At 46.0% G+C, this 72,089-nt stretch overlaps 1 long non-coding RNA gene across 1 annotated transcript; it reads right to left on the reverse strand.

The window, feature by feature from the left end:
• Positions 1-289: 289 nt before the first annotated feature.
• Positions 290-18,587, reverse strand: LOC146357694 (uncharacterized). The gene is made up of 6 exons (XR_014786819.1): positions 18,014-18,587; positions 9,138-9,360; positions 6,782-6,935; positions 6,109-6,186; positions 761-862; positions 290-497 (listed from the first exon to the last, which is right to left on the reverse strand). It is a non-coding gene; the product is annotated as an uncharacterized LOC146357694 (long non-coding RNA).
• Between the last annotated feature and the right edge of the window lie 53,502 nt (positions 18,588-72,089).

The following is a 72,089-nucleotide window of genomic DNA, read 5'->3' on the forward strand; positions in this document are numbered from 1 at the left end:
CAATTTTGCCATCTACCATGCAAAATATTACAGAATTAGATTGCATATTTGAGAGCACATTTAAAGTACTAAAGTTTTTCAGATTGCATCATTGTGCGTGATACTTTTATTAGGGATAAGCCTCTGAATTATAGGCAGAAAAATTAATCAATGACAAATACAAAATGATCAGTGTTGTCATTTCAAAAATAATGTCCTATTTTAAGCTGAAACAACTAGGGTGGTAGGCATGAAAAATGCAATGATAATAACCCAGAGCAACCAGAGTTTAGACAACTGGTCTGATTTTAATCAAAACATTTATTAAACTTCAGAACACAGCACCATCACATATTGTAGTGGGGGGAGATTTCATTACTTTGTCAATGCTATTTACAAGACTCTAGCTTCATAAGGAAACCAAGAATGATTGGTCTCTGTGCTTCAGGCCATCTTGCATTCTGCAAATGATGTGACTGTGAAATTCCACTATAAATTGGAACTGCAAATGCATATGCCTTAAGAGAAAGAAACCCAACAGTTATTCCTGCTATTTTCCCAGCATCAGTAGTCATCACTTGACATTATCATTTCTAGTAGGGTCACTATGATATGACAGCTTTCTATTATTATAGCGTACAATCACTCTGCCATATAATGCATTACATAAGCATTATACTGAATATCTAGGCAGCTTCTGTTTAATCAAAACTGATGTGTGCCATTACAGAAGTCTGCATATAACAACATTCACTATTGAAGAGTTGGGAAAGAGAGGAACCTGATAAATTAAAGCTGCTTTCTTTTCTCAAGGACAAAGTGGTAAATCTTCGATGGTGCTCCAGTGGTTTCACTGTTGGTTCATGGTAGTTGTTCATATGCTCTGAAAAAGATAGTGCTATAATGTTAGTTCATTGCTGGGGAACTTTGACTTGGAATTGTGTTAGGTATTGCTTCCTTTTTACATGAGGCTTTTATTTTATTGTCTGGTATTTTATGGTTTTAATTGTTATGAATTGCCCAGAGAGCTTCAGCTATTGGATGGTAAGTATAATAAATAAATAAATAAATAAATAATATTGTGGGCTCATGATTGCTCATTCACGATAGTCTGCAGGTCCTTTACATGGTATCATCATCTTCCAAAGCCTCTCCCGTGCTTTGTATCCATTTCCACAGCTTTTTTAGATCCAGGAAAGTGTGGTATTATTTAGAAATGATGGAATAAGACTCTCGTGTAATTGTGCAATTCTGCTATACTACAGAGCCATCTAGTGTTTGTGAAATGAAACATATAAAAAGGCAGAGAAAGAAAAACCCCAGGAAAAAAAAAACGTGTAAAGGAGCCAATCTTAATGCCACAAAGAATCTGGAAGCAAAAGCCTCAGTAAAGGTGTGGATTAAAAGCCTCATGTAGAAAAGCCCTAAATGGGCTGATGTAGAGGAGGTCTCAAGGCAGGATCCCCAGTACAGGATCTTCTGAGGCTGTTCTATTCTCAAAATGTCACAAGAGAAAGGCATTCAATGCAGCAAATGACTGCACTTCTCAGACATGCCCTGAATTTCTCAAGGTTCCAATAGGTTTTGGAAAAGTGACAGGTTTTGTTCCATGGAGACATTCTGCAGACTGCAAATTAAACTCCTCAACTCTCTGAGGAAGGAAACCTGTTTTCTGAAAAGTGCCAGGCCTCAATAAGTTCAGGCATGCCTGCTTCTGCTTCTGCTTCTCCTCTGGTCATTTGCTCTTCTGTGTCCTGCCACCACCTGAGGTGAACTTGGCAAGTACTCTGCAGTGTAAAGCACCTTCTCCATAGTAGCATCCAGGCTCTGCAACTGCCTTCCTCAGGGGACTTGTTTAGTCTCTTCCTTCCCAGACTTCAGAAAGACTGTTAAACTCGTTTTGTTGAAATGTGCTTAGTTTTTATGCTCTCCGGTTTTGCTGGCTGGGAGCCATGCTGGCTGGGGCATGCTGGGAGCTGTAGGCCATTTTTATATCTAAACATGCAGAGGATTGTGCCCTTAGTTGTTGTTTTTTAATTATGTTTGTGAGCTGCTTTGGGAGCCCCATATGACCCCGAAAAGTAGCATATTAATGTTTATACAAATAAATAAATGCACAGCTCTTGGCTCTTTGGGGCCTCCCAGAAAAGGATTTTTTCTCCCTTTTTTCACACCGGAATAAAAGTACCATTTATTTTCAAGGCTGATAACCTAGAAAGATGTAGTGGCCAACTTGTAACTCGCGTGAGAAAATTCAGTATCATTCACAGTCAATAGCTTTTATGGATTTGCCATTTCGTGTAGTTATTAATACAACCTCCAATCATTGAACGTGAATCCAGTTGTACTCCTGTTTCTCAAACCATTCATCAGCCTTACAGTAAGTGTGTTCACTGCAGCTTGTTATTCAGCCAATCAGTATTTGATTACATATTAATATTGCCTACACTATCTGGACGCTGGAATGCCAATGTTCTAAACTTGACAAATTTTGTCTGGCCTTGCCGGTCCATTAAGAATGTGTTGTTGCCAAGGTGCCTCCCCCACCAAAGGACAGGGTCTCGCCCCTGACCTCGTACTGCTCCTCTGAAATGCAGCATGAGGTCAGGAGAAAATCTCCTGCTCCTCTCTCCAGCTCTGAACCTGGAGTGGGGAGAGGACAAGCCCCCAACAGCTTAGAGCCCTGCTCTGCCTCTGTGCCTAATGGGCACTCCGAGCTTGGCACAGAGGCCTGTCCATGCACCTTCCATCTCCACCTCGGAAATGCCAATGGCAGCCAAGGATGCATCACATATGCACACATTACAAAAGAGAAGAACGGTGTGGTCAGTGTACCTGCCCATGTATATCCGTACATGAACCAATATACTAGTTCTAATAGACCTAGCATAAAGATAATGAAAGATGGAGATTGAACAAGTTACTTTTTGACAGTTAAGGAATATTAGGAGGCACCATGGGAATGGCAAGGCAAGGGATTGGGGTGCTATGCAGCCGATGGAACCTGAGTGCTGGTCGAAATGGTAGTCTGGGGCAGAAATTGATAGATTAAGGAGGAAGAGAGAAGAAATAGCGAATAAGTGGTTATAATTATTTGGGTTCAGAGTAAGTGGGACCCAGAGGATGTCACTTCCTTGTTGGTTACAAATAGTTGGAAAAATGCTATGGGCACAGGCTAGCCCCAAGGTTTCTCAGGTTTTAGTTACAAATTCAGAAATGAAGCAAAAGCCTCAAGTGATTTTGAGCTTTCCTACACAAGGCATTTATCATGCATTATCATTCCCTGCTCATGGTTGTTTATAGGTTGGTTCTTTAGATGATGATATGACCCTACAGTTTTGCTTCTTTGTCCAACCAGCACTTCGGGCAAAAAAAATTTAGAGCAGGGAAATTGCAGCATTTAATTGTGAATGTGAAACAAACTCTTTTTTCACTGTGTATTCATGCTATTCTGCTATACCACAGTGCCACCTAGAGGTTATGTAGCAGAAAAGCAGGAAAGGAAACACCCTTCGTATAGTGCTTGGATCTCAGTTCTGTGACAAAACCAAAAGTAGATACAGCTGATTAACAGCCTCATGCAGAAAAACTCTTAGGCAGTCTGAGGAGCTAAATTTTCCAGGGACAGCCAGTGGCGGATATATCCAAACAGAGTTGGCCTTGTGGCCTTTTAGTCTTTGTGGTGATGATGGGGAGAGCAAATGGAGGCTTAGCTGGACCCCAGAACTACCACAATTTGGTTTTTAAACATTTAGACTGGAGAACTGAAAAATGGGGCTCCTCCTAAAAAGGTTTTTAAATGGATGGTTAAAATGGTTATGCTGGGCTTGAGAACTTTGACAGCAGCTTCTCAGTGCTCTAGGCTAGGGATGTATGAGAAATTCATTTCACTTCATTTTTTAATCAGGATTTACCCAGGTTGCACCTTCTGTCATTGATTCTGAGTGCAGGGAGATAGTTAGCAGCTCAGATTCAGAAGAGGAGCCACCAGAACTGGGGGAGGCATTTTCACAAGCCAGTTCAGATATGGGCAGGTGTGCTTCTCAGGTCACCAACTCCCAGATGAAGCTTCCCCCTTGCCACCCTCTGTGAGAAGCAGCGAGCAGGAGGAGGGGACTGAGGACTGTGACCTAAGAGACGTGAGGTGGCGGCGCAGAGCTAAGAGGGAAATGTCAGGGGCAGAGCTCAGACAGTCGACCCAATTAGCAATGTGTGAGAGGCTACACAGGGGAGCATCACGTGAGGGACAGGACCTCCCTCCCTAAGTTAGCCTAGCCAGAAAGCCTCCCTTTCAAACTGCGGGCAACTTTCAGTGATCCCATTTGGATCCCCTGTTGTCATTGATCCTCTGGTTGTAGCCAGAGAGTCTTCGAGGATTTGCATCTGTAATGAACCTGTGAATAATGAATTAAAGGCAAGAGACTGAAGCCTCTCTATTTGTGTGTGAGAGAGTGCTTAAGGATAGAGGGGGCCAAGGGATTTGTGACACCTTCTGGACCAAACACGGGCTCAGGTGCAATCTGCAGTCAAGGTCCATACATTTCCAGGCTTGTGATTCACGGACCCAGAACAAATTTGTTGAACAGCATGCATACATTTGAAAAATGCCCATGAAAAAAATGTGTACTTTTGAAAAATGCATACAAACATGCTTTAATCAATGGGAGAAGAATGCATACATTTCAAAAATGTGCACAACTGTTATGCACATTTAGAAAAATATGCATGAAAATACACATGACTTTTCCTGCAAAAAGAAGAAAACAAAGACTGCAATCTGATACTGTCATGAGCTGGAACAAAGTGGAATCTGGAGAACTTGGATGCACTCGAGATTTGCTTGTATGCACATCCCTGGTCTAGGCCCCCTGTTTGACCACTACCATTGGACTCAAAGCTGACAACTCATATGTCCAGGTTGCCTCCCTCTACAAGGCACCAAAAATGGAAGTAGGAAGCTCACAGCTTATGCTTCCTTATGCCTGGAACCCAGCAGGCATTTTACCAGATTTTTTTCCTCTGGGTATAGAAGGCAAACAGATCCCTGTAGGCAAATGAGGAATCAAAATGGTTCAAGAAGAAATCGGGGAACTCTGGCCCTGCAAATGGGGAATAGCCACCAGCTTGGAGTGGAGCATTATGCTAGGAAAGGATCATGAGCAGTCTTAGAGCTGAGCGAAACCTACAAGCATGAGGGCTGTCCAAGCAAAAAGAACAACTGGTGCCCAAACTCCAAGGCAATTACAGGTTTTGGAACAAAGAGTGCAAAAGACATAATGGTTCCAAGCCTGGACTCAGGATGGGTCAGTACAAAGGGAACAAGAGTTTGGCTCTGGGGAGTGAAAAAAAGTTCCGGGAGGTTTCTAGCCACTTGATAGAGCTCCATCTAGCAAGCTATATATGGCAGGAGCAGTGTATTCAAAACAAAAGGTATCATGAGGGTTGCCCAGGTGGCATCTGAACCTGTTGACCTGTCTAGCGGGTGCGAACTTTTCAGGATTGGGCCACATTTCCTGCCAAGGGTCTGGACTGGCCAATTTAAAGGTGCTCTCATAGTTTGCTGGCTAGATGGTGGCTCAGCAATCACATAGGCATGTACATGTTTCCGTAGCTACATGGGAGTAACTCCCTTTTATCTCATAAATAGAGGAGGCATGTGCACAACTGTTCCTTCCCCACAGCAACCATCAAGGGCCTTATGATTGTTTCTGGCAGCTTTCCTTGCTGCTGCTTCTGGAACAAAATGTATTGTTGAGCCAGGGTGTCAGGGTCATGAAAAAGACAGCACTCAATATTCGTATCCAGGGAGCCAATACATCTGAGCTCCTCTTTGATTTGCTGTTTCTGTGCAAAGGAACAGTAACCAATTTAATACCACAGCCTGTCCCAATGCAAGTGACGAAGGCATTGAGTTCACTTTTCCTCAGCTATGATGAGCTGCAGGAGACAAGGGAGTATTATTGCAATTACTATTATTTATTTATTTTCAGCACCAACAAAAATATCAAATGAAAATCAGATGAGATACTAAGCATTTTGTCTCAGATGTTTTTGTCATCCCTATCAGTTAGTGGTCATGCTATCAACTGGTAAGAAGGTAAAAAAAAGAAAAAGTAAAACAATATTTACCCTCCAGGCATGTCAAAATACGCCTTTGTTGTTGCTCAGTCGTTCAGTCGTGTCCGACTCTTCATGACCCCATGGAAACTTAAAAAGCAAGGATGATTTCCTTTGTTTACTGAGGTCTAGCATTACAAGATCGTCTGCGCAAAAACTTCAGAGCAATAAAAACTCTGCCCCTCTAGAACTGGTAATTTGTAAAGAACAATGTTTCTATTGCAAGCCAATTATTTTATCCACAGTTCCTCTTGAGTTTCCAGATACACCTCTCTCTTTCTCTCTCTCTCTCTCTCTCTCTCTCTCTCATTCACTGTCTCTCTCTCATCAGTGTGGGTCTATAGCCTATACTAACTCTCTTCAGTAAAAAAAAAAGAAAAAGAAGTAAATAGATCACAATAAAAGTGTCTTTTCCCCTGAATTAATAACAGCCTGAAGAACACATATTTCTTCTGGCAGAGATGACGTTTCATGGCATCCCTCTGCTTTTTGTGTGTGGTGATTCTGTTTTGAACCCATTACCTCTGTTTACTGCATGGTTCCAATATATTACCTTGCTTTGCTTCAGCTTTGTTTTTCCCTTAGGCAGCTCCACAGTTTTAATAGGCATTCTTTTAATTTATTAGCTTTGCCATCCAGGACTCCTCAAGTTAGTGCTGCTGTTATTTGCCACCATAATACTCACTTCTTACTTAATTACATTCTTTTGTTTCTGGATCAGAAACTTTATTGTCTGTTTACGCTTTTTTTGCCCTTTTGCTAATTTCCAAGCGTTGTAGTATCTCATCCGTAATTTTAGTTTAGTTTGTCGCTCTGGCAGAGTGAAAGAAACAGATGACCTAGAATGAAAGTGAAACATACCAATTAAAAATGAAATGCGGTAGGTTCAACCCCTCACTTTGGGCAGGTTAAAAGTGCTACCTAATCTACACAGGTTTTAAGGATCTAGATAGCAATCCTGATACAATAATGGGCACATAAATCCCACTGAAATCAGTGGCATTTTGGGCTGTTTTACTCCATGTTATAAGAAACATAAATTGCTTCAAAGAACTTTCCTGTGGCCACTGTCACCAACCACAGAGGAGTGTGTCCTATGCGTTGACGCCATTGCAGGGCGTTTCCATACCACCAATGCCCAGAATGACTAGTAGCAGCAGAAAATGTTTTTATGAAATGTTGAGAAACCATGTGGTCAGGGCTGAGCCAAGACATTTTGTTGGCTGAGGCAAAGGACAAGATGCCCCCACACACACACTCACACATTTCGCTTACCGAAGCTGATCATACCCACATTTTAATCTTACTTCAACACTGGTGACAGGACACTATCCCCCACCTCATCTGAGGGCACCAGGCTCACTTAGGGGAGGCTGACTGGAATACAACAGATCCATCGGCCTACAGACTAGAACACACAGATCCATCCACCAACAGAAGGGGACAGCCAGGCAGCTGCCACCACTGCCCCTGCCACACTGCCCATCCAATGCTGCTTGTTGTTCCTGCCTCACTCTGCCAGCCCTTCATGTGATGAATCATAATTAATGGTGTATAAAAGCCAGTCTGTAGTTTATAGTCCCCACATGGAACAGTTGCCAACTTCATGTTTCATGACAGTTACAAAATATAGATGTGTAGTCTTCACAAAGCTATCATAACATGCAGATTGGGCCAAGCACATGCAAAATTACATGCAGGACTTTGTATCCTAATGAAGGAAAAGGATCTAATTTAATAATTCTGAACATAGGCTAAAGATGGGTCAAAGCAAAGGTACATGGGTTGGTTTTGAACATATGCTCCATTTTGCAAACCAGCTATTCTACAGTACCATTGCAGCAGCTTGCAAGAGCTGCGAAGTGAACAATCCTGTGCATGTTTAGTCAGAAAAAAGTCCTATAATTCGCATCATGCTGGGAGTTGTAGGAGTTTTTTTCTGTCTAAACATGCATATGTTGCACTCTGAATTGTCCATCTACAAAGCAGGGAGGGACTTAGACACTACAAGCTTTTCTACACTAGGCATTTGTTGTGCACTTGGGCTGATCTACACTGTGCCCGCCATCGCAATGAATTCGGTGTCCTGTCAGGTTAAGCACTCTTGCATTAAAACGTGATTATCCACACTCACCCATTTTCCCAATTGTGGTGCTTCATCGAATGCATGAGCTCGGTTCACACTCGAGCACTGTGCTGTTTTCCTGCTCTTAAAGACAGAGGCTCTCATTGGAGGATCAGAAACTCTTCCTGTTTCTGCTGATTCCATGCCCACCACGCTCACAGCTCTCAACGGCCCCATGTCGTCTTCCAGCTACTGATCGCATAGCTTCCTCAGCACTCAATGTTTCCTCAGCAACAAGCAAAGGGCTGGATGTGTGCGCACTTCAAATCTTCAAATTTTCGAATTTTTGAATTTTCGAATCTTCGAAGATCATGCCTGAATTAAGGGGGGGAGAAATTGCGGAGAAGCCACAATTCTTTGGAGATAACACCTTAATTAAAAAAAAAATAACCAAAGCAGAGGATAGAAGGGGGTAAAACTTAGTCTCATTTGAAGGGATAGAATAACCCCCTGCTTAATGCAGGAAGCCTGATTCCCAGGCAGTAGCCCATCCAACTACTGACCAGGGCCGACCCTGCTTAGCTTCCGAGATCAGACAAGTGCGTGCACATCCAGCCCTTTGCGTGTTGCTGAGGAAACATTGAGTGCTGAGGAAGCTATGCGATCAGTAGCTGGAAGACAACATGGGGCCGTCGAGAGCTGTGATTGGACGGGAGGGAAATACAAATACCACCATATATGGACAGGCAGGGGAGGAAACTACAACCAGATATGGTAGCGAAGGCGGAAAATCAGAGCACATTAAGGGGAAATACCAGGATATCAGGGTATTGAAAGCAGGAGCACGGAAGCGGGAAATTCCGGTTCCAATTTGAGGTGGGTACTGCGTAGTGAAAGACGGGCAGTGAAACCTCATTGGAAGCAAAAAAAAAACAACCTGTAAGTGTAGATCAGCCCAGTGTCATTCCCTACTCACAGTTTATGGGTTCTTTAGACAACGTCGTGACGCTCTAGTTTCGCTTCTGTTTGTAAACAGTACTTTTGATGAGTTTTTTTAGAGCAAGGAAAATGGGGTGTTATTTCTGATGGTGAAAGAAAGTGCGATTTCCTCTTGTGTATTTGTGCTCTTCCACTATACCACAGTGCACCTAGAAAAGCAGGAAAGGAAATGTTCCTCATGTAGGGTTCGGACCTCAGTTCTGCGAAGAAACCAAAAGTAGATACAGCAGATTAACAGACTTGTGTAGAAAAGCCCTACTGCATTACATGCTGATCATAATTAAATCAGCCCACATACTCTCAAACTATGTTTCAGCCCACTTTCTAGATGGGTCTCCAACTCCAGAGAACAATTGCAGTTCCAAATGCCCTCAGCCACCTGGCCAAAGAAAGAAGCTGTACATATGCTATTGGTCCAAGGACATGGTCTGAAGACACCTGCTGCAGCATCCCTTCTGAAGCTCAGTAGGGATGTCAGAGAATTCTGCCATGGATTCCAGTGAGGCCAGATTCTTTAGAATCCAGCCCCCAGAATCCATGGCGGAACGGCCTCCCACCCCACCGCCACCCCGTGGAATCTCCCCAGGATGGAACTTAACTGGGGTGGATGCGGCGGGGCGACAGCTCCGGTGGCGGCTCCGGTGGCGGCTCCTGCAGTAGCGGTAATGGTGGCTCCAACTGGTCTCCCGGCCGGCCGTGGCCGGGCTGCTGCGGCTGCCATTTGTGTTCTTGCAGCCGTGATAGGCTACATAAGTATTTACGTAGCCTATCATGGCTGTTTGCAAGGACGCAAATGGCGGCTGCTACAATGGAGCCACCACGGAGCAGAGCCGGCCGGGGAGGATTCCAGGGGGAGGCACAGAGTGCCTCCCCCCCCCCCCGCAGATGCCCCAGCACAGAGCCAGGTAAGGGATTTGTACATCCCTAAAGCTAAGCAGGTTTGGGTCTGTTCTGTGCCTCAATGGGAGACTGCCCAGGAACCCTATGGATACTGTTTTGCCTTCCATAGGGAAAAGGCAGAAAAGAAATAAAATGTTAATGCAGAAGTATAAACTCTAGTCTGAGTAAATCAGCAAGCAAAAGATTTCAGCTATGGATATGTTCAATCTCATAATCTTTCTACTAAACCTTCCTTAAAACTAAACTGCACAAACAGGTAAAAACATATTATGCGGATGTCAAGAGCCATGTCCAACCTGCATCAATGCTATGCTCTCTTGTTTAACTGATGTGTTTGTGCTTTGAGTGAGTTAATGCTGCTAGCCCCTCTTTGGAGCAAAAGCACCTTTTCCATTTGTCAGGGCTGCACACAGATTCATTTCTCATCTGAGATGAGCAAGCAGAGTTGCCACCTTGTAGATTGCTCATTAAGAGGTAGATTGGGGCCACAAACTCATTTCAGGCATGCCAGTCAAAGGCCATTCCAGTGATAGTGACTCAGACACAGTCACATCCCAGCCTTGCTTGCAACCAACCTTGACACAAATGTTCTAAAGGTAGATAAGCAGCCTCTTCTTAAGTCATCCAGTCCTGTTCCAGAGGCATTTGGGGTGTACACTAAATCTGGTTTCATTTCATTTTCATTTTTTATATTTCTATACCACCCCATAGCCAAAGCTCTCTGTCAGGAGCACCCTAGCGGCCTCTTTCAGTAGACTCCAATAGCCAACTCAAGACACAGACGAAAGGATTCTTTTCAAGGCTTTAATCCTTTTACAACTTAATGACTCTTTCAGATGCTAATCACCAGCGACTAGGCAAGGAGCAGAGTAGCCTATGCTCCGAGTAGGCAGTTGATCCCCGTTTGAAGGAGACCCTGAGCTTATGGGCTAGGGAGAGATCCTCCCTCTTTCCCTTGGGTCCACGGGAGGCGGCCGTTGCTTGCACGCCAAACGGGCGCTACGCCTCCTTTCCGCACCCTCCATCGCTCGTCGCTCTCTGCGTCTGCATCGAGTGTCTAGCAAGCCCCGTTCCTGCACTTTCTCACTGCTAGGATCACTATCTATCTCAGGAATGCCAGCAGGAGGAATCTCTGCCAGCTGCTGTGCCTGTGAGGGTTGAGCTGGCTCCTCTCCCACAGTTCGCTGATGCTCCTCAGAATCAGAACTGCTCTGGGGTTCTATCGGCTCAGTTTCCACCCTGACACTCTCTGGGTGGTTCACAAGCATTAAAAAAAACATTAAAATGCATTATATAAAGTATAAAACCATTCACATAATGACATAGAACAAATAGCACACACAACAACAACAAGAAGAACACATTAAATCTGTTATGCTTAAATCTGTGTCAATAAATCATTCCACACATTTAGCGCTCCTAAATTGCCCCTTTTTATATTATATGTTATGTTTACGTGCATACACCTGGAAACATTTGAGCAGTTCACAAAATATCAATTTCAGCATGTGACTATCAAATTAAGCTGTATTCATATCTTTGTTCCAGATGTCAATTTAGAGGCTCTCAATACTGGGCAAGATCCAGCCAGGTTCTAAGCGCTTACCAAAAAAAAAAAAAGATGTTAAGAAAAGAACTGGAACAGTGACAGTCTCATGTTCTAACACATTTCATTTGGGGCTGCTATGCTTCAATTTATGCAGACTGCAACAATCCACTGTGCTAGGAGGTTAGTTTGAAAGGAGAACACTATATTAATCAGGACTGAACCAAAATGGGGCAGGGGGGGAAGCTTGGTAAAAAAAGGAAAAAAATAACCTGTACAAAATGCATCCATTTCAATTATTTTTTTCAGGGTGGTGAACTGTGAAACAGGGTGAAAATACTCATTCACATTAAGGGTAGGAAGCATTGTTAGCAATCTGGTTTGTTCAATGACATTGACCTATTTCTCACGATCACCACAGCCCGCTGTGGCTAGGGATGTACGAAAGTGACTTACCTTTCGCAGATTATGTTGATGGTGGGGGGGGAGGCGTTCCATCCCTCCCCCCGGAATCCTCGACGGGGGGGAGGCGATCCATTCCTCCCCCCCCCGGAATCCTCGAATGGCCAGTTGTGCTCCACAGCAGCTCCGCGGAGCAGCCAGCCAGGCCCAGCTAGGCCAGAGCCATCCGCAGCCGGATTTCCAGCCGCGGAGGGCTCTGGGGGGGAAAAAACTCGCATACGCAAATGATGGTGGCTACGGCTGCCGCCATTTGCATTCCTTATTTTTGGCCGTCTTAATCTACGTAAATATTTACGTAGACTATGACAGCGAAAATAAAGGGGAACGCAAATAGCATAGCGGGTGCTATTTGCATCCCTTTTTGATTCACCGTTTTAGCCTACATAAATCTTTATGTAGGCTAAAACGGCAAATCAAAAGGGGACGCAAATAGCGCCCGCTACGCTATTTGCGTTCCCCTTTATTTTTGCCGTCATAGTCTACGTAAATATTTACATAGACTAAGACGGCCAAAAATAAGGAATGCAAATGGCGGCGGCCGTAGCCGCCGCCATTTGCGTACACGGGTTTGTGTTTTATTTTAAACCCACCCAGCCATGATAGGCTACATAAAGATTTACGTAGCCTATCATGTCGTGTGTTGTTTTTTTTAACCCAGCCATGATAGGCTACGTAAATCTTTACGTAGCCTATCACGTCTTTTTTTTTTTTTTTACCAAGACTGGAAATGGCGGCAGCAGCTGGTCAGAAGACCAGCTGCCGAAGCCACCACCACCGCAGCTGCCCGGAAGATCCGCCCCAGGTAAGTCTTGTCCCAGGGGGGATCCGCGGGGGGGTGGCAGGCCATTCCGCCACGGAGTTCGGGGGGCCAAATGCGCTGGCATTTGGCCTCACTGAGATCCGTGGTGGAATTCTCTAACATCCCTAGCTGTGGCTTATTTAAGCCATGGTGAGTTGTGGCACCTAGGGGCGCCAGGCTGCCAATTCACACATACACCCGTGGCTTCTTGTGTCATCTGAACCCAGCGAGGGTGGCTTGTTGGGGTGGTTAACAAACCACCCCACAACCCTACAACAGGCAATGGGTTCTGGGTGGTTTGTTGACCACCCCAACAAGCCACCCTCACTGGCTTCAGATGACATGAGAAGCCACACCCAGCTAGGGAAACTATGTAAATCAGTTCATAATGTGACCAGCACATGCAGGGTGATTAACAAGCCACCTGTGGCTTATTAGCCACCCTCTTGTCATGTCAAGCAGCCCATTATTACTTGGCCAGACCTGATTGGCTAAATGGCCCTCGCTCTGCAATGTTGTCACATAGCCAAAATATGGCTGGCTATCTGAAAGCATGGCATCATCATGTTGTCTGCATTATTTCTGAATGGTTGGGGTTGCCTGAAGAAAAAGGTAATTAAAAAAAACTGTGCCAAAGCTGCAGTTGAGATGCACAGCAGCACATAACTCTGAGTCATTTGAATGGGCCTTGCACATGAGATGTTCTCCACTGTTTGCTCCCACATTCTGTAAAATACATGCTGTGCATCTCATCTTGTATCATTGTCACATGTAATAGCAGGACTAACAACAGCATCTTTACTATGAAAATTCTCAGTAGCATAAGTAGAGGCCTATGCATGTACAGTTGAATATTAGGGATGTGCATGGACACACACAGCCCTTCAATCTTGATTTGTCACTTTGGAAAATGGGCCACACCTGCTTGGACTGGTTCAGAGTTAGTCTGCTTCAACTCACTACCAAACCTGAGCTGAGCTTCAGAAATCTGAGGCTTTGGGCTTCTGTTGACTACCATGGGAAATCCAAAATTAGTGATAACCTTTTTCCCCCTTAGTCAGAATCAGATGATATTTGCAGGCATAGTAGCCCTTTGGGAGGGTCTTATACCTAACCAATGTCAAAGAAATAGGTACAGGGGTCCTTTATATTTTCATATGCCTTTATATTTTCATATATTTTTTTTAAAAGGAACTGCTAGTAACTTTTCTATTTCTTGGCAGAACTGGATGAAATTTGCAGGGAGAGTTATGTAGACTCTGTGCTGACCTTCAAATCGATGCACATAGTTCAAGGGCAGAGGCAGTCTGGGAGGGTTCTGCTCCTCCCGGACACATTCACTGAATATCTGAAATGGGAGACAGAACAGAACCTCCATTCAAATAGTTGTGCATTGAGGTGAAAGGAGAAGAGCGAAGGGCATTGTTAGAATATTTCCTGTGTGATCTGAAACCTCAGCATTAGACCAGCCTCTCCCAACATGGTGCTGAACTACAACTCCCACAGTCCTCAGCCAGTATAGCCACTGGCACTGGTGGCTAAGGATTGTGGGAGATTAGTCCAGCACATCTGGAGGGACAGGTAAGAGAAGACTGCATTTAGGGATGTACAGATTTTGTTATATCTGTTCTGCCTCTGTTTTGCAGATTGTCCGGCATCTTTTGTCCCACTGTCTACTCATTGATGGAATCAGATTTTTTGTACAAGAATTTCATTTGTTTGCAATTGCATATTTGCACACTTGTACTAATGTGCATTAGCGCATGTGCACATTTGCACAAATTGTCCCCCAAATTAAAAAAAACTAGTCTGCACGTCCACAGAATCCATGCCACTCAGAAAAAGTGGTCTGCTGTGGAATCTACAGGGCCGATTTTAAAAAGTCCAAACCCATCCCAATCTCTTGCGGATTTCTCCAACATCCTTAGCTGCATTAGACATTCAAGTTTAAATCTCCATTTGCAAATGTGCTATGCAACACCCATAACAAAATTTTGCACTATTAGGCTGTTCTCGCATGGCTGATTAGACTATAATTGCCAGTTTAAAAGAAAAAGAGAGAGATTTTAAATACAATTATCTGTACAATTGATTTAGAACCCATCTTTAATAAGGGTGTTTATGGTCCCAAATTCATTACTGTGTGAATTCAGAGAAGGCAAAGCTGGGAAAAGTGTCCAGGTTTGGGGGTTCTGCTCTTGATATCCTGAGACCGACTGTGATGTCTGAGGTGATTGGCTGGGCTGATTATTCAGCTACAGAGCGAGCTTCAGTTTCCTGTTTTGTGTTCAACTTTCTGGGTAGCCTGAGCCTCTGTCTCTGAGCCTCAAATTCCTCATCAATTAAATAAAGAAAAATAACATGTCCCTGTCACACAGCGATCAAGGATAAAATAGACACAAGTTCATAAGGAGGTCCATTACCAAGACAACAGAAAACTTAAAAGCAACACAGATTGTACGTTCCCCCTTGTTTGTCTGTGTTTTATCTTATATTATAACTGCTTCTACCTTTCTATTCCAGAAACTAATAGCTTTTCCTTGAAAAGAATCTTCCATGATAGCACTCCACATTTTGCCTCTGACCATCATCTGAGTCCACTGTCCTTTTCATTCGTAACCCGGCCTTTGAGGAAATTGTGATCTACTCTCCATGGGACAAATACATTTATGTCACCTGCTTATATCAAAGCCCAATTGGAGTTTATTCATGGGAAATCCAACATCAGATCACAGCAGTTAGGAATTGCATGATACCTGGGCCCTGCCTTGGGCCTTCTAGATGTATCAGACTACGACTCCCAGCATGCCCCAGCCAGCCATGGAGTCAGTTAGATCCTTACAAGCACAAACTCAACTGCAGGTTACCTTTACCTGGATTAACTAGTACAGCGTATTACTAACTCCACGTGACAAGGCAGCTTCTCAAGCACTTCTGTCAAGGATAACAGCCTGCTTTCCTCCATAAGATTGGGTCAGGCTATCACGTCAGATGTGACCACCTGGAATTGTTTGCAATCTAGAGGCTGCTCATCCCTTTGCCCAAGGCCAGACGCAGCCCCTGCTACCTAGAAAGTGCCAACAGCTGGAGGTGGTGGGGAGTTCCAGCCTCTCAGAGGCCAGGGCAGTCCACCCAGGGACTGAGCCAATGACTGGCTGAGGCAAAATCTGCCCTGGGTTGCTAGGGCTGGGCTTTAAAAGTGGGCTAAGGTCGAGGCATGGGGCCTCCCTTCATCTTGGTGGTCCTGGACCTGCAGATGGCTGGTTGCTATCCAGGGAGATCCATACTTAGGTATGCAAGGATAGGCAAGGTAGATTTATTATTTTGCTTGGGTGTGCATTCATGAAGCTCTCTGTATATAGTTAACTGATTTAGCTTTGTACCCTCTGTGTAACTTACTATTTCCATTTTTCCCTTTCCCTCTACCCCTTTATTTTGATCTTAATAAACCTTTATCCAACCTTTAGTTGGTGTGATCTCTCTGCATAACCTCAGTGCTAATTCAGTGCCTCTTGGCTTAAGAGGGTGGCTACTGGGTATTTTGGGGGACTGAAAGGCTGGGGTTGGCCAGTCCTGTTTTTGGTAAGGGGACCCCAGGATCAGGTCCTGGGCTGTCCTCCCTCGCAGGGAGGTTGGGGCCGGTCCCAGCGGCAGGATCCTTTTTCCTTGACAACTTCCAACGTGCATGATTTATATCATGGTCCTGGGTATTATAACACCATAGCCAGGCACTATACTGTGAAATATGGATTTCAATTTACCCAGGACCATTCAGTTGATCAGGCTGAGAGGTTTGGGATCTTATGAGGTGGAGAAGAACACGCACACAACCAATGTAGATGAAAGAAAAGGAGATTTATTGAGATAAAAGAAATAAGCAAAAGTAGAACCCTCCCAGAGAGCTGTACACTCTCTGAGGCTTAAGAGGTTGCACGCCTCTTCGGTAGGAACTTAGTTACCCAAATGTGGTGCATTATGACTGAATATACAGTTAGCCCCTGTTTGTTGCTCAGCTCCAGATCAGATCAGTCCAAGCCACAAATGGCCCACTGAGGCAACGGTGACCCAGAGTCAGCCAGGCCCAAGCCTAACCCTACTGTCTTATATCCTAAACCCAAACGGTTAAGTATGACAGAACAAAGATAACTGCGCCTTATCTAAGCCGCAGACAGTAAAATCCTTTCCCTGAATTTTACCCAACACATACTCACCACATGCTATCAAGTACTTGGCCAGAGCACTTAATACGTGTCCCGTGGATCGAGGGCACTGTTGGTATGTGCACATACAAACAATCCAGATGCAACCACGCCCCTCCTGAACAATGGCAGATTCAGGGCTTTTATGCCCTTTTCCCTCGTTGGGGCTCATGAGATCAAAGAGGGGTTCATTATGTTCTTTGTTGATAATACATCATGTTCCCAATTTCCAGGATTGACATTTGTTGAAGACAGACTGACATCTCCTTCCGATTCCCCAACATTTCTCAAGGTTGCTTCTGTGGTCATCACATGCCATCCTCCTCTTTTATTGGCCCATTTCCATCTTTTGTAACTGATACTTTGGCAATCTTCAGCACATACCAGAGCACCCCCGTTTGGCCTTCCTGCAATAAAGCCATGCATTCTCCATTCACACCTCCCCTTCCTGACCTGGGCTAGAATACTTCATATGCACATGGCATGGAATGGTTAAAAGTTAACCTTTTCACATTTCGTGATGTTCTCAATGGACATGTAAATGTTTTGGGTTACAAAATACATTTCAGGATGTTTACAATTCAGGCTTGTGTTCAGGGTCAAACTTTGCATTCTATTTCTTTTCACACCACATTTGTTACATTGCAAAGAAAACAAGAGTACTTTGTGGCGCCTGAAGTCTACAAGGTTATCTACTGGGAGCAGAAAGAGAAGTTATAGAAAGAAGCAATCTTTATCGACAAAAATGAAGTAAAGGTGGATTTAAGAAATGAGAGAAATTAATAAAAGTGATAAGATACTAGAAGTAAGATATAAACTTAACTATTTAAGGGAAATATATGTAGAAGTGAGGAGATATAGGGAAGACAACAGTAAAAAACAGGAAAAATGAAATCACATTGTATTAATACCACAGTCCCTTCCCACAGTGGTATAAGAGCACTCACCCAGGTCTGTGCACTTGCACAAAGCTGCATACGGTATTCCTCTGCTTCAGCCAAGAAAACGTCATCTAAGGATGAAGGGGTCCATATATCCCACACCTTGCCAGCATGTCAATGGAGCAGAAGAGGGAGCAGGGGATCCAGCTTCCAATTCCCTCCCACTGTTTCTGTAGCCCAAAGGGCTGCTTGAGGAATCCAAACTGTGCCAATTCCGATACAAACTGTCCTGATCCGCACCTCCCAAACGGATGTGTGGGTTGGAATGTGTCCTACTTTGGGATTTTGCATTTCTCTGAATTGCATTTAAAATGGCCTGTTTAGGATAAAGTACACTCTGTGCTGCATACTTTAAGAGAGAGAATGCTTTTAGAAATGTGTTGCGATTGTTGCTGAGTCATTAAGTCGTGTCCAACTCTTTATGACCCCATGGACCATAGCACGCCAGGCCTTCCTGTCCTCCACTCTCTCCCACAATGTGCTCAAGTTCATATTCATTGCATCGGTGATGCTATCCAGCCATCTCATCCTCTGCCGTCCCCTTCTCCTTTTGCCTTCGATCTTTCCCAGCATCAGGGTCTTTTCCAGGGAGTTTTCTCTTCGCATTAGGTGGCCTGTGGCAAAAGATGTTTTAAATATGTATTTAGATACAGATTTTTGGTGCAGGTTTTAAAAAAAATAACTTGCAGATTAATACAGAAACGGGACTGAAGGGATTTAGAAATGAACACATGAGAAAGTGACATGGTACACTATGGACTGTTCATCCTTAGTAGCCCACTACACTCAATTCCCTGTCTGGTTCATTTGAAGTCTTCTAGTGACAATAAGGACTATCTGCCTCACATTTTAGTATTTTATAGGTAATGGTTTCTGCTGTTTTAAATTTTGTATGTTTTAATATTTGTTGTATGTCACCTTGAGTCTTTTTTTTTAAGTTGTCAAAGACATTTTAATTAATTAATGATGACAACGACGACAGCAGCAACAACAATTATGGAACACATGCCTCAATGGGCTTCTCTAAGATAATAATAGCCTGCAAATTTAATGGGACAGTTGCTGAAATTCCAGTCAGAAGTATAAAAACAAGTGCACTTAAAATGATATTGAAAGAACTGAATAAACAGACAAAAGCAATGGGAAAGGAATAAATGCATCTTCTATCTTTCATGTATGCCAAATCATTAAAATGGTACTTGGAGCAATATTGGGTGGGGGAGTAGAAATCAGGTAGGGTTTCAACTAAATCGACATTGTCTCAGCGTGCATGTGTGTGCATTAGACACACAGATATGCTAACTTTTTCAAGATAGATGCAAGGCAACAATCCTTCTTGTGCTCTAGCCGCATTAAAATGAATGGAGTATGTCTGAGCACCTACTGTTTCACTGTGCTTTTTTTCCCTGCCTTGCTATCTGTTCAGGGGTGGGGGTTACCTTGTGGGAGGGAGGGATATAAGTTGGAGTTGCATTTAAAAAAACAAGAAAGAATCTGCTGTTTGCCATACTGCCTGAGCAGGAATCCAATAGCAATAAGTCAGTATGCAGCCACATCTACAGTCTGCAAGCCAGGTTCAAAATTAGGCCCCACAAGCTTTCTCCTCCCTAGCTGGAATGCTAATCAATAGCTTTATTCAGTGCAGGCAGAGAGAGGCAGGAGGGGAGACATTACAAAACGCATCCAACTGCATCAGCTCTTACAAAGGCTAACATGAAACTCGAATCCTTTCTAGCGGGGATGCAAATGAGGCCATCACAAGAGCCAAACAATAGCACTTCACTTCTCAATGGAAAGTGCCAGCCAGCCTTGTGCTTCCCAATATGACAACCGAGCCCTATTGAGCACCCAACCTATTGATCTGTGGATTTCAAAGCTTAACTATGTGGAGACTTCTCTTCTCTCCTCTAGAGGGGGGGAGGAGAAAGGGGCTCCAAGATTCTGACATGTAGCTGCATCTGCATCATAGGGTCGCAGTGCTAGAGTGTCCCCAGCAGATGGCTGCCCAGCCTTTACCAGAAGGCCTCCAATTATTACACTGTCAGAAATTCAGTGGAGGCTGGTGGCTCCGATTTCGGTGGGGCCATACATCCATTCTGGGCTTTACTTAGAACCAGTGAGAACTCTAAAGGAGCTATCCAAGGTGCTAAACCCCCATTCCCAAAATTGCTTCAGCACCTTGGATAATTCCTTTAGGAGCTATCCAAGGTGCTGAACCCCAATCCCAAAATTGCTTAAGCACCTTGGATAATTCCTTTAGGAGCTATCCAATGTGCTGAACCCCAATCCCAAAATTGCTTCAGCACCTTGGATAATTCCTTTAGGAGCTATCCAAGGTGCTGACCCCAATCCCAAAATTGCTTCAGCACCTTGGATAATTCCTTTAGCATTCCAGCTGGTTCTGACTAAAACCCAGAATGGATTCACAGCCCCGCTGAAATTGGAGCCACCAACCTCCACCGTAGAAATTCCAAGATAACCATTTATTCTAGGCAGCTTTCCCCAACCTGGAGCCCTCCAGATGGTTTGGACTTCAACTCCCATCAGACCCAGCCAGCATGGCTAATGGTTGGGAGTTCTGGGAGTTGTGATCCAACCCATCTGGAGGGCACCAGGTTGGGGAAGGCTGTCATAGGGTATCATTCTTGAAGGGAGCAGGAAGCATGCACATTTGATATCATCCCCAATTTCATAGCAGACAGAGGGAATAAGGGCCCAGCACAAGAATCGCAGATCACACTGGAAAGAAATGTATAAAATCTTATGAAAAACTCACACTGGATGTTCCTGGATCTGGTCTGGCTTTAACATATGTATTGTTATTAGACACTGAAGTCCACTGATTTGCTATTGATGTGGGTTATAAGTTGTAATGGGCTCAAACAACATTCTTACCTACCTATGTTGCAATCTGGAACCTTGCTTTTCCTGCACTCTGTGGAGGCTGCATTTAGTCCCCAGAGGCCTTTGGCCTATGCTTGGCAAAAGTGGCTGGGAAGTGATTTGGGCACTGACTTAGGTAAAGGTAAAGGTGTCCCCAACCAGTCGTGTCCAACTCTAGGGTGCGGTGCTCATCCCCGTTTCTAAGCCGAGGAGCCAGCACTGTCCGAAGATGCTTCCGTGGTCATGTGGCCGGCATGACTGAACACCGAGGTGCACGGAACGCTGTTACCTTTCCCGCCGAGGCGGCACCTATTTATCTACTTGCAATTTCTTGCTTTCGAACTGCTGGGTTGGCAGAAGCTGGGACTGAAGACGGGAGCTCACTCCCTCACGCGGCACTCGGGTCTCGAACTGCTGACCTGCCGACCTTCCGGTCTGCAGTTCAGCGTCTTAACCACTAAGCCACCACGGTCCCTGACTTAGAGGGGCTCCTAAATGCATCCCTTACCTATTCAGATGTGTGGTGCTAGCCCATAGGTACACTTATAGAAATGCTCCAATATGAGATATGCTTTTCAGTATAATTCAGAGTTACTGGCGTCCTCAAAAATGGGAGTGGGCAACTTGTGGCTCTATAGATATTTTGGCCTACAACTTCCATGATCACTCACCACTGGCTATACTGGCTAGGGCTGATGGAAGTTGTAGGCCAAAATTTTTGGCCACAAGTTGCCCCGCCCCACTCAAAAGGTTGAGAGGAGACAGAATCAAGAGTGTGCAGATACAAAGCCTGGCCAGTCAGCAGCTGGAAAAGAAGAGGAATCATAGCTCTAGCTCAGAAACTGTTTGGACTTCCGCACAGATGCCAGGAAACTGCAGTACCTCTGCCTTGCTTTCATTTAAGGCAGCAATTATCTTTGGGCCACACAAGTCACAACCTTTTTTTTTTTTTACCCCAAATGGAGCCCCAGAAATACACAGACCTCACCCGCCACAAAACAAAACAAAACAAAACAAAAGAGCTGCAGTGGCCTCAGAATTATGCAGCCATGCAGACATTTCTATGAAGCAAAACCTTCAAGGTGATATTGTTTCAGTTCATGCACTGTGGAAACTGTATTTATTTACATCGGAAAGAATGTGTTTTTCCAGCAAATGGCAACATCGAAGAAAGAATTCCCTTCCCTCCTCCTTCCTCAGACAAATGTCACCTACTGCTTACCATTCTTCTTTTCTTTATTTACACACTCTGAGAGACTTTTATGTTCTGGGTAGCTAATAGCTTCTGGGTAGCTAGCTGGGTGGTTCATTGCTTGCACCACTATCTATACTTTAAAAGAGGCTTTTCAAAGACATGGGGGCAGGGGGAGTGATAAAACTGGCCATAGTGTTTCTGAACTAGCATCGTTGGAAATATAGGTATTTTCTTCTGAAAAGGACTTCGTTGCGGTATCACAAAGGCCTTTCTCATGTTTTTAAAACCATGTTATCACCTGGTTTTACAAGCCAAAGCCATACTAAGGGTTGGTCCTGGTGGGCACTTCCAGTTCAAGTCGTCATTTTGGCAGTGAAACAACTTATTGTTTAGTTTTGTTGCATCGCATGCTGCAGTAATGGAACCACCACCCTTCTCAATAGAATTGCTTGTGCAGGAGACGTTCTTACAACCATCAAACATCTAGCTATCAGCTACACACAGAAGATAAAAGTCACACAGTGTATGAGTAAAGGAAAGATGAATGGTAAGCAGTCACTGGCACAGTGACATTTGTCTGAGATAGGATAGAAGGTAAAATCCCATTAAGAAAGTGAATAGAGGGAAATAATGTAACCAGGCATCAAACTGTGAGCCTCTTTTGGCTAACTTGAATAGCATCACAGAAGCTCAATGCACAGCTTGCAAGATCTGATTTTTTTTTTTTAAATCCCAGCACCTTTCCAAAGGAAATACATTTTCAGCGGGCTGGCTCAAGACATTTTGCTGCCTGAGGCAAAGACCAAGATGGTGCCCCCTCCTGTTCCATGTTCAAAAGCTGACTGGGCTGGCAGTGGAATCTTTCTTCCACACTGGTGATGGGACAGCATCCTCCACCACCCCTGAAGGCACCAGACTAACAGAGGGGACACAAGACAGGGTGCTTAGCACACAGCTCTCTTCTCCAACACCTTGCTCCCACCTCTGCTGCCTGAGGCAACTGCCTCACTTGCCTAACGGTAGGGCCAGCCCTGAATTTTCAGTTTAATAAGCCCCCACCTCCTTGCCACTGCTAGCATGAGGTGCTTACCTGCAAAAGTGGTTAGATCTCAGATGTGTACATTCACTACAATGTTAGTCGGGCTGCCCCAGAGTGCACGTCACAGCTTGAAAAACTTAATGGACTCTGACGGGCACTTTGGAATGAATGGACAGCGAGGAGCTCACAGGAAAAGCTGGCTGGTTTTCTAGGACAAAATCTGCACAAACATAACCAGATTGAGTGTACAACCATGCACCAGAGCCCTGATCCAGCAAAAGAGATCTATGCAAACCTGCTCAAGATTTGTGCCCAGCTTCTGAGGCAATCCTTGTTGTCCCTTTGCCAACAGCAGTGTGGTTGCTGGTGACAAGAGAAGTCTTTTCAGTTGTGGCACACAGGACCGGCCTCACCATTAAGTAGAGCGAGGCAGCTGCTTCAAGTGGCAGATGCTGAGGTGTGTGGAGTGGTGGCAAGGTCTTTCTCTTCCAACAGCCTGCCCTGCACCCCCTACGTTAGCCTGCTGCCCTCAGATGTGGTGAAGAACACTGTGTTATCTCCAGTGTTGAAGTAAGATACAGTGTGGCGAGCCAGTGTGGTGTAGTGGTTAGTGTTGGACTGGGACTCAGGAGATCGGGTTCTAGTTCCCACTCAGCCATGAAGCTCACTGGGTGACTTTGGGCCAGTCACTGACTCTCAGCCCAACCCACCTCACAGGGTTGTTGTTGTGAGGATAAAATGGAGAGAGGAGGAGGACTATGCGAGCTGCCCTGGGTTCCTTGCAAGAGGAAAAAAGGTGGGATATAAATGTAATAATAAATAAATAATAAACAAATTAAACTTCCAGTCCATTCAGCTTCTGTAAGTGAATAGGGAGTCATTTTTCTCCCTCTCTCATAATAGAACCTGGGGTCATCCCATGTAGCTGATTGGTGAGAAATTCGGGACAGATAAAAGGAAGTACTTCTTCACACAGTGCATAGTTATAGTTATACTATGGAATTTGCTACCACAGGATGTAGTGATGGCCACCAATTTGGATGGCTTTAAAAGGGGGTTGGACAAATTCATGGACGTTAAGGCTCTCAGTGGCTACTAGTCCTGATGGCTATATGCTACCTCCAGTATCGGAGGCAGTGTGCCTATGTTGCTGGGGAGCAGGAGCAGGAGGGTGCTGTTGCACTCGTGTCATGCTTGTGGGTTTCCCACAGGCAGCTGTTTGGCCACTGTGTGAACAGAATGCTGGACTAGATGGACCCTTGGTCTGATCCAGCAGGGCTCTTCTTATGTCCTTATGTACATGAAATGAAGAGAGATACTATCTTGTCCTTTGCCTCAGGCAGCAAAATGTCATGGACCAGCCCTAAACTATGGAATAGTCTCCCGAGATAAGTTTTTTCTGGCTCCCTCTTTGCCTGCTTTTAACAGGACTCTCTGGGCTCTGAAGACTATTTTAGTCTATTAGGCATTTTTAATGAGAGCCATTACTGATGATAAGTTATTTTAGTGTGCAGTTGCTTGTATGGTGTGTGTTTTTTCTTCTTTTACTGATGCTGTTCTATGATTATGTTTTCCTGCTGTTTGTTTTCTTGTAAGAATTACTTTAAATGTTTCTTGCAATTTATATTTTTAGTGCTGTTCTGAACCTTTAATTGCGAGGGGGATCAGTGATATTGAGGAGCTGGGGGCAAAAGTGTAAGGAGAAAATTTCTCTGGGGGGTGGGGGGATGTGAAAGTGTAAAAACCTTTGGAGGTGAGAGTACTTACCTGCAAAATTGGGGTGGCAGCACCTGTTTTACACCTTTTTTTCCAGACATTTTCCCCAATTGTTTGAAGCAGTTGGCACCAGCAGCACTTGGTAACCAGCCAGGCTGCCATGACTTCCCATAAAGTCATGTTTCAACAATCCTATGTAATCACCTTCACATTGTTCCAGATGCATTGTGGGGTGGGGAAGATGTCAGCTTCCACTGACCAACCAGTTCAGCCAGAAAAACATCTGCAAAAACAAAAAAAAGGTGTTGTAGAAACTGATGCCGCCTCCTCCCACTCCCTTGACTGGTGAGCTCCCTCACCCACCCACCAAAAATGTGTACACTTTTACATGCCCCACCCCAAAATTTTGCCAAAGAATGCCCTCACTTTTGTGGGCTACAGATGGGGCTGTGAAATTGGGAGGGCACTCTTCGACCAGCACTAGTAGGTTTATTTATAAGCCATCTTCATCAAAGGGAGACAGGATATAAATATTCAAATAAGTAAATACATATAAATAAAATCTGTGCATTGTCTTTGTTACCTGATCGCCACTGAACTTGGTGGATGTATTTGGTATGGATGGGAATGCACATTCCCGTCTAAGGCCACTACTTAGATGCAACAAAGCACCGCTAGAGCTGAATCAGGGCCAACATGGTTGTTAATTCCCATACACTTCATTTTAAGTTAAGCAACCCTAGTGTCTCTACATTGTCTAGAACTGGATTGTCTAGAAAAAAAACCCTCCAAGGCCTTAGTCAGAGGGGGTTTTCCGATGTCAGAGCCCTTCTCCTGGCTCCTCTCAGCTACCACGGAGGTTTCAGTGGTAGCTTTCTCTACTAGGTCAGTCAGAATTCCAACCTTGCAGAATTGAAGTGAGGGGGAGAAATGGCAGTGTCAGGGTATGCTGGGGGGGGGGGCAAGGTGGAATGGCCAAAGATCTGAGGGGTCCTAAGCCCCCCAGGCCCCAACCATGCCCCTGGCACAGAAGGGAAATCAGGCAGGTGCTAAGGCCCACCTAACAGCATTTTCCTTTCCAGAGGATGGAGATGCAAAAACGTGCCTCTGCCATTCCTCCCGGCCTGCCAGCAAGAATCCAGCAGGGCTTAGGACAGGACACAGTCTGCAAGGTCAGAGCACTCTGTCGATATGGCTCCTTGCCCTTAGTATTGGTCAGCTATTTGGTTGGCCAGATTCTTAGGGCAGAATCCTGTGCAAGACAGAAAAAAGTCCTACATGCTGACTGGGGAATGCTGGGAGTTGTAGGACTGTTTTTCTGCCTTAACTTGCTTAGGGTTGCACCCCTCATCCCTTCAGCAACATGCTTTCTCACACAGGAGTATGACACATCAAGAGGTTTAACTCACAGTGTTGTACAAACGAATGCTTACAGGCAAAGAGTATTTCTGCAGCCTAGTTCTGTCTCAAAAGACACTCTTGGAAAATGCTGCTGAGCCATTCAGAAGACAGTGGAGTGCTCTGAAGCTGTGGCATCAGCGGCGGGCTTCTTCACGCCTAGCAGCCACCTCTGACAGGGGGGTGTTGCTGTCCACTGGGGTCACAGCATGCAGGCAGGGAAAGGTTAAGCCTTTGCTCCCCAGCAGCAAGCCCTCCTCAAAATCCCCAGCAGCAAGCCCCACCCTACCCCTACACATGCTGCAACTGCTGTTTTAACTTGGGCAGAGCAACCCTAGAGATCTACTGGAGGGCTGCATCCATAGCCCCATTGGCTCACCGTGGTTAGCGCGGGACATGTGGGCTTTATGTGTTTTTTTTTAAAGGGGGGGAAATGCTGCTTATTGAGACACAGTGTGTGTGCTTTAACTTTTCCTTCCCATTGAAAGCAGTGGGAGGGAATTCACTACACCAGCTCCAAGACTAGCATAATTATGGGGCCTGTTGGGGGGGGGGGGTGCTGTTGGGGGAACAAGGGATCCCAGGACCCTGTGGATCCTTGACCTTTCCCAACACCCCCCCCCCAAATACACCCTGGGAATGCCCTGTTCTGGATTCTGCTGCCTCTGGAACACCACAGCCACATCAGCTATGGCGACAGAACTTGCTACAGTGTGGAGACCTCCACCCATGGACCTCCATCTCCATCTGTGGAGAAGAATGTCCACACCATCATATGGGCCCTCAGGAACCCTCCCTGGGAGCTTATGATTGTTCCCTTGTTGTAATTTTGTATTAACGTTCTTATGAAAACTGCACTGAAACCAGTGGAGGCTGGTGGCTGCGATGTCAGTGGGGTGGTGAATCCACTCTGGGTTTCAGTCAGAACCAGTCAGAACTCTAAAGGAGCTAGAGATATACCTTGGATAGCTCCTTTAGAGTTCTGACTGGTTCTGACTCAAATCCGGAGCAAATTCACTGCCCCACTGACATCAGAGCCACCAGCCTCTACTGCTTCAGAGGGCTTTGCCCTAAAAGATGGGCTAGAAATCTTAAAAATAAGTCAAATGAATACACACCACTTTATCAAGTAACATAAGCAAAAATCACATCCCACCTCAAAGGCTCGCAACTGCCTCTCTTGTCACCTGTCTAAGGAAGATTACTAACTTTTTTCTTTAACTTTAACCTATGCATGTGGACAAGAGAATTTGAAGCCCAAAAAGTGCAGCCAAATGTTTATTACAAAAGGATTGAACCTTAAACCCATTGCTTGAAAAGAAGGCATCTAATCCTAAACCATATCCTTTCTACCTTAAGATAAAATGCCTCTCGTACTCTAGTATTAAATGCATCAAAGAAATGTGAGCCCCAAGTATACAGTCATTTTTTTTCTTTTAATATCAGATATTAAACACAAATCTTGTAGCTAAGCTGACAGATTCCCTGGACGGCAGCCAAGGGGGCTAGAGTCTAGTCACTGTATGGGTCATCTATCTTAGCTCTGCAAGTTAAAAAAAAAAACTAGACACTTCTGCCACAAGATGGGCTAATGTCACATCCAAAATGTTCCAGTGTCAAGTATGTCAATTTTTTAAAGGCAAATATAAAAAGCGCGGAAGATATTTCACTTGTAATCTGATTAACAAAGAAATAATTATCGGATTTTATCACGAGCCTCCTTATCACACCCACACAACCCAATGCTGCCGTTTCCCCTTTATCCCATTTCCTTGTATAAAATATTGTGAAATCTAGCTGTCCTTTCTGATTTCTGACATGAGTAATGTTGCTGCAGATTATGCATCTCAATAAGGTTGCTCTGCTGATAGAGTAAGACAAGTTCTTTTCTTTGCTTTTTTATACTCATCTAATTAAAATTCCAGGGTCTGAATAACTTATCATGCCTACAGACAGAGATAAATGGATGAATAGATGGAAAGATCCATATACTACAGGCGTAGAATAATGTTCTGTGCTAGCAGACAAGAGAAGGTGGAATTAATAACTGTTCTTTGAATGATAACAATGTGAAAATGCCAGTAATGTTATGCCTCTATACCCAAGCACTCTCTTTTGTTTGTGCATCTGTGATTCAGAAGAGAAAAGTTAATTTTAAAATCAACCCAAGGAGACATTTTAAAAGTTTGCTCAAAAGACCCTATGTAATGTTAAGTAGTTTCTTCTTTCTATAACCAGCCGAAGTCATTGCAGCATCACAGCGGAGATGAAGATGCACCAGCCAAGCTCATGTTTCTGTTGCTGCTTTTTAAACTCAAGGGTTACCAAATCTGAGCAAAACGTGGTAAGAGAGTAGTTAAGCACATCAGAAGTAGACAAATAGTCTGATATGAACGTTTTGCAGTCTAGTGTTAATTATTATTATTACTCGCAGATTTAACCTTATAGAGTTGGCTAAATATGGAATGTATACATTCATAATCTAACTCTGACTTGGTCAAAAATTGCAACACTTTCATTTCAAACTTCCATTCTACTTCATACCTGGCAGCAGTTCTTTAAGAGCAAGGTTACTTTTTCCACAAGGACCAGGGAACTCCCCAATCGACTTACATTACTTTTTCTACAAGGACCAGGGAACTCCTCAATCGACTTACATATGCACTTTCAGTGTCCAGATCACTTCACATACATTGTATCAGTCACCTTTACAGTAACTCTGTGAATTAGGCCAGTATCATTAGTCCTCAGCTCTATTAGTTCTCAGCTTCTGCCACTATCTAGCCCACCCTGGATTTCTCCCAGTTCCCTCCAGAGCTGTCTGTGGTCCCACTTCACTGCCTGAATTCTTGCTTCTATTTCCTGGTTTGCACTGACTAGGGATGTACGACAGTCACTTACCTGTTCGCGGATTATGTTGATGGGGGGGGAGGCGTTCTGTCCCTCCCCCCGGAATCCTCGCTGGGGGGGAGGTGCTCCGTTCCTCCCCCCCAGAATCCTCCGTGGCCAGCTGTGCTCCGCGGCAGCTCCGCAGAGCAGCCGGCCAAGCTCAGCCAGGCCAGAGCCATCCGCAGCCGGATTTCCAGCCGCGGAGGGCTCTGGGTAAAAAAAAAAAAAAATTGTGTATGCAAATGGCTGCGGCTACAGCCGCCGCCATTTGCGTTCCTTCTTTTTGCCCTCTTAATCTACGTAAATATTTACGTAGACTATGACAACGAAAATAAAGGGGAATGCAAATAGCATAGCAGGTGCTATTTGCGTCCCTTTTTGATTCCCCGTTTTAGCCTACGTAAATATTTATGTAGGCTAAAACGGGGAATCAAAAAGGGACGCAAATAGCACCTGCTACACTATTTGCGTTCCCCTTTATTTTCGCCATCATAGTCTACATAAATATTTACGTAGATTAATAGGGCAAAAATAAGGAATGCAAATGGCAGCAGCCGTAGCCGCCGCCATTTGCATACACGGTTTTTGGTGTGTGTTTTAACCCACCCAGCCATGATAGGCTACGTAAAGATTTATGTAGCCTATCACGTCGTGGTTTTTTTTAAAAAACCTAGTCATGATAGGCTACGTAAATCTTTACGTAGCCTATCACGTCTTTCTTTTTCTTTTCTTTCTTTCTTTTTTTTACAAGAGTGGAAATGGCAGCAGCGGCAGCCAGTCGGAAGACCAGCCACCGCCGCCGCCAAAGCCGCCGCCGCCGCCAAAGCCACCGCCGCCACAGCCGCCGCTGCCCGGAAGATCCGACCCAGGTGAGTCTCGTCCCGGGGGGGATCCGCGGGGGGGGGGCAGGCCATTCCGCCACGGAGTTCGGGGGGCCGAATGCACTGGCATTCAGCCTCACTGTGATCCGTGGTGGAATTCTCTGCCATCCCTAGCACTGACACTGCTTGGAACAGGCAATACATCAGCTCTCTGATCCACTGCTCTACTTCTGAGATCAGGCACTATATTCCCAAAGAGAGATCTTTCCCTTTGAACTGGGATTCTTCCCCAGCTCTTTCACTGGTGACTTTTGACACAAGCTAAAACTCTGCACTAAGGCAGCACCTGGTAGAAGGACACACGTGTTGCAGCATTAACAGCTTTCCAAAGGGTCACAAAAATATTTATAACAACTTGTTCTCAAAGGAGGAGAGACAGAAGCAACTTTAGTCATTCTGAAAATAACCATACTGCCATATAACTTATTTTCCAGTGTATTGTTAATTTGGACTTTGGGAAATAGTTAAGCAGTTATACAAATTAAATGCATCATAAAGTGCTAATAAAGACAAGCCATTTTCCCAAAAGAACAGGATAGTGGATCATGGCTCATTATATTTGTTCTCAGAGGTCCAAATGAGATGCAGTGCAGAAGATCCATGAGTTCAATCTGAATCTTCCCCAAAGCAGGAGCTGTGGGGAGGGTCCAATTTTAACAGGAAAGGAGATGTGTGCAGAAGGAGCATAGAACCCGCTCCCTACCACACACTTCTCTTTGCCCTCTCTACCAGCCATGCTCACTTCTGTTAGCACTGGTATCTGCTGAGAAGCAGTGGGAGAGGACAAACTACAGGAAGGAAAGCTGCTGGCAGGGGGAGAGTTTAAACATCATGCCTGCATAGCCCTTTTGCTATTAAAATTGAAAGCCTACCTCCTCTTTCTACATAATTGGATCAGATCAGAATTTAGACATGGATCTCTGCTGGCACATGGGTTAGGGCTTTTTGGTGGTGGCACCACACTTATGGAACTCCTGGGGTAGTATCCAATGTCTGTCCTATGTAGAGTAGAAACATTGAAATGAATGAGACTTAAGTTAGTCACAACTAATTTAATTCCCATTCACTTCAATGGGTCTACTCTGTGTAGGACTAACATTGGTGTCAGGGTGCACACTGAGTCCATAGAATCCCAGAGTAGTTCTGATTCTGAGGAAGAGCAGTCGCTCCTGGGAGAGGAGCGCGCTCCTCTTTCCCAGGACCAACAGCTGACGGAGATTCCTCCCACCAGCATTCCTAGTTTAGTTAGCAGTCCAGGGAGTGACCGAGCACAGATAGCAGACTTGGTGGATGCGTGACGCAGATGCAGAGAGCGGCGCCAGATGGAGGGCGCGGAAAGGAGGTGAAGTGCCAGGTTGGCGCGCAAACAACGGCTGCGCCCAGAGGCTCCAAGGGAAAAGGGGAGGGACTCTCCCTAGTCCTTAAGTTCAGGGGTCTGCCAGTAATTCCCTTTCAAATGGGGACCAACTGTTCCAACTTAAGGCATAGGTACTGTGCTGCTCAGATCTAGTTGCAAACGGTATAGTTGTTAAGTTGTAAAAGAAGAATAAAGCTTTGAAAGGAATCCCTTTGTCTGCGTCTGGACTTAGCTAGGGATGTATGAAAGTCACTTACCTTTTCGCAGCTTGGCTTCGCGGTGGGGGGGAGGCGCTTCGCTTCCCCCCCCCCGATGTTCAGGCGAAGGGGGGGAGGCTTCCCGCGTCGCCCGGCCGAAATTCAGGCCGGGGATAAGCGCCCCGTCTCCCCAGCCGCGAAACAAAAAGTAAAAAAAAAAAAAGACCCCGTGATAGGCTACGTGACGATTTACGTAGCCTATCACGGCTAGATTTCCAAAGTCAGCCGTGATAGGCTACGTAAATCGTCATGTAGCCTATCACGGGTGACTTTGAAAAAAAAAAGCGCGTACGCAAATGGCGGCGGCCCATGGGCGCCGCCATTTGCGTTCCTTATTTTGGCACATTGTAGACTACAGCGAAAATAAGGGCAACGCAAATAGCATGCCCTTATTTTCGCCGTAGTCTATGTAAATCTTTACGTAGACCAGACGTGCCAAAATAAGGAACGCAAATGGCGGCGCCCATGGGCCACCACCATTTGCGTACGCGCTTTTTTTTTTTTTTTTTCAAAGTCACCTGTGATAGGCTACGTGACGATTTACATAGCCTATCACGGCTGACTTTGGAAATCTAGCCGTGATAGGCTACGTAAATCGTTACGTAGCCTATCACGGGGTTTTGTTTTGTTTTTTACTTTAGGTGTGGTTTTTTTTGCAATGGCGGCGGCGGCATCCGGTCGGGAGACCGGCCGCCGCTCCCGCCCACGCCGAACCGCCACCGAACCGCCGCCGGGACCCGCCGCCGGGAGGGACATTCACCAAAGGTAAGTCCCATCCCAGAGGGGGTGGGGGGGCGTAGAATTTCACCACCGATTTCAGGGGGCCGAATGCGTTGGCGCTCGGCCCCCCGAAGATTCGGGGAGAAATTCTCCGCCATCCCTAGACTTAGCTACTGGATTAGACTGAGAGAGCCCTCCAAGCACCCCTTGACAATTGGATACTACCCATTATCAGCTAGGATACATTAGGCCCCATCTTTGTAGTCCTTCCAAAGAGCCCTAACACATTTATTCTCAGTGGCCTTCTCCTAAGGGTTTTATGGACCTGCTTGATGGGAAATATTTTAGCATGTTATTGCTTTTAATTAGGGCTGTGTACCACTTTGGTCTGAATCCTGAATTCTGAAGCAAATCAAGGTGATTCAGACCGCTTCATTACAGGTCCAAATCGAAAGTGGGTCTGGAGAGGTCCAAAGTGGTCCAAAGCGGGTCGGGGGGATCTCTGAAGCATTTTGGATCACTTCGGACAATTCTGAAGCCCAGACAGCCTGTCTGAGCAAATGTAACAATTTGTTAGAGAAGGGGAGAGGAGAGGAGGAGGGAGGAACTGAGCCTTGGAAAGTGACATCTCTGATCTCTAGGTGCTAATAGGGCTGAATTTTTAACCCAGCAGTTTGTTCCCTGCTTTGTACTACTTGTTCTTTAGCTCTCCCCTCTTCTCAATTACTATCCCTTCCCTTCCCATTTTCAACTCCATATTCTTATAAAAAAAGAAAGAATACCAAAAAAAGAAAAAAAACTTTTCTCTCTAGGGCTGTGCATGGACCCTCCCCCCAGCTGACTCAGGGGCCGCTTCGGGGCTTCTGAGGCAGGCCTGATTTGGCTCGGGCTGATTCAGCAGGCCCCCAATTCTCTTTGGCCCATGAAGCCGAAGAGGGATTCAGACATCCAAATTCTGCTTCCCCCCCCAACACACTGCTCAGCCCCCAGCTCCTTACCTGACCCCTTGTTACACTGCTGGGGGAGCCACCATCGGTGCTGCCGAGGGGAGCTGCCACTGCTGCCAGTGCCCCTGGGGGAGCTGCTGCCGGTGCTGCTGGAGAGCAGGCGCCAGTGCCAGGGGACTCATGCCAGCAGCTGTCTTGTTGTTCCAGGGGATGGGGGGAGCCGTTTTTCAAATGGTGACTGCCTGTATTTCTGGAAATACAGGGAGTCACCATTTGAAAAACGGCTCCCCCGCTCCAGAACAATGAGACGACTGCTAGTGCACATCCATAGGACCCAGATAAGGAGCTTCTTTTGGTCCTGTGCGTGTGTGTGCTCAGTGAGTGCACCATACACATTATTGTGCACAAGCAAACAGTGTGTGGCCAAAGCAATACACTAATACACAGTCCAATATATAGGTTGTTGTTGTTGTTGTTCAGTCGTTAAATCGTGTCCGACTCTTCATGACCCCATGGACCATAGCACGCCAGGCCTTCCTGTCCTCCACTTTCTCCCAGTATGTACACTGTGGGGCAAAGCACTACACAATACACATCATATGAAGCATCATCACTTTTGCTGATTTTCCAAGATACTTTGCTTGCCATTTGTTTTCCCTTTGTCAGGAGCACCTTTGCTGCCTTCTGGAATCCTCAAGTAGCCCAGAATCAACACGCAGACAAAAGGGCCCTTTTCCAAGACTTTATTTCCATTCAACCTAATGACGCTTACAGATGCTAATTGCCTTCGCCTGAGAGGGAAACATAAGAGGGAGCAGCCTACCAGGGGGTTCTAGCCTTAGGGAATCAGTTGGTCTCCATTTGGAGGGAAAGGGCAGGAAGCCTCTGAACTTAAGGGCTAGGAGGAGAAAGTCCACCCCTTTCCCATGGGGCATCGGCGTGCAGCTGTCGTTGTCGCGCCAAGCAAGCTGAGTGCCTCCTCTCAGCGCCCACAACCTCTCACTTGTCCCTGCACCAGCACCTCATGTCCAGAAGCTCCAGTTCTACCTCCCTCTCCCTGCCAGGGTCACTGTCACTCTCAGGAATGTGAGCAGGGAGGGATTCTCCCTCCAGCTGTGCCTCTGAAGAGCGCACAGGTTCCTCTGCCACAGTTTCTATCTCTTCTTCAGAATAAGAACTGCTTTGGGCCTCTATGGGCTCTGATCCAACCCTGACACCCTTATGTACATCAAATGACCATAAGAAGAATATGATCCAGCAAGGCTATATGTTTTTTTTAAATGTTTGCTTCATCTTACCCTTCCTAGGGGAAAAGGCTGCTAAAATGATCAGGGGACTGGAACAACTTGTCTATAAAAGGCTTCAGTGTTCGGCCAATTTAATTTAGAAGAAAGGCAAATAAGGGGGAGGTTTATAAAATTATATGGAGTAAAGAAAGTGCAGCAGTGCAATGAATAAATAAGCCCCACTGGGTTTAGTCAGTGTGACTTTTCCAGGTAATGTGCATTGCAATTTGCAACCAAAGAGATGTTTAACTTTTCTTTCTTCCCTTAATGAGAGCCTTGAGTCAGCGGTAGATTCAGGACAGACAAAAGGAAAATACTACTTTTGCACTTCAAAAAAAAAACCTACACCAGAGATTAGGGATAGTGACCCCCTAATTGTCACCTGAAACACCATCTGATTAGGATCTCTAATCCCCTGTGTGGCTGACAGATTTTTTCCTTTTGTTTTTGTTTCTGAGAAAAAGAGGTTTTGTGCATGGCTGGCACAAAACTACTGGGCCAAACTGTCTGAAGTTTGGCAGGTTCAGTCACCTCCATAGGGGCTACCAGGTGCTCAAATTTCATGCACTTCTGTGGAAGCACTGAAGAATTATAGCTCTTTGCTTTGAGAAATTTTCTTTAAAAAAGCAAATCTTACCTGCACCTAGCACAAAAACTATTAGGCCTGACTGTCTGAAATTTAGCAGGTTGAGTCATCTCCATTGGGGATGCCAAGTCCCCAAATGTCATGGATGTATCATAAAAACTGAGGAAGTCAATGGGAAAATGCAAAATCCAAATAATTTGGATTTTATGTTTGGATCTGAATTCGAAGCGAATCGGACCAGGTCCAAGTCAGTCCAGAGAGAATCAGGGCTGATTCAGAAGATCCGAATCAGCCTTTGAAGTGAACTAGGAGGTCCATGCACAACCCTACTTTTAATGTTTGCATTTGGCTGTTTTTAATTCTACTGTTTGGCCTTTATTAGTTATTATGTTGTTAGTTCGGTTTTAATTGTGCATAAGTTATGTTTTATTAATTTTATATGCCACTTTGAGAGGGCTTTTTTGTCCTATAGATGGCCTATAAGCATCCATAAACAAACAAACAAACAAACCCAGAGCCAATATATTATTTATATTAAGAATAGATCTCATCCTGAAGTACATGGTACTTGCTGCAAGAAACACCAAAACAAACATTTTAAGCATTTATCTGAAAGAAAACAGACATTAGGAGAGCACTATTTACAAAGACAAGTTAAACTCTCCTATGATACCACAATATAATGTCTTTTGTTACTCACTTATTCAATTTCCCAAAGTGGTGACCCAATCATATGGTAGGTACTCATGTGGGCATAGAAATCAATGCACAAAAGGATTTGTTTTAGTTTTATTGTTTTGCTCTCTACAGCTGTTATTTAGTTGTATTGATCTGAAACATTTCTATGCCTCCTTTCCAGGTTTAAGGTGGAATACAAGAAATGTTTAAAAAATGGGGGAAACTACTGTTTATTGACTATCATTAACTTTGTACAGGCTTGTTGTATGCTTGTATCGTTTTGTGGATGTAAGCCACCTTGTATCAGAACTAGGCCATGGGCAGCAGCACATGGTGGGAGCCATGTGTCAGGAAGTAGAAACTGTGTGCCAATATTCAGGACAGGAAAATAAGTCAAGACCAAAGGATAAACCAGGGTAAGGTCAAAGGGCAAGGCAGAAGACAGTACTGATAATAATCAAGGCTGCAGGAACACATCAGAGCCCAGAAAGAACCTCTTGTGGCTTGAGCATGGCTCAGCTGGAACAGGAAGTCCTTTGTACTCCTTCCTGCCCAGAAGGATCCAATGGTTGGTCTGGGTGGGCAGACAGTTTGGAAGGTTTGGACTACTGTAATGTGCTCTACATGCAGTTGGAAAAGTGTTTGGAGACTTCTGCTGGTCCAGAATGCTGCAGCCAGACTATTGACTGGGATTGCTCATAGGAAACATGTGACTCCTTGGTTACAACAGCTTCACTGGCAACCAGTCTGTTTCCAAGCACAATTCAAAGTGCTGGTTATGACCTATAAGACTGTACATGACTTGGGACCAGAGTATATGAAAGAGAGCATTCTCCCAAATGAGCATGCTGTCAAGGGCTCCTTGGTGGCCTCTTTCAGTCTAATCCAGTAGCCAAGTCCAGACACAGACAAAGGGATTCTTTTCAAAGCTTTATTCCTCTTTTACAACTTAACCACTCTACTGTTAGCAACTAGCTATGAGCAGCAGAGTACCTATGCCCTAAGTGGGAACAGTTGGTCCCCGTTTGAAGGAGAATCACTGGCAGACCCTGAACTTATGGGCTAGGGAGAGTCCCTCCCCTTTTCCCTTGGATCCTCTGGGCGCAACCGTTGTCTGCGTGCCAACTGGGCACTACACCTCCTTTCCGCACCCTCCGTTTGGCGCCGCTCCCTGCGTCGGCGTCGCACATCTAGCAAGCCTTCTTCCCGCGCTCTCTCACTCCCGGGAGCACTATCTACGTCAGGAATGCTGGTGGGAGGAATCTCTGCCAGCTGTTGGCCCTGGGAAGGATGAGCGCGCTCCTCTCCCAGAAGTGGCTGCTCTACCTCAGAATCAGAACTACTCTGGGATTCTATGGGCTCAGTGTCCACCCTGACTCATGCATCCGTTTTAAGATCCTTGGGGGAGGCCCTTCTCTCTGTTCTGCCATTATCAGAGGCACATTTGGAGGGAACACAAGGAGGGCCTGTTTGGTGGTTGATCCCAGGCTGTGGAACTCCTTATCAAAGGAGGCCAAGCTAGCTCTGTCTTGGTTGTCTTTCTGCCCACACACAATGGGTTTCTCTACATGAGGCTTTTTGTTGTGTGTTCATGATTGGTCACTCATGGAAGTTTGCAGGTCCTTTACATGATGTTGTCAACCTCCAGGGCCTCTCCCATGCTTTATAACCTTTATCCCAGCTTCTTTAAGATCGAGGAAAATGCAGTAATAAATTTAAATCATGCTCCAACAGCTGGTGAATTTTTGGAATCCCACTATATCACAGTGCCATCCAGTGGCCATATAATAAAACTTATGGAACTTTCAGAAAAAGGAAACCCCCGGGGGAAAGGGGGAAGTGGAACCAATCTTAATCCCACAAAGAATCCAGAAACAGAAGCCCTGTAAAGGTGCAGGATAAAAGCCTGGTGTAGACAAGCCCAAAGACATTTTTTCTCCTCACAAGCTTTTGGTGTCTAAGCTGATGTGCTTTGCTGCTAAAGTTGTTTTTAATCTGGTGAGTGTTGTTGTTGTTTTTACTTCTTATTGATGTATTTTTATTTGTGTTTTTATTTGATGTTTTTATTGGGTGTGGGGGTTTTTTATGAGTTTTATTGTTTCAGTTCTAACTTGGTTATTTTATTTGCATTTTATTGTTTGCTACCTTGAGCATGAATTTTAGTGGAAAGGAAGGATATAAATTTAATTAATTAATTAATTCACTGAGATGCTGACATTTGCAGTTCAATGGTTCATCACACAGGGGAGCTGCACATGGGAGCAACAGTTCCTGACACCCTGAGAATATTATATTAAAGGGCAGCATACAAATAAGTTAAATAACATAACATAATATATGAGAACAAGACAAAAAGAGAGAACAGATTGTTTTCTTTGAAATGACTAAAAAGACTAGACAGTATGACTAAATCTGTGACAGCCACATTAATAACTGGGACCAGAAGGTCTGAGCATATAACACCAATTCTGGCCACCTTGCATTGGCTCCCTGTATGTTTCGGAGCCTAATTCAAGGTGCTGGTTTTAACTAGGGATGGTGTGGGAGTCCAAGGAGGAGGTGCAGTCTGATGGACTCCCCTCATCCAGCCTCCCAGGCCCCGCTTGCCGAGCTATGGGTGCTGATGGACCCAGCCACTGAGCACCTCAGAGCTTGGTGAGTGGCTGGGAGCACCGCCAAGGACTCGTCTTGCCTCCAGCAGCTGACAAAGAAGCCTTTGTCAACCGGTGTGGCCCAGAGGGCCTCAACAGCATCCCAGCACTCTAGCCCTGGCCTCCTCGGGAGGAGGCCAGGGCTAGAGTGCCGGGGGGCGGCCACACCAGAACCCATCCTCCCTCTGCCAGCTGTCAAGGAAGCCCTTGACAACTAGTGAGGGCAGGAGGGCCTCGGCAGCGCCCCAGCTCTCTACTCCTGTCCTCCTTGGGAGAAGGATGAACTACACACCAGTGAGGTCATTCTACTGTATCGGGGCAACTGATGTAAAGGCTCTGCTTCTAGTCTGAACTCATGCAGCATAGGAACAGGAAGGGAGAAGTGGTTTCTGAGGTATGTGGGTCCCAGGGCTATTCTGGTGTATAATTTAACAGATATATACATACTTGAGTCACCATCTAACCGCAGGGGTGCAGAACCTCAGGCCCAGGGTCCCAATATGGCCCTCCAGGTTCTCCAGATGGCTACACCCCTTTCCCCTGGTCCCACCCCTCTCCCTAGCCCCACCCCCCTTTTCCCCAGCCAGCAATTATATTATGGTTTCCTGGATTTTTTATTACTTCCTGTTGATCATGGCTGGGGCATCAGTGATGAATTTCCTCTTAATTGCCCCTGGAATAGCCATTTTTCTATAAAACAAGGAAACAAAAAATAATAATGAGAGGAAACCAGTAATTAAACCTCCCTCTTCCCTGAGGGAACAGAAACTAATATTAGGGCATTTATGAGAGGCTGTTTAAGGGGCAGTTAGGAGTCTGTTCGCCATCAATTCCTCAGCAGCAATCAACAGGAAGCAATAAAACAGGCAGGACCGATAATTAGGAAACTTTTAATGAAAGGCACAGATGCCCTGAAAAGCCTCAAGTGCACTTTGCCTGTCAACACAGGACAGGCTGGTGCTTCAATTGCATTTTACTGAGGGAAATTGCCATAAATCCACCATCTTTCCTCCTCTCAGACATTGTCCTACAGCCAGCAGGAGATAACTGTTGAAGAAAGGACAAGTAAATGAATGGGGAAGGATGTTGCTAAATTAAAGCCACATGTATATTAATTAAAAAATTAAAGCTACATTTCAAGTCCTATTAATTTTCAGACACAGTAAAAGTCATCCCACTGGTTTTATAATGAAGTGGAAGTTGCACAAAAATAACTGGAGACTATATATTTGCAAAAAATATTGCCCATTCTTTACATCTTCTTTTCTTGTATGCTTTATAGAAAAACAATGTTCAGCATGCGTAACCATTCTACAAATGGTCCCATTGATTTCATTTTGATTTCCATGAATCCCTGCTGAAATGTTCTCTGAATAATTTTATCTCAGCTTCATGTCAGACTTTTAAATTATGCTGCCAACATCCTACAGACTGCACAACATTAACCAGCTGACATTGCCCTGGTGATTGAAGGATGGTTTCATTGTGTATATCTTTTCATTAACTCTGGATAAGATAAAATGTTCTAAATACCAAGCATACTCTTCTACAGGATTATCTTTATCCCTAGCTCATTTTCTTCCTCCTCCTCCAATCCTTTCACCCCATCAGTTCCCAAACTTTTGCATTTAGTACCCACATGGAAATGAAGCTTTGTGGGGCGCATCTAAAATGGTAGCTTCCCAGATGGTCAGTTGGACATTGCCTTCCTCAGAGATGCAGTGTCCAATCAGAAGCGTGGAAAACGTCCTGAGGAAATGCAAGTATCTTCCCACAAGACACCTCTGGCCACCATACAAAAGCAGCCATGCAAATTGCGCGGCTCATGCTGGTCCCTGAGAGTAGCATGGACTAGTGGGAGACTACATTAGACTATAATAGTCAACACATCTGTAATATAGAGACTGGAAATATTGAAGCAATAAAGCTGATCCTGAGAATTAGCATCATGAAGTTGTACTCTTAGGTGTGATGAAGCTACAAGCACACCAGTAACATTTCTAGGCCTGAAGTTCAGGGACCCATCTATTCTGGCTCTCCTGCACCCTCAAGATGATCATGGCACGTGACATGATGTATGCCCCTATCCATAGCTAGCACGGTTTTTCGTGCCGTAAAATCCGTTTTTTGGCAAACTGGTTTTCTGACGGATTTTCCTGTCGTGGTGGCTTCAGCATGGTTTGGTGAAACCTATGAGACCTGAACTGCCTTCAGTGCAGGCTGGGAGAGGCAGCACTGATTGGCAGAAGGGAAGGTGGCATCATGAAGGGGTGGACATGAGGAGAGGAGTGCCCAAAACATGGCTACTCAGAAGTACCTCATTGCCTTCCGTTGCACTTTGCTGAGCACAGGAGCAGTCGGGAGAATCTGAATTTCTGGACCAGCAAACATGCACACAGGTCTCCCGCCTTCTCTTCCGCTCCTCCACTGCCCACTTCTCTGTGGCAGCGGTGGCAGCTTTGGAGGAACACAGCCAAGATGCCCCTAGGAGCATTTCCCCCACAGACCAGAGGGCAGGGATTAGAAGACCGGTCTTCCACCCCCTGCCCACCCCTGTTCCTGACAGATGGCTAATAATTCCCCAGAGTTGGCTGGGTGGTGAAGGGAGGGAAGCACGCCACACTCTCTCCTCTTTCCCCCTCCTCATTTTTGTTGTCGTCCCTTGGCCCCAGTGTAGCCACACAGGATCTCTCTCACCTCCCTGCCTCTTGGCAGTCTCCTTTAGTGATGGGAAATCCTAGCCAGAAGAGAGGGGGAGGCTGCTTGAGTGCTGGAAGAGGTTGGTGGAAAGGGTGGACACAAAGAGAGGTTTGGCTAAACATTCCATGATTGACTGATTGACTGACTGATTAATTGATTGATTGATTTAAAACATTTATATCCCGCCCTATATCATTAAGATCTCAGATAAAATCACTTTAAACAATATAAAACAATAAATAATTTAAGCAGCTAACACATATTAAACATTTAACAAGCTAATACCAATTAAAATATAAAACAGTTAAAACAGTGTGCTATTTTAGGGAATGCATTTAGTCCTCAGAGGCTTTGATCAAAAGCCATGTTTTTGCTAGGTGTTGAAATGAGACCAATGTCTGCGCCAATCACGCCTCCAAGGGGAGGGCATTCCACAGCCAGGGTGCCACAGCAAAGAAGGCCCTCTCCCATGTCCCACCATAGTATATGCCTCGCACTGGTGGGATGCAGGGTACAGGAGTAAACATGTCCACTCGGAAGTAACTCATTGCCTTCAGTTGCACCTCAATGAGCACCGGAGCAGGGAGTGGGATGGGAGAATTCCTTTGCCTGTACTTTCAAAGCTCCACTCATCTGTAGCAGTGGGGGAGCAGAGAAGTTTAATGAATTTAAAAGCTAATCACCCTCAAATAGAAAGAGCACAAGGAGAGGAGTGGGCTAAACATGTCCACTAGGAAGTAACTCATTGCCTTCAATGGCACTTCACTGAGCACAGGAGCAGGGGGTGGGGCAGGGAGCAAGCCCCCACTCATTTGCTGCCCAGCACCTATGTAGCTGCTGACCTTCCGTTCAGCTGGGGATGGGTGGAACTCTGCCTACCCATCCCCAACTAATGCGGTTGCAGGTGCCGTTTGCCCCATGAAAACTGGTTTGTTTTTTAAATGCATACACTGCTTTACTGGCTGTTTGCCCCATAGCAAAACTGATTTCATGAAAATCCAGATTTAAACAGAATTGCATCAGAAACCATTTCCATGTAGGTGGGCCCCAGGTCTTTCTTCATATAATATCATGATCTCCTATTTTGTATATTTTGGCAGCAATGGAATGTAGTGTTACGAAGTTGCTCTCTTGTGAGTGAATGGTACTGACTCCATTTTGAGAGACAGCCAAAAAGCCAGGCATCTTCATCCCCTACAAGGTGGGAGAAAGGCACAGGAATGGGCTTGAGAGCATCATGCAAGACGAGATCAAGCAATTCAGTTTCTATTGGACTGCTTAAAATGCATTCCCCAAGGGCAAAGGTGGGTGCCAAAATTAAGCAAACATGAATGTGCTGGATAGCAAGGGTGGTATCTGGTAAGTTACCTAGTCAGCTCCCTGCAGTATGCTCCCATTGCTGAACTCCAGCCTTGGCACCTGTCTTTTAAACAGTCATCAACACGCAAGGCCATCTTTTGTTAGAAGACTAAGAGATAGTAACTAGGACTTTTGTTTCTGGCAAGTTCAGCCATCGTGCCCAAGCATCCTCTTTTGTCATATGGGATGGAAGGCCAACGCAGTCTTTATCCCATAGCAAGTAGCACCATTTCCAGCGCCTGTGAGCAGTGTCTGGCTCATCAGAGTTGTGATGTCACTGCCTTTCTTTGAACTGTATAAGAAGCCTCAGGTTGGGGCAGTCCCAAGTCCCCCCCCCTCTTCCCAGAGGTGGGGGGCCATGCTGCTGAAATCACTGGGTGCCTCACCCCTCCAGTGGTAAGGTGCCACACTGCAGCTGAAATCACTCAGAGTCTCTCCTCCCAGAGGAAAGGCTCCATGCTGAAATTGCCGAAATCACTCGGCTCCTTCTTGCTTGCCAGAGCAAGGTGCCAATGGCAGGTGCTTTGCCTCCCCTAGTCAAGGCTTTCTGCTTTCCTTCCTCTTCACCCGAGACCAGGAACTGCAACGCGCACCAGTTCCTGTCTGTGGAAAGGGCTTCAGCCCAAGGAAAGATGTTGCTTTTGGAGGTTCTTAGTACAAATTGTCGCCTCCACCCCGCGCGTGTGCGTGTGTGTGCGCGCGCGTGTGCGCTTCAAGCCTCAGGAAGACTCCTTCCCACAGTCTTGAAAACTATTTTTAGGCCTGGAGCTCAGCTTCCTCAGGAATGCAGCTAATTTCCCCACCAAAGCAGAACTTAGTGAAGGCTGCAGCATCCCCAATTGGTCCTAAGTGTTAAATCCATTTGTTCAGCTAATTTCCCCAAGAACAGCTTGTGTATTTGAATCTTTGTGAACCTCAATAAATGTGCCATTGTGGTGCTATCCTCTCCAGCAGCGTCTGAGCATGAATCTCTTTGGGTGGGAATCGCCTTCTTAGCCATAGTTGCTCCTTTGCCAATACCTGAAGATCCCTTATAAGCGGGTGTGTGAGTCTCGTTAGAATGTGTGCAAGTTTGTACATGGGTCTAACTAGAGCACATCACGAAATAGTATCCAACCCTGCTGGCGCACCAGCAGAACAGAAACCACTGGTGGAACAGTTTCCCCCTACCTCAGCAGCCCCACCCCACACACACCTCCCAAATCTGTTCCAGATGGTCCCCTCCAAAGCAGATTTGGAAGGCCTGTGGGTGGAGGAGAGCAAGGGGAAGGCCAACCACGCAGGGTTGGATTCAAGCCATGATTTTCTGTATCACAAGGGGGAGGGCTTTAGAACTGTGCCAAATTTTCTCTCTCTATTTTCAGCCATTTGTTGGGAGGAGGGGCGAAAAGAAATTGCACTCGAACACACTGGGAAGGGGTGAGGATATCAGGATGCAGGGCTTCCGTGCTTGCCTTACTGGAAGGAGGTGGCTGAGGGGTTTGTGTGTGCTCCTTATTTTACTGTTTCGATCCCATTCTGTCCTTGCAGCCTCTCCCAATGCCTGAGCTTCCCGAAAAGCCCCCTAGGCGAATTAACCAGGACTTCCTCCCTTGGGACTCTTCAGTGCTGTTGCCTGCTGAGGGCCTGAAAGCTGAGGGAGGCATTTGGGGTTTGGTTTTGTTGTTAAAAGTCAGGAGGAGGAGGAGGAGGAGGAGGAGGAGGAGGAGGAGAAGAAGAAGAAGAAGGAGAAGAAAAGGAGGAGGAGGAGGGGAGGAGCAGCAGCAGGAAGAGTGGGAGCAGGAGCAGGAGAAGGAGAAGAGGAGGAGCAGCAGCAGGAAGAGTGGGAGCAGGAGCAGGAGCAGGAGAAGAGGAGGAGCAGCAGCAGCAGGAAGAGTGGGAGCAGGAGCAGGAGAAGAGCAGCAGCAGCAGGAAGAGTGGGAGCAGGAGCAGGAGGAGAAGGAGAATGAGAAGAGGAGCAGCAGCAGCAGGAAGAGTGGGAGCAGGAGCAGGAGAAGGAGAAGAGGAGCAGCAGCAGCAGGAAGAGTGGGAGCAGGAGCAGGAGGAGAAGGAGCAGCAACAGCAGCAGCAGGAAGAGTGGGAGCAGGAGCAGGAGAAGAGCAGCAGCAGCAGCAGGAAGAGTGGGAGCAGGAGAAGGAGAAGAGGAGCAGCAGCAGCAGGAAGAGTGGGAGCAGGAGCAGGAGAAGGAGAAGAGGAGCAGCAGCAGCAGCAGGAAGAGTGGGAGCAGGAGCAGGAGAAGAAGGAGAAGGAGAAGAGAAGCAGCAGCAGAAGGAAGAGTGGGAGCAGGAGCAGGAGCAGGAGAAGAGGAGGAGCAGCAGCAGCAGGAAGAGTGGGAGCAGGAGCAGGAGAAGGAGAAGAGGAGCAGCAGCAGCAGGAAGAGTGGGAGCAGGAGCAGGAGCAGGAGAAGCAGCAGGAAGAGTGGGAGCAGGAGCAGGAGCAGGAGAAGAGCAGCAGCAGCAGCAGCAGGAAGAGTGGGAGCAGGAGCAGGAGCAGGAGAAGAGGAGCAGCACCAGTAGCAGGAAGAGTGGGAGCAGGAGCAGGAGCAGGAGAAGAGGAGCAGCAGCAGCAGGAAGAGTGGGAGCAGGAGCAGGAGCAGGAGCAGGAGAAGAGGAGCAGCAGCAGCAGCAGGAAGAGTGGGAGCAGGAGCAGGAGCAGGAGAAGAGGAGGAGCAGCAGCAGGAGGAAGAGTGGGAGCAGGAGCAGGAGCAGGAGCAGAAGCAGGAGCAGGAGCAGGAGAAGGAGCAGGAGCAGGAGCAGGAGCAGGAGCAGGAGCAGGAGAAGGAGAAGAGCTTCTCACTCAGCTTTCAGGTACTCAGCAGGCAGCAGTGCTGGAAAGTGCCAAGGAAGGAAGTCCTACTTACGACCTCTAGGGAGCTTCTCAGAAAGCTCAAGGCAGCCAGAGAGGTTGCAAGGGCAGAATGGGGAAACATGGTAAAATAAAGCAGATTCACACACACTGCCACCCCTCAGCTAGGGTTGGCGGAGAATTTCTCCCCGAAACTTTGGGGGGCCGAGCGCCAACGTGTTCGGCCCCCCGAACAAGTTTTGGGGAGAAATCCTCCGAACCCCCCCCCCGCACCCCGCACCCCCCCCCCAGGACGGGACTTACTTTCACCGAATGTCCCTCCCAGTGGCTGGTCCGGCCGGCGGTTCGGTGGGTGTTCGAGCGAGGCGGGAACGGCAGCCGGTCTTTTGACCGGCTGCCGCCGCCGCCATTGCAATGAAAGAAAAAAAAAATGCCCCTTGATAGGCTACGTGACGATTCACGTAGCCTATCACAGCTAGATTTGCAAAGTCAGCCGTGATAGGCTACGTGAATCGTCACGTAGCCTGTCACAGGTGACTTTAAAAAAAAAAAGTGTGTACGGATAATGGCGGCCCCCATAGGGAGCCGCCATTCCCCTTCCTTATTTGGTCGCTGTAGTCTACGTAAAGATTTACGTAGACTACGGCGAAAATAAGGGCAACGCTATTTGCGTTGCCCTTATTTTCGCCATAGTCTACGTAAACATTTACGTAGACTACAGCGACTAAATAAGGAACGCGAATGGCAGCTCCCTATGGGGGCCGCCATTAGCGTACGTGCTTTTTTTTTTTAAAGTCACCCGTGACAGGCTACGTGACGATTCACGTAGCCTATCACGGCTGACTTTGCAGATCTAGCCGTGATAGACTACGTGAATTGTCACGTAGCCTATCAGGGGGCGTTTTTTGTTTTTTTTTTAACTTTCGCGTTCGCGGCCGGGCGAAGCGGGAAGCCTCCTCCCCGGCCTGAATTTCGGCCGGGGCGAGGCGGGAAGCCTCCCCCCCGGCCTGAATTTCGGCCGGGGCGAGGCGGGAAGCCTCCCCCCCCGGCCTGAACTTCGCGGGGGGACCAGCGAAGTGCCTCCCCCCCACCGCGAACGTCCTTCGAGGACAGGTAAGTGACTTTCGTCCACCCCTACCCTCAGCTACCTCCTTACAAAGGTAAGCACTGATGCCCTGCACACCGAGAAATTTCTCCAGAATTCTCAACATCCTTGCGAAAGAGGCGAAAAAATGACTACCGCTTTTGCAGGAAAGCGAAGAGGTTGCAGAAGGGCAGGTGGGGTTCTGCACAGTGCTAGTTCTGTCGTTGTTGTTTTACTTGGTGGGCCACTCTTTCATGCAACTGCATTAACATGAGCATTTTTCAGTCCCTTTGCCTGCAATCCTATGCACACTTAGTTGGGAGTGAGTTCCTTCTGAGCAAACGTCATAGGATCAGGCTGTTCGAGTAATGCATGCCTAACAATGTCAGAAGCACATTCCAGTGGCTGCCCATGACATTCACACATCCACATTTCACAATGCTCTTGGCAAGAGCAATTAATTCACTTTCTCAGGAAGACCCACATTTGCCCAGGAACAAAATACTGCCATTTCAGTGCTGGGAGAAAAGGATGCTGCACTGTAAGATGATGATGTAGAAAGGTTCCCCCTTTCTCCCCTCAGAGACAATGGGATCATGTTGCTTTTTAAAAATTGACTTTTGTTTCCTATAGATTTTTTAATTTAGGTTTTGGTTATTAGAGAAACATATAATAGAAAAATGGGATTATCCCAAATTCCTTTTTTTAAAAAAAATCAAAGAAAAGTGTGGTAGGAACATGGGAAGCTGAGTCAGACCCTGGGTCCATCTAGCCCAGTACTGTCGACACTGACTGGCAGCGGCTCTCCAGGGTTTCAGGCAGGAGTTTTTCCAGCCCTACCTGGAGATGCCGGGGATCGAACCTGGGGCCTTCTGCATGCAAAGCGGGGGCTCTTACCACTGAGCTGCAGTCCCTTTTCAAGCAGTTGAAGAAGAAGAGTAGAGAACGACAGGTCTACACATGCAACAGAATAAGTTGGGAATGATGTGGAAAGTTATGAGTCTGTACTACTTCAGACTGCTGGTAGGGGATGCCAAGCAAACTCCCTGCAACTAGAAAGCCAACACACAGGGAGTGTGTTGGGCCTGAGCCTCTCCCTGGCATGGTAGATTTTTATGTGCAAGAATTTTCTTTTACATAGGAGAACTGAATCAGCGGGCACAATCCCTTCTAGCACCTCATGCTGCTGCATGAGTAGACCAGGCTGTACTTATTTCATTCAAATCGTGTGTTAGGCTCTGCTGAGAACAAACAAACCTTCATTCAACATGTGTATAATATATACTGCAATGTATATGCAACACAGGTTTGAAGAGAAAAGTCATTTCTGTCATCTGATTTGGTGTGATCATCACTCCTGGCGTTTCCACAGCCCCAATATATGAGACTCATTTTACAGGTTACGTAGATTATGAAAGCTGTGATCATGCAAAGCCCTCCTCTATTAGACTTTCGACCCTGCATTTTACTGGGTGTAATGACGTCTTGTTGTGCTACTGCTCGAGAATGTATATTTAAAAAACACTCTGGAACAATCAGTTTGAAGGGTCTTCTGTTTCTTGGTTATGGAATACACTACCGCTCTGTCCATTAGTGAAGCAATCTTGCATTTGTATATCAATTAGAGGAAACAGGCAGAAATGAAAACATGATTGAGTCTTTGACTAGGGTAAGAAATGGAGATGGGGTGGAGGAAGAAGGCATTGATCAGATCCCGTGTTGTAGAGGTTGATGCTCTGGAGTAGGTTAAAACACAACTGTTCTTTGTTACTTGGAATCTTTTAAGAGGAAGCTCTAAAGCAAAAGGCATAAATCTCTCCATCCAGATGACTATTTGGGGAATGGTGGTGGAAAGCTTTTCACTTTGTGATGCCTGGATACATCTGAGATATATAGCTATTGTGCTCTTTCTACCATGAGGGCACTTTGGATTGTCTGACAATCTGACTGAGTCTCTCTTGCTTTCTTTGTTCATCCTCTCTTTTAGGTTTTATATTTTAGGTTTTATAGTGTAACAATTAAAGCATTAAAATGGGTGGGGAACCTCAGGCCCAAAGGCCAAATCCAGCTCTCTGGGCCTCCCATTCCAGCCCTCCAGGGTTTCTAAGGTGCCCTGGCCCCCTCTCGTTTCCCCCAACTAATGATTGTCTGGTGGTGTCCCAGCTTTTATGCCATTTTTCCCCCATTCACAAAGGTTGAAATTAGGGCTGTGCACGGACCCCCCACTTCGCTTTGGATGCCACTTTGGACCTTCCAAAGCAGCCCTATTTCACTTCAGACTGATTTGGAACCCATCTGCTTCACTTCGGATTCAGATCTGAAGTGAGATTCAGATATTCGAATCATTCTGATATGACATTTTCCCATTGACTTTCATTGGAAAAGAGAAACAGCCATGCCTTTTACAGTTTTCATGATAAATACATGGAATTTGGAGATCTGTTAGTCCCCATTGAGTGGATACCACCTGCCAAATGTCAGACAGTTTGGCCCAGACGTTTTTGTGCTTCGTGGAGTTAAAATTTGATTTTTTTCAACAAAAACTCTCAAAGCAAAGAGCTATAACTTGTCACTGTTTCCACAGATCTGCATGAAATTTGGGAACCTCTCAGCCCCCATCAAGGGGCTCCCACCTGCCAAATTTCAGACAGTTTGGCCTAGTTGTTGTGTTCTAGGCACATGTAAAATGTGCTCTTCTCAGAATCTCAAACCAAAGGTCATAAAGGGATAATCAGAGAAGTTAGGTGTTTAAGCGGTGATTACAAGGAGGTCACTATCCTTAATCTCTGCTGTAAGTTTCTTTGAAGTGCAATACCCCTCTCCCCTTTCCCATTCAGCTTCACAGTGGATGACTTCAGGCTCTGTTTGGCTGAATTTGGAATACACATTACCTGAGAAAACAAGCTGGAGTGGGTTTTGTGCTGATGTGCCTTTTTTTAGCGTACACAAAATGAATATTTTATATTTATTTTATATTTTAATTTTTTTAAAAATAGCCACACCACACCTGCCAAATTTCAGACAGTCTTTAATTTTAAAAAATGATGCAAGTAAACTGAAGGAATTGAGAGTGTAGTGAAGTGCACATCATTATCCAGTTTATCTTTATATATGCAGTTGGCCAGGCATTGGAAACCTCCATCTTGTGGACCCATACTTCCCCCACCCCATCTCTTCCATGGTGGCCTGCCTAAGCCTCTTGGAGGTGAGAGACAGAGGGCTTGCAGGAGTTCCGGCACTACCAGCCTTCTGCTTGCCCCTGCTGCCGGCCTGCTGGGATATGGGGGCCTCTTCCCCAAGCAAGACCGATTGGTGCTGCCTCCTTCAGTGCAGGAGCAGGCTGCTGGAGCTGTAGCGCCCTGGCTGTTTCCCCCTGCTCAGAGACGCCTTGCAGTGGTGGCAGACAGCAGTGCTAGGATCCACTCCCACCTCAAAGTCATCCCACACAATGCTGCCCTGACGTTTCAATGGAGACAGACTGGTGGCCTTGAGTCTTGAGGGTCACCACACGAGCAGGGGGAACAAATTGAAGAGGGGTCAGGTGCTGGAGCCTCTGTCTGCTGCTCCTCCTTCAACACACCCTGGAGGATCTCCTCCTCTTGACCCTCCACCACACTGAGGACATCAGACACCTCTGACCTAACGTCCCTCAGTGGGCTCCCCACTTCCACTACAGAAGGAGATGCTGCTCCTTTGGCAGCAGTGCTACTGCTGCTGCCTGCACCAGCGTCCTCCAACTGTGACCTCCGGCCACTGCAACTTGCCTCCTCACTGTGCTGCCCTGCTATACTAGGATACACTATCCGGACTGGAGGAGAGCCAGCTGGCCTACTAGTGCTGCTAGTCCCAGTGGCACCTCGCCCACCTCTGCCCCTGCCAACAACACCCCGAAGATGCCTCATATTGGGCTTGCTTGGTTTGCAACACACAGTGTAGCATTATATTATTTAAATAATAGCTATTCATGTGCATGTAGTGCTCTGCCCACTGTTTATTGAAATGTGGACTGTGTAGTGCTTTGCCACACACTGTTTGCTTGTCCACACAGCACAAGCACATGCACACACGTGCGCACACACACACACACGAGCAAAAGAAAAGCAAACAAAGAACTACCTACAAGCAAGGGGGGACTAACTATAATCCTAACAAAAGAGAAAAGGGGTTTTAATGTTTGAAAAAATTAGGGAAAAGAGATCAAAAATGGGAAGGGAAGGAATACAGGAATTGAGAAGGGGGTGAAGGGGATCCAAGAACAAGGCCAAGAAAGTACTGTGTGTGTGTGTGTGTGTGTGTGTGTGTGTGTGTAAACAAACACACAGAGAATGAAAGTAAGGGCAAACTAATGGTTGAGAGAGAATTGAGAAAGTGGGGGGGGAGCTAAAGAATGAGGCAAAGCAACTAAAGTGAAATGTTCTGGGTTTTTAAATGAACAAACAGGATGATAGGTAAAACCTAGTACAGAAGGGTGGGTGGGGGGAGACTAAGAACCAGGGAGGAAACTCAAACTAAGCACTAAATGTTTGTTTTTTAAAATGAAGAATCTACAAAAGAAAGAGAATAGTTGAATTAATAAAGAGGAAACACAAAGCTGCACACACAGGATCTCTCTCTTAACAACAAAACCACCACCTAACCAGAACGTGCACACTCTCCCAATGAACAAACGCAGCCTGATCTCTCCACTGCAGTATCCCCACCCCACCCCACCCCACCCACGTGTGTGCGTGCGTGCATCCTCCACCACTGTCACTGATTGGAGACTGCTGGGTTCCATTCAGCCCTCATTTGTCAATTAGAGTTGCCATTCACCAAAGCTCCCTCCCTCCTCCTCCTCTCCCCCTCCTGGATCTCTCTCAAGTTGATACATTTGAAGCCAGGCTGTCTGGGCTGCTCAAAAGGCATCAGAAAAGCTACAAATCTCTGAGCTGGACCAAGGCTCCTCATTGATGAGCTGCTTCGCTTCGGGGTGCCTCAGTGCTGTCTTGATCCACTTCTGATCATGCTGAGGCACCTCCAAAGCAGCCTGCTTCACCTTGTTATTCAGAATTTGGACCAAAGTGGTGCAAAGCCCTAGTTGAAATGCCTCCTAAGGCTTAGTGACTGGTGGTAAGATATTTAAGCTATAATATGCAGGTATTGTGTGTGTGTGGGGGGGTATCTTTGGCCCTACGACTGCTCCCTTTGGTCCTGCCCCCTTTGCCTTCAGCCCCACCCACCTCTAGAACATGGCCCCCAAGAGCTTCTCTGAATTAAATTCGGTCCTCAGCCTGAAAGAGGTTCCCCTTCCCTGCATTACAATTATAATTACCCATCAAGTTATGACATTGTGTGCAATAACTACAGCAAAGAGTATGACAGTTATGTATTGTGAAAAAATTAGCTATAAATATGTGGATTGCTTATACAGATGTGCAGGGCCTCTATCAAAGTGGGAAATAATCTGGAAGGCTTTTTCAACATGCTTGTGTAATGTTGAAATTATTTAATAATCAGTTGCCACCAAGAGACAGAATATTTTATTTAACATTTGCATGATTTATGTGATAGTCATGTTTATAATGTTTTCAAAATGTTTCTGATTGTTCAGTTCAAATAACAGAAATTAAATAATAAAAATAGCTATTAGCCAAAAAAAATTAGAGCCCTTCCTTGGTAGAGGATTTGGGCTCTAAAAGATGAACAATAGAATGAGGCTGTGCTTGTGAGAGTAATGATCTGGATAGCTGGTCTTAGTTCTTCCCTTTATCATGAATTTTCTGCGTGTACCAGCTCATAAGAAATGTGTGCCTCAGTTCCCTAGATGTGATGTGCTAAGATATTTTTCTTCTCACAAGCAGAGCTTTCTATTTATAGAAATCTTCAAGCTCAGATCTCCTGCAACACCCAAAAGAAAATAATTATGCGCAGATCTCACCATGATAATAACATATTAGTTTGTAAATACCAAATATTAGTTCACTGGTTTGTACATCTAATCTCCTAATGTAATCGAAGCACTTTGTATCAAAAGTGGGCACTGGGGAATGCTCCAAAATAGCTGATCCTTGCACACTAAGTCCTTCAGAAATACTCTGCATTCAAAAGTGTATTTTCTATAACTTCACAAATTTAGAATTATCCCCATGTGTAATCAAGACAGTTCCCAAGAATCAAAATAGATGTGAGGCAGTGTGATAATTTCAGACTATATTCTGCCTTTAAAGAACGACCCCAGTTTGAAAACTGATTGCAATGAAGTGGAAAGTGTGCCACATTCTATGACTTGATCAGCTAACACAGCAGTGTTGATTTCAAGCCGAAAGCACTGCTGAGATAAACAGCAGACATCAGAATGAGGAAAAAATGCCATGCTCCTCAAATGACAGCCCTGCATCCAACACAGTCCCCATGGCCTTTTGCATTTGCTGGATAGTCAAACCGAACAAACTCACTGAAAGAGAAAAAGTGGGAGAGTGTCTGAAAGATGACAAAACGCCAAGGGGGAAAACAAGTACCTAGATGCTTTGCAGTGGAGGATGGTGGCTCCGATGTCAGTGGGGCAGAGAATCCACTCCAGGTTTCAGTCAGAATCAGTGGGAACTCTACAGAAGCTATCCAAGGTGCCCTGCAGCAGTGCCCTGGACCTTGGATAGCACCTTTACAGTTCTGACTGGTTCTGACTGAAAACCCCCCACTGACACCGGAGCCACCAGGCTCCGCTGATGCTTTGTCACCTCACAGTTGCAAAATGCCTGATCCACTCCCTTTATGCTCACCACATGCAGCCAGAATAGGGGTGCGACGAAACCCCACCTCTCTTCACCCAGCCTACTGTCCCTCAAGATCAGGGGATGTTTGACTTTGCTTCCACCTGGGCAGATTATTCCCACCCACCTCAGGTTTCCACCTTTTACCACCTTTCTTATACTCCTTTTTTTCTCCTAGAGGATAATTGTGTGAGAGAGAGAGTTGTGCCCTTTTTTTAACTTCCCCCTAGGTTACGTATAAGTAGTATGATGAAGACTTCAGTACAGATTCAAAATGTACTGAATTATGTAATTATGTACTTAATTATGTAAAAGAATCAAAATAATTTATGTATATTATTATACAGATTGAACTTTAAAATACTTATTTTAACCTAACCTACGCTAAACTAAGGCCTAGAACTACTAACTACCTCTCCCTATGCCCAGATGTTTTATCTAAGAGATCAAATCCCTCTCTCCCTCCTCATCTCTCCTCTCACTCACTCTGACTCCCCCTCCTATCAGCATTCAGCCACTCAGCCACTCACACCCTTCCATACATTCTCACACACACACCAGGCAACCTCCAATGTACGGAGAAGCTGAAAACCTTTAATACAGTGTTTAAACAAATAAAACCATGGGGCAGTTTCGACACAGGGGGATTCACACATGCTTCATGGCATGCATGTAAAGCAGGAGTGGGGAACCTCAGGCCCAGGGGCCAAATCCAGTTTACCTGGGGTCCCAGTGTAGCCCCCTGGGGTTCCCCAGAAGGCCCTGCCCTCTTCCCTTTTCCCCAACCACCTATCAGCTTGTGTGCCCTTTCTTCCCCATTCTAAAAAGTTGAACTGCCTCTCCTGAGGCTTAGCTTCTGGCAGGAAGGGCTTTAAGCTAAAGTATGCTGGTATTCTGGCCCTGCCCTTTTTGCCTTTGGTCCCACCCCTTTTGCCTTCAGCCTCGCCCACCACTGGAATGCGGCCAACAAGAGTTTCTCCAAAATGGCACTTGACCCTCAGGCTGAAAGAGGTTCGATGCCGCTGATGTAGAGGCCACAGAGCTGACACCCCCTTGTTGAGGTGAGGCTGCACATGGGAATCATGGGAGAATGGAGACAAAGCAAAGGCCATGAGACAACAGAAGAAAGGAATGAAACAAGAGGGTGAGCAGCTGCCTCTGATGTGGCCCCACCTGGATGACCTTAGCTGTGCCTGGCCTTGTGCATGACCAGGCAGTACCAGAGCACACTGCTGTACTCATGCCCAGCCTGACACACAGAACCAGAGCAGTGCTTCTCAGTTGGTGGCAGGGCTTCTCGACTGATATACCAACAGCTGAAAACACTGCTATAGAGGCACACCAGCTTACGCAATGGAGCATTGGTGCCTGGGCAAAGCGTGGCTCTGTGATCTCCTCCTGGACTTCCTGCGGTACCCCACACATTTTTTCCACCATGGAACTCAAGGTAGCATACATAGGATGCCCAGGCAGTGTCCCAGCTAGGCACTGGCTGGGCCCATCAGGATCACCAGCAGGAGGAGAGGCTCTAACAGACACACACATAGTGATCCTGAAGTAGGCAGGGTTGCTTGATCATGATCCAGTGGAAGCTGGTGGCTCCAATTCCAGTGAGGCTGTAAATCCATTCTGAACCAGCCAGAACTCTAAAGGAACTGTCCACAGTGCTGAACCCTATCCCTCCAATAGGTTCAGCACCTTGGGTAGCTCCTTCAGAGTTGTGGCTGGTTCTGACTGAAACTCAGAATGGATTTACAGCCCCACCAAAATCAAAGCCACCAGCCTCTCCCCTGTCACGCTCACTAGGCGGGTGAAATGCCTTGAGCCCCATTCCTCTAGCGGTGATCTTGATCACAATCACTGTTTCCCTGCTGCTATCAGCAATCTGTCCCTGCAACCCAGCCAAGGGCTGATCAGCTGGGCTGTGGGGAATAGTGGGCAGGGCTTCCAGGGCCTTCATGGGCCACACAGAGAGCAGCTGAGGATCACATGCAGCCCACATGTGAACAGGACCAACCTGGCCCAATTTCACCACACCACTGCATGGGTCTAGGGGAAATAGCTTCAACGGGGAATTAGGAAAACTGAGCAAACTGGCTGTTTCTCCCACAGACAGCCTCCATTCCCTTCCCCCTTTATGCTGATATAATTAGCCCTACTCGGGGCCTTGTTCCAGCATCAATATTTTGATAAGGGAAAGGTCTGTTTCTCTACATCACCTTTCCCCAAGCTGATGCTTGCTGGATGTTTCATACCCCAACTCCCGAGATTCCTGGCCATTGGCCATTCTAGTGGGGGCTGATGGGAGTTGAAGACCAAAGCATCTGAAAGGCATAGAATTGGGGAAGACTGCTCTATGGAAAAAGTAATCTGAACAGGGCATCTAATTCCAGGAACGCTCTGAAAGTTAAGATGCAAACATTTTCCATTTGTTTTGTTTAATACTGTATGCTATGACTTTAGAGGCCATTGTTGTAACATTGGAAAAAGCAGCTTGCTTACTCTGTCCTACCATTAGCTCAGAACTGACCCCATCATTGACGCTGAATAGCAGCGTCCCACTAGAGTAATTCTGTCTTCTTTCCACTCTACTGAACCATTATGAGACCCAGTAGGTAGTTGATTGAAACTGTACCCTGAGAGTAGGGGGGCAGGGGGAATAGAATTCTTTGTACTCAAAACCCATCAAAAAATGTGAAGCCATTGGATATCTTGGTCACAACTATAGTAGTGAAATATAATAAAGGAGCCTAGAACCCACCCCCCACCCACCCCCAGTAAGTTAAATACATTCACTTGCAAATATTTTTCTAATATATGGCACTTTTAAATTTTGAGGTATTGTAAAATGTTCTTTTCCATAGAGCAGTCTTCCCCAACTCAAAACCCCAAATTTTGAGGTGTTGTAAAAAATGAAATTTTGGGCTAGGAGCTGAGATCAGGCTTTTGAGTGGGGGGAGTTTATGTGTAGTGGTATAATGGGAAGACATCAGACACTGGAAAAGAAATGGCATATGCAAAATGCAGAAATCTTCCATTTAGCTGATGGAAACTATACTATGGCCTCCTCAGGTTCCTGTGCCTGAGAGAAGTCTACATTTTTTGCCTTCTCTTCATAACCATGAGAACTAGAATCATGCCTTTTTCAGTTATCAACATTCTCATCAGAGACTGTACACAGATCAAGAATGTCCCTATGGAGTAACATCACTGCAGATTTCTCAAGGTCTTCCAAACAGAAGTTTTGGCAAGATGTAAGAAGCTGCGTTACACTGAATCAGATCAGTAGACCTTCTGGCCAAATACAGCCTACGCTGGTTGAGAGCGGCCTTTCAAAATTACAGGTAGAGGTCTTGCCCAGCCATTTTGAGAACCTTTTATCTGGAATGAGCCTGAAGCACTTTAAACACAAAACATTTGCTCTGTGGCACCCTTGAAACCGACAAGTGGATGCTTGCAAAGTACAGGACAAATGTGCTGACCACCTCACCCCACCCCAATTAATTAATTAATTAATTAATTAATATCAGCACTATTTTGCCCACTAAGAAAGTTCTCTGGGCAGTTTACAATGATAACATATTAAAATATAAATCAAACCATAAAACCAAAATACAGAATACAACAGCAAAGAAAAAAAAAATCAACACGGCATAATTAAGAAAAGCACAGAAAAAGTTTTCTAACTTTCCCAAATTTTGCGCAGATTTCATGGTGGAAAAATATGCAACATTAAAAAAAAAAAAAATTGGGCAAAAATGTACATTTCCCCCATAGGCTAAAATGTGAACATGCGCATTTGGGAGGAATTTGCACATTTGGGGGGATTTGTACAAATTTGGAAACTTAAGAAAGAATCTGATTCTGAGGATGAGCGAACGGCGGAATAAAAGGCGCCTGACAATCCGTGAAACACAGATGGAATGGATTTTACACAGTCCGTACATCCCTACTCTCCATCCTCCTTTAAGGGCACCATCCTATGCATGTTTAGATGGATAAAGGTCCTACAGCTCCCAGCATTCCCCAGCCAACATTGTGCCCTACAGGAATTTGGCCTCTGAGTCCTTCTCAGGTGCTCTCACTGCTGGGACAGGGACTGGGGTGAGAGGCTGTTGGATCCCGCAGATCCATGGTCTTTCCTCTCCCCACCCACTAATCTGCCCCCAACGCACCCATTTTGGGAGGAGAGCTTTCCAGAGGGGCTTTCCATGGAGGCTGGGAGAGGCTGGGGGTGGAACGCAGATCCACAGACAGATCTCCTCCTCTGAGGTCCAAGCTCTGCCTCCAGCCTTGGAAGGGGAGAGTCTCTCAATCTTATCCTCCCCACCCCAGATGCCGTCTAGGGACATAAGATTACTCACTTAGAGGGCAATTCTATGGTCCCTGTGCAGGCCTCCCAGGGACCATAGGATGGCTCAGAAAACCTCTTCCAAGGTCAGAGACAGCACTCCAACCTCGGAAGGGGGAGTTGGAGATCCCACACCTGATCCCTTGCAGCTGGTGTGGGAAGAACTGGGCAGGCTGCATCTCTGAGGTCAGAAAATCAACCTGGGAGAGGGAGGAAAGGAGGTGTTCCAGCGGGAGGAGAGGGGAGGTGATCAGAGAGGCCAAGATATGATTTATCCTGAGACTTCTCCAGCCTCCTTCCCTGCCCCTCCAAAGCCCTTTCGCTAGATGGCCTGAAAAGCCCATCTAGTGAAAATATAGGAGATCGGAAGACAGGGAGGTAAAAATCACCTCCGCCACTTCTCCTCCCCTGCTGCCTTCAGCCTGGCAGGGCATAGAATCTTGGAACCCTTTGAGTTCTGGGGCTTCCAAGCAGGGAGGGTGCAGTCCATAGAATTGCACCTTTCGATGATTAAGCCCCATGAAATGATCAAATTGTTGAGTCCCAGTTAACAACTTTGCAGCTGTATTCTAAACTAAGTGAAGTTTCTGGACCATTTTCAAAGGCAGCCCCACTTCATAATCTAGTTGGCTAAATAGGCAACCCTTCATTTTGTGAGAATCCTTTAATTTTATGAAAACATCACTTGTTTCATTTGCTCGTTTTTATTTTTAAGCCTGAGATAACATAGCAGGTTGACAGTAACATAGCTCACCTGCTCAGAATTCTGCTCAGAATTCTGCTCAGAATACAAAACATGTTTCATCAGTCTTTAGGGCTACAATGGCTAACATTAGGAGTGAGAACAAGAAGATGCATTTTAAAAAAGGAGAGAGAATCATGCTGATTTCCCCATAAAATGCTCAGCAGTTTCACCAGTACAGCCTGATGTAGCAGCGACCATGAAGTCCCAGTGGAACTGATTAAATTGGATGTTTGCACAGTGCCTCAATGCTCAATAGCTTGCTATGGCAGTTTTATTTCACCTCTCCAGGAAGCTGTACAAATATAGGAAGCCATTTTCAGACACCAGCATGACCAAAGAATGAATGAATGAATGAATGAATGAATATATATATATATATATATATATATAAACCTTCCCATAACAGACTCCCTACCACTTGGTAACAGGTGTGTTAAAGCATAGTTTATCAGATATATCAGCTGCCTGGCAGATTAATGGGTTTTTAGTATCAGAGAAGGCAGGTCTTGCCAGTGTCAATGAACCCAGGTCTCCATTAGCAACAACAGCAGTGAGTGTTGAGTCAAATGAGAGGGTGAAGCTGCCAAAGGCTTTGTGATATTCCCCCCGCCCTGCTCCTTCTCCAGTGCTTCAGCAATGAGAAAGACAGAAGGTCTCAAGATCCTATTACAGAAAATGATGCAAAAAAACCTAGGAAAACACTGGATGCAAATAAGATCATGCTTTAGTTGCCCAGGCTGTGCCTGCATTAAAGCATTCTGACAATAATCAAGGATAGAGAGACAAAGGTAATGTAGCATAGATTTTTTTTTCAAAAGAGGTCTCACTGAAGCCTCCTTTATGGCTGTGGGAACTACCTCCACTCTGAAAGAAGTATTAATTCCCTCCATACCCCATGAGGTCAATCCTTTTAAGCTGTCCAGCACCTCAACCCCTCATTCTCAGAGTATGAGGATCCTGAAATAATGGATCAGGGAGGGGGCTCAGGGAGGTTTCCACCTCCCTAGAATCTAGCTCTCCAGGAAGGCCCCAGGGACTGCTCTCCTGTGTCAGGAGGAGGTTGCATTACTGTCCTCAGATTCTGAGGACTCTAGCCATGAAGATACCACCATCCTGCAGCCTCTTCTGAGTCATCTCAGCCCAAGCCTGCTGAAACAGACCTGGCCCCTTTAAGGGAGAAGGCCTCAGTTAAAAGGGAGGCTGAGCTAATCAGCCTACAGGAAGCCAAAACCATACTTAAGGCTTAGTCACAATCTCCTGCTTGCTGGAGCAACATCCAGGCCAACACACAGCTCCCATACGAGTCCCTGCTCAGGTCTTAATATTTTCAGGAGAGGCCTTTCTTTTGAGACTGCTGCCTTCAGAGATGAGTTTGGTGGGGACACGAAAGAGGGCCTTCTCAGTGACCACTTCCAGGCTATGGAACTCCCTGCTGAGGGAGACTAGGTTTGCTTCCTCTCTGCTATCCTTCCACAGAGGGTGTCCTTATTCAAATGCCTGCTTGAATAAAAAGGGAAAGACTTTTTTATTCAAGCAGGCCTTTGGCATGTAAGCAAGTCTGTTGGGTTGGATACTGTTTTTTATTATTGTTGGGTTTTTAATTGTGTTTTAATGCATTTGTTTATTATTGTTTTAATCAGGTCTTGTTTATGATGATAAGCCACCTTGAGTGCCATTTTTCTTGGCAGAAAGGCTGGGTACAAATCAAATTTAAAAAACAAAAAAACAAAACTTGTCTGGCTTCCAGCCCCAGCACCACTCTGAGCTCTCCATGGTGCTGTTCTATTCCTGTTCCTGCGTCTCTGGGGAACCTGACTCCTGCTTGGTCAAAATTCAGCTGAACCTGACTTGTTCCAAGTTCCGTTGTAACACCCTATAATCCGGACCTCACACTGCCCAATGACACTAGGCCCACGCTACAGTAGGGCTCACTGGCTGAACTGGAACGTAAGTATGCATGTGGTCAACCTAACTCTTCCAAGTATCCAGGACACATGCTGAGGCTGAACTGGAACATAAGTATGCATGTGATCAACCTAACTCTTCCAAGTATCCAGGACACATGCTGGGGCTGAACAAAATGAAAGATATCCATAAATTGAACAAGAGGAATCCATATATACATCCTGCACTGATTCTGTTACAAAGGTGGTGTCCAAGTCATCATGTGTATTTATGACATTATTTCCAATGTGTTTTGGCACACTCATCCAGGATCAAATCCTGATGGCAGATGTCTTTCCATTCAACAGCATCATCACAAGACCCAATGAGTTGCTGATATGCCAGCCAAGATTTCCCAGACCAGAGTGGGGACTGGAAAGAGATAATAAATCATTCTCAGCAGGCCACCAAGGGACCACTAACTCCCCCATGCCAGCTGCAAACAATTGAAACTGGAAGACTGCTGAACAGGACACCTGGAAAGGGAACGGGATCACAAAAGATCCCCTCCCCACCCATCAAGTCTATGCAGAAGCTGCACCAAAAACCTTGGTGGACACAACTAGTGTGATACAACAGTGATACAACATAAACGGAAAGCCTCAGTGATACAACATCAGCCAAAAGCATCTGAGAGTACCGAGGTATCTCTCAGGATTCAGCTGAGGAGCAGTGAACTCACTACCCATAGAAGTGCTTAAGCTGTCTGTCCCCACCTATGCTCAGCTTATATTTTTGTAAATAAATCCAAATATTGCAAAACTACCACAAGTCCTGACAAGACCGAGGTACTTTTGGTGGGAGACAAGAGGAGGTTGGGGGATGTTGACCTGGTGTTGAATGGGGTACAGCTACCCTTGAAAGACCAGGTCCGCAGCCTGGGGGTCATTTTAGGCTCCCAGCTGTCCATGGAGTCTCAGGTGTCAGCTGTGAGCAGGACAGCGCTGTACCAACTCCATCTGATACAGCAGCTGCACCCCTACCTTCCCAACCATGTGCTCCCATTGGTAGTACATGCCCTGGTCTCCTCTTGTCTAGACTACTGTCATGCGCTGTACGTGGGGGTACCCCTGAAGACAGTTTGGAAGCTGCAGTTGGTGCAGAACGCGGCAGCTCACCTGATTAAAGGCAGCCACCAGCATGATCACATCACTCCAGTGCTGAAGGAGTTGCACTGGCTACCAGTTGTTTTCCGGGCCAAATTCAAGGTGTTGGTTTTGACCTTTAAAACCCTATATGGTTCTGGCCTAGTCTATCTCAAGGAGCACCTCCAGAAACACCAGACAGGCCACTCAACAATATCAGCCTCGGATGGTCTTCTCTCTGCCCCATCAACCAGGACAGCTAGGCTGGTGAGGACAAGGGAGAGGGCCTTCTCTGTGGTGGCCCCCACTCTGTGGAACCACCTCCCAAGGGAACTCTGCCATGCCCCGCTTTAATGAGCTTCCGCCACACATTGAAAACTTAGTTGTTCAGGCAGGTATTTGGGGTGGGTTAGGGTATTTTTAGAATATGATGTTTTAATGTTTAATTTTACTGTTTTAGATTGTTTTTACTGTTGTACATTGCCCAGAATGGCCAAGTGACTGGCCAGATGGGCAATTAAGAAATTTAATTAATTAACTGATAAAATAAAAAAATAAAGTCTCCAGTGAACTCTCCTTCCAAAGGAAGCCAACCTCTGGTAAGTGCTGGTATGGAATTTCTCACCACTCAGGGAAGTTGGGAGCATGTAACAATACTAAAACAAGGACTAATATGAGTACTTGTATTTTTTTTCCCCAGAAGAGCTAATCCTGGCCTCCAGGGCTGATTTTGATTCAGGAAATGGTGTATCAATGTAGACCAAAGCAAATCCGCACCCTCACTTTCCATAGAGGTTACATTTTAAAAAAAGACATTGGGAGATCTGATCATGGAATTCCTGTGTGATGTGTAGTTTGGCCCTTACAAATGTATTGTGACATGAGTTTTCATGGGCTGGATCTTAGTTCTTCCTTTTTGTGACTGATGACATGTACATTTGATGAAGTAAGATCTGGTGCATGAAAGTTCATGCCACAATAAATGCGTTAGTCCTTAAAGTGCCACAAGGTTCTGTGGGCTGGAGCCAGACATGCTCTTCTGCAAACAGGAGGGCTCCTTCTGGCTCTGGAAGGGACTGGACGCTCCCTCCCTGCAGGCAGACGGGAGGAAGGTGATTTTTGCTATTTCCTGCTTCCCCCTGCAGTCCCAAATGCCACCACCCACACTGTTCTGGAGCATCCACTGAGTCCTCTAGAGCAGCTTTTCAGGCACGGGGGCTGCAGGGGGAAGGAGGAATAAGTGAAAATCACCTTCCCCCCTTCCTCCAGCAGGAGCATCCCATGAGTGGAGTTGCGATCATAGCAAGTCTGGGCCCAACCCTTTGTTGTTTTTACCTGTAACACAGAAGATGTCCAATTAGCCTAACCAGTAAGACTAAAGGACTGCTTTTAAATGCTGGACTAAATAAGCAAGAGGAACCAGCTGCTCCCTCTAATTAGTGCAAACAGCTATCAAGACTATTGCTTTCTGAACAGCAGCCAATAACTGGTCATTTTAGCAACAACAACAAGTCTGTCCAATCATGCATCAGCTTCCATCACTGGCCCACTAACTCGGACTCAGTGCCAGAGGAGGAGGTAGAACTGTCTCCTCCAAGGGAGATTAGGATTAACTGCATTTGCAACAAGCTCATGTACATGAGTGAAAAGGCCATTGACCAAAGAAGTTACATTAAAAGAAAATACCATGCTCATAATATAGTCATAAAAACAGCAAAGGACTTAGAAAGCTCCAGTAATTCTAGGGTATCACATATGGCAGAGCAGATTTTTCATTAGACTTATAAAATGTGTTGAAATAAAGCATTTTTTTCTGTTTAATATGTCACCATATACAGTGGAGACTATATACATACACACACGCACGTACAGCATTATCCAGCCAAATCTATATGGACACACACATGCTTAATAGTTTCTCTTTGATCAACAAGATATAAAAGTGCTTAGCTTTGGCTGGGAAAATGTTAATGTAATATATACCTATAAATGTAAACAAAATAATATATAAATAAGGGTATCCTTTCTTTTTGTTTTGTTCTGGGTTTTTCAACATGCCAACCTCATGTTGAAAGGGGGGATATTTCTAACATGGCATGCTTTAATTACAACAAAGACTTTTATAGTACCTCAAAGCCTAACTGATGTATTGTGGCATAAGCTTTCATAGACTAGAGCCAACTCAATCAGGTACATGAATTGCTATGGTCAGTTAATCCATCTATATAATGATACGTCAGGTGTAGGAGAAAAAAAAAACAGTGTGGCTATTTGGCCACACTACCGCAGAGGTACAGTTTGTGATCACTCTATGGTAAATTCTAGACTATGCAAGATACATTGAGTGACCATTAGGGTCCCTTCATACACGTATGTGACTTTGGCAGTGTGGGAGCTGTTGCAGCATGGTTCCTCCCAGTGCTGCTTGGTAATACCGGAAGTCTGAAGTCACATGGCGGGGTAGGGGGAGGTGTTCACATCTGGCTGATATCTTCTGGTGTTACTGACTGGCTCAGGAAGAAACCAAGATGCCTCTAAAGCAGGGGTGGGCAACTTATGGCCTCCAGACACGTTGGCTTACAACTCCCTTCAGCCTTAGCCACCATAGTCAATGGCGAATGGTGATGGGAGTTGTAAGCCAAAATATTTTGAGGGCCACAAGTTGTCCACGCCTGGTTAGGAGAGGTCCAACATCAGATCAGCGTTTAAAAGTGGCATTCTATAATCATTTCACAATCATCCACATGAATTAAAATCACGATTCAGTTTCCCCCCATGCCAACTTTTCAGTTAGCGTATGTGGGAGATCTCTGGATCCTAAATTAAATCAGTGCTTGAAATTTTAGATTCATTAAACAGAAATCATCATACCATCTTGAAGTCATATTCAAACACTGCTCTTCCCTTTAAAAATATTATTTGTGGAAGAGTAGAAAAAGTAAATGCTCATTATGCTGAGAAGTGTGACCCAAAAAAAGTGTTGGCTTATCCTAAGGGTTAATTAGTACACATCAGTTAATATTGTGAATGCCCCTTTAGAAAGGTTATGCTCCCAAAAAATCTAATTATCTTGGAGGTACACTACACTTTACATGAATATGTAACAGATGGTCTAAGTATATAAATAGGCAATATCGTTTTATAGCTGTTTAATGTTTGTCCAGCCGTGTTAGCTAATGTGGATCTGCAGGGGACCTGCACATTCTCACATTCTCACTCTCAAACTTCCATTCTCGTTTTACCAAAATGAAAGTGAATCATGTACTTTTGTTAACAGTAACGTGATATATATATATGTGGTCCAAGCCAAAAACAATCCTAACTGAAAATACAGACATACATTATCAAATGATTTAGTAAACTTACAGTGCAATCCTATGTACATCTACTCAGAAGTAAGCCCCATTGAGTTAAATGGAACTTCCCCCCCAGATAAATGTGTATAGAACTGCAGCCTTAGCATTTCAACACTTCATGTTAAAAAGCATTTAAGGGTGGACATGTTGAAAGTCAGAAGTGATGTGACAGAGGCACCACCATTTCCTGTAATGAACACACTTTTTCTTTCATCTAAACCTGTGCAAACAGATGGGGGGCGGGGGTTCCACTATGCAAACCTACCAAACCTGTTGGTCAGAAATGATAGTGGGATATGTGTGCTCACCACAGGTAACAAAACCTTTTTCGTGGCACCTCTAACTCTCTGAAATAACCTAGTGTATGGAGCCATGCTGAAAGGAGAATATCTACTGAAGGAAAGGAAGCCTGTCCCTGGGCTCCTTCACACTGAGCTTTTATCCTGTGATTGAGATTGTTCCTTCCCAGAAGTTTGTAAGCTCTTTACATGACACCATGAACCTCCAAGGCATCTCCTGCACTAAATGCCCTTTGTTCCGTTTTTAAATCGAGCGCAGATAATGAGCTATCAAATAACCCCATTGTGTTCTGCTTGAGTTCCCTCTGTGAAAAGAGGAAAAGCGGCAAGAAGAGGAGCGAGATCAATGAAAGATCATGGAAGGCTCAGATATGGGGAGAAGGAAGGGGGAGTGGGGAGGCAGCACGTGAAAAAGGGAGTTGTTTTGAGCCTGCATTTAAAACAGAAGCAGAAAGCCCCGTTTTAAATGCAGGTTTTTAGGCTGATGTAGAGATGCCCCCAGACTCTCCTGCTTGCCCCAATGGTAGATCTCTGTATATTGCTCACCTACATTAATTTATTTTATTTATTTACAATGTTTCTATACCACTCCCTATCTAAAACAGATTCCAGAGCAGCAAACATAAGAGGTACGATAGCAAAAAAGATAAAAGATTAAAACTCCGTATTAAAATTATTAAAAACAGAATGCCAATAAAAACCATGTCTAATCATTTAAGGAATGCTTCCTGGACCAGAACCATTTTCCAGAGGTGCTGGAAGCAACACAGTGTTGGCGCCTGCCTGACCTCCAGGGGCAGGGAGTTCCAAAGAAAGGGGGCCACCACACTGAAGGCTATTCTCCAGGTGGACTCTAATCGGGCCATAGGTCCATGTGGAACCACCAGGAGCATGCCCTCTGATAACCTCAGTGACTGGGCAGGTTGGTAAGGAAGAAGGTGCTCTCTCTGGTATCCTGGTCCCAAGTTGTTTAGGGCTTTGTACACTAGCACCAAAAACCTGGCCCGGTAGCGAATAGATAGCCAGTGCAGTTCCCTCAGCAAAAGAGTTGCATGCTGAAAAGGGGGAGCTCCCAACAACAGCCGAGCTGCTGCGTTCTGTACTAGCTCCAGCTTCTGGACCAGCCTTAAGGGCAGCCCCGCACAGAGCGCATTGCAGTAATCCAGTCTTGCGATTGCTAGCACCTGTACCACTGTGGCCAGGCTACCCCTGTCCAAGAGAGGCCATAGTTGGTGAACCAACCAAAGCTGGATAAAAGCATTCTGGGGCGCCATGGCCACTTGGGCCTCCAGAGACAATGACGGATCTAGGAGTACCCCCAAACTACAGACCTGATCTTTCAGAGGGAGTGCGACCCCATCCAGAGCAGGCAATGAGCCTATCTCCTGGACCTGGGAACCACTCACCCACAGGGCTTCCATCTTGCTAGGATTCAGCTTCAGTTTATTGGCCCTCATCCAGCCCATTACTGTGTCTAGGCACTGGCCCAGGACTTGCACAGACTCACCTGATTCAGATGTCACAGGGAGATAGAGCTGTGTGTCATCAGCATACTCATGGCACTTGGCTCCAAATCCCAAATGACAGCTCCCAGCGACTTCATATAGATGTTAAACAACATTGAGGACAGGATGGTACACTGCAGAATCCCATAGTTCAACTGCCAAGGGGCCAAGGAATGGGCACTTTCTGAAGTTGACCCTGCAAGTAGGACCAGAACCACTGCAACACAGTGCCTCCAATACCCATCCCACAGAGTTGATCCAGGGAGATTCATGGTTGATGGTATCAAAAGCCAATGAGAGATCGAGCAGAATTAACAGGGTTGGACTCCCCTGTCCCTCTCTCAATAAAGCTCATCCATCAGGGCAACCAAGGCTGATTCAGTCCCATAACCAGGTTGAAACCCAGCTTGGAATGGATGTAGATAATCAGTATCCTTCAAGAGTGCCTGCAGTTGCTCCGCCATGACCCTTTCAAGTACCTTCCCTAGGAAAGGGGTATTTGTGACTGGGCGGTAGTTGTCTAGTACTGTTGGGTCCAGAGTGGGCCTCTTCATGCTACTGCCTCCTTAAGGACAGCAGGAACCACCCCTTCCTGCAGGGAAGCATTACCACTCCTTGGACCCACCCAGTCATACCCCCTCAGCTAGCTTTTATTAGCCAGGAGGGGCAGGGATCGAGAAGGCACATGGTTGGTCACATTGCTGCAAGCACCTTGTCCACGTCATCAGGCCGCAGCAACTGAAGCTGATGCCACAAAATTGGGCAGATGGTGGCATCAGACACCTAGGGATGGACGAAAGTCCCTTACCTGGTCCCGCAGCTGTTTTCGGTGGGGGGGAGGCGCTCCGGTTCTCCCCGCAAAATTCTTGGCGGATGGGGAGGCGCCCCGCCCCTCCCGGCCGAAATTCTGGCCGGGGGGGAGCGCCCCGATTCTCCAGCCGCGAAAGAAAAAATTAAAGTAAAAAAAAAAAGTGATTTTTTTTTTTTGATTTACGTATGATTTACGTAGCCTATCACGGCTAGATTTTCAGTCAGCCATGATAGGCTACGTAAATCTTTACGTAGCCTATCACGGCTGACTTGGGGGGGGGAGAGCGCATACGCAAATGGCGGCGGCCCATGGGCTATTTGCGTTGCCCTTATTTATTTATTTATTTATTTCATTTCTATACCGCCCAACAGCCGAAGCTCTCTGGGCGGTTCACAAAAATTAAAACCAAACAACACACAATAAAACAATTTAAAATATATAGAACATTAAAACCACAATATAACAATACAACCACAATAAAACCTAGCAGCAGTACAGGAGTTTAAAATACAGATTTAAAACAGCAAAGATAAAAATTTAGAAAGCTAAAATGCTAAAATGCCTGGGAAAATAAAAAGGTCTTCACCTGGTGCCGAAAGGAGTACAATGTAGGCGCCAGGCGAACCTCACTAGGGAGCTCATTCCAGAGCCGGGGTGCCACAACAGAAAAAGCCCTCCTCCTAGTAGCCACCCGCCTCACTTCCTTTGGCAGGGGCCGCCATTTGAGTACGCGTTGTTTTTTTTTCCAAAGTCACCCGTGATAGGCTACGTGACGATTAACGTAGCCTATCATGGCTGACTTTGGAAATCTAGCCGTGATAGGCTACGTTAATCGTCACGTAGCCTATCACGGGGGTTTTTTTGTTTGTTTGTTTTTTACTTTTTCTTTCGCGGCCAGGGAGACGGGGCGCTTCTCCTCGGCCTGAATTTTGGCCGGGCGAGGCAGGGCGCCTCCCCCCAAGGCCTGAATTTCGGCCGGGCGAGGCAGGACGCCTCCCCCCCCTCACCTGAACTTCGGGGGGAGAAGCGAAGAGCCTCCCCCCCACCGCGAATCACCCCTGCGAAAAGGTAAGTGACTTTCGTACATCCCTAACGTAGACTACGGCGAAAATAAGGGCAACGCAAATAGCGTTGCCCTTATTTTCGCTGTAGTCTACGTAAATCTTTACGTAGACTACCCGTGCCCAAATAAGGAACGCAAATGGCGGCGCCCATGGGTGCCGCCATTTGCATAAGCGCTTTCCCCCCCAAAGTCAGCCGTGATAGGCTACGTAAAGATTTACGTAGCCTATCACAGCTGACTTTGAAAATCTAGCCGTGATAGGCTACGTAAATCGTTACGTAGCCTATCACGTGTTGTTGGTTTTTTTTACTTTACTTTACTGGGAAATGGCGGCAGCAGCCGGTCAGAAGACTGGCCGCCGAAACGCAGCTGAAACGCCGCCGGGACCCACCGCCGAGGGACATTCGCACGAGGTAAGTCCCATCCCGGGGGGGGGGGCGGGGGGCGGAGAATTTCCCCACCAATTTCAGGGGGCCGAATGCGTTGGCATTCGGCCTCCCGGAGATTCGTGGAGAAATTCTCCGACATCCCTAAACACCTCAGCTGGAACTGTGCTAACAACAGCATCACGTTCACTGTGGAGCTGAGCAATTTTGTCCTCAAAGTGTGATGCAAAAAGGTCACAGTGGGTCCTTGAGGGGGCCAGGGCCCCATTTGCTGGGGTGAGTGTTAACAGTCCCCGGACCACCCAGAAAATCTCCCCTGAACAGCTATTTGAGGACGCAACAGGGGCAGCAAAATAAGCCTTCTTTGCTGCCCACACCGTCATGCAATAGGCACGATTATGTGCATTACAGCATGCTCTCTCATGTTTACTTCAAGTCTTACACCTGTCAGCGTTGGATCGGAGCCCATAGAGCCCCAAAGCAGTTCTGATTCTGAGGAAGAGATAGAAACCATGGGAGAGGAACTCCCGTGCTGTTCAGAGGCGCCACCGGAGGGACAGCCCCTCCCTGCTCACATTCCTGAGAGTGGTTGCAACCCTGGCAGGCAGGGGGAGGGACAACTGGAGCTTCGGGACACTAGGCGCCGAGAGGAGGCACTCAGCCCGCTTGGCACGACGTCAACAGCTGTGCCCCGATGCCCCATGGGAAAGGGGTGGACTTTTACCTCCGAGCCCTTAAGTTCAGAGGCTTCCCACCTTTTCCCTCCAAATGGAGACAAACTTATTCCCTAAGGCTAGAAACCCCAGATAGGCAGCTCTCTTAAGTTTCCCTCATTAGGGTCAGGCAATTAGCATCTGTAAGCGTCATTAGGTTGAATGGAAATAAAGCCTTGGAAAAGAGCCCTATTGTCTGCGTGTTGATTCTGGCTACTTGAGGACTTCAGAAGGCAGAAAGGGTGCTCCCAACAGCACCATTTGCGCTCTAGCCAATATCCAGCCTGTTTCACTGACAGCTGCAGCTCCCTGGTATATCAAGGAGCAGAGGAGGCTCTACAGTGCTGGAGAGGGCACTCAGGTGCAATCAAGTTGATGGCCCTCTGCATCTCACTGTTCCACAGTGAGGCTAGGGCCTCGGTTGGATCACGAGCTCTCTCCACTGGAAAATCCCCAAGACCATTCAGATATCCATTGGATTCCATCAGTCTCCTGGGGCAGACCATTCAAATGGGCCCCCCACCCCTGCAGGAGGGAAGTAGCACTGTGAGTTCAAATCTCACCAGAAAATGGTCTGACCATGACAATGGGGTTACTTGGACCCCCCCCCCCATTTTCAGACTACCCATCTCACAACTTGGAGCAAAAACCAAGTCAAGGGTGTGCCCTGCTTCATGTGTTAGGCCGATGACAAACTGAGATAGCCCCATGGTTGTCATGGAGGCCATGAAGTCCTGGGCTGGAGCTCCAGAGACAACCTCAGCATGGAAGTTGGAGTCACCCAAAACCACCATCCTGGGTTCCTCCAACACCACACTTGAAACCGCCTCTGCCAGCTCAGTCAGGGAGGCTGCTGGGCAGCAGGGTAGGCGGTACACCAGCAGCATCCCCAATCTGTCTCTATGGCCCAACACCAGGTGCAGTCCCACAGGGCCTGCTCCAAGGTGGAGTGGTTTCCTGGTGATAGAGATGGAGATTCTATGAACCACAGCGACTCCACCCCCACTCCCCGGTCCTCCAACCTATGTTGGTGCTGCACCGAGTACCCAGGTAGGCAGAGCTGAGGTCAGATCAACCCCACCCAGCTCACCCACCCAAGTCTCAGTAATGCACACCAGATTGGCCTTCTCATCCACAATTAAATCATGAATGAGTGCAGTCTTATTACGGACTGACCTGGCATTAAATAGCAGCACTGCAAGACAAGAGGGCTCAGTGGATGAGCTACTAGGCACATGAGAGCTAGAGGAGGGGGAAAGAAGGGGAACATTGTGTAAACATCTGTGGCCCATTCTACTTTGATGTCCCAACCCTCTCCTCCTGTCATATTTCCTTCTGCCCCAAGTCACTCGAATAGAGGTACCCCCTCCATGTCAGAGTTTCCCCAGCACATCCTTGCTACACCAGAACTTCCCACACACTCTCAACACCTGCTCACCATTCAACATACTCTCAACCATTCAACTCATACACTTCACTCATCCAAACAATCACTCCTAGCCAAACTAAGGCAGTCACAATTTGTAGCTTGTAGCTACATGGGGACTTTGTCCTTCCATCTTCTATTGCAGTGACAGGACTGAGGATCTATGCTATTCCTGGTAGGGTTTATGCTAGTGCTGTGCCAAAAATTTCTCCCACATATTTTTCGACCATTCTCATTCATTTTTATAGAGAAGAAATCGCTTTTGAAAAGAAAGTCAATTGTGAAGAAAATTTCGGAGAACTTCTCATGGGTTGGGGTTGGGTTTCCTGTACCTCCCTTACTGGCGGCTGAGGAGTATGTGCAAGTGTCTCTTTTTTGTTGTTGTACAATCATCTCTCCAGCAGCTTGTAGCCTCTTCAGCTTCCCACATGTCAATTAAAGCCCAGGGGAAGATATCATGAGGTAATTCCTCCCATTGGGCTTTTTCAGCTCAGGAAGCGTAGGCAGCCTGGGAGGCTGCAGAGCAATGAAGAGATAAGTAATAGAAAGAAAACACATGTACACAGCACCCTCAGCCACCTCACAATGATTAGGTAAGCTCAAAAACTCTTCAAAATTAAATGAAACACATCCTGAGAATGAGGCAGAACAATGGAAGCCAATTTCATGGGAGAAGAAAGCTTTCAGGAAATTGGAGGACAGATTTTGGCTCAGCACACTACTTCCACCTCTTCCCTGGAACTAGATACAACACTGCCCCTCTCACACCTGCATTGTGGTGGATACAAAATGGGGACCAGACTGCCAACACATTTGATGCTGCTGCCACTTATAGCGATAGCACAAAAAACAAAATCCCTTACCAAAAAAGAAAGAAGCTGTGTTACAACCCCTGCCATTGGTGAGCCCTCTCTGTGAGAAACTGTTGAGAATTTCTCCTCACCCTGGAGAAATTCGATGAAATTGTCCCCCTAATTTCTCTGCCCACAAATAGGGTGAAAAATTTTGAGAGGCCATTTGTGCACAGCTCTAGTTTATGCTCATTGTCCTTGGATGGGGCTATTTGTTCAAATCTTCCCCTTTGGACTTTATTCTTCTATAACTATTGCTCCCCATCACCCATTTTTCTTTTTGTCCCCTGATGAATCCACAGTTCTGTAGATGCATGAGCCAAGTGGCATAGCCCTTATTACGCAACTTGATGCTGGAGCCATTTCT

This window comes from Heloderma suspectum, chromosome 1, assembly GCF_057233095.1.
Source record: "Heloderma suspectum isolate Gila_16-S chromosome 1, 16-S_ref, whole genome shotgun sequence".
In the NCBI taxonomy this organism is placed as follows: Eukaryota; Metazoa; Chordata; class Lepidosauria; order Squamata; family Helodermatidae; genus Heloderma; species Heloderma suspectum.